Source organism: Martes martes, assembly GCF_963455335.1.
Source record: "Martes martes genome assembly, chromosome: 7".
Taxonomy (NCBI): domain Eukaryota; kingdom Metazoa; phylum Chordata; class Mammalia; order Carnivora; family Mustelidae; genus Martes; species Martes martes.
In genome coordinates, this window is record NC_137894.1 from 143,616,761 (window position 1) to 143,685,793 (window position 69,033).

A 69,033-nucleotide genomic window follows, 5' to 3' on the forward strand; every position below is an offset into this window, starting at 1 on the left:
TCAGCTGCAGGAGGGGGAGACCGATGGAGAAGCGGGGACTCTGTGACGGCCATCTGTCCCCTCTCTGTCCCCGGCACCCAGCAAGAGAAGTGTCCTTCTTCCAGAAAACAGGCCAACGCCACCTGCCCCGTGGTGGGTGAAGGGAGAGCGCCGCTCCACCCCCGCCGGCCCAGCACCTTCCTCTGTGCGTCTGGGGCCCTTACGTAGTTGTCGGGAGTGCGTGTCGCTCCCACGTGTCCCGGGTGCACGGTACGTCGTAGGGACTGAGACGCCCGATCCGGACTGCGGAGCCGACCAGGAGAAGCACTAGTCAGGGGAGAAGCCTGTGTGCAGGGGAGCAGGGACGGCCGGGGGAGGCCGGCCTCGCCGGAGTGGGCGACCCAGCAGGACGCTGTGTGAGACGGTTTCAGAAGCGCCCGGGCTTGGCGCTGCCAGGCTGCGCTGTGGGTGGGGCTCAGCGGGGCCGGGAGCCGTGGAAGGTTCAACGCTGACTCCGTCTGCAGGGCGCATCCTCCCTCCTTGCGGGGGGTTGGCACGTCCCGACCATGGCCCCCGCGTTCCTACCAGTTTGGGAGGAATCCCTGCTATCCCTCCGGGGCGGGACGATGGGCCGCCTTCACCAACAGGCCCTAGAGACCGAGAAATCGAGCCGTCTGGACGCCCAGGTTCTGGAGAAAGGGCCGGTGCCTCCGGGAGCCACACAGCAAGGTCAAGGCTGGGTACGGGGGGAGGCGGGACCTGGGGCCCTTCCCGGGGCCGTGATTGCTGAGCTCGGGCCTGACTGGTCCGGTAGAACCCCAAGAGTGGGGTTCTTGTCAGCCCCGCGGGGGTCTTCTCTAACAGGCCCACAGGGCAAGACCTGGGCCCCGCGGAGACTGTCGGGAGGCAGATTCGAGACTAGCATTTGCTTGGGGCCGGGCTCGCGTGACGGGTGAGGGGAGGGTCCTTGGATGGCCCCCAGGCCACAAGGCCACGCTCTGCACAAGCCCCCACTTGGTGAGCTGGGTGGGAGGCAAGCGGATGGGAGAAGGGGGTCAGGGAGGTTAGGTGGGCATCGTGTCGCGGTGGTCACAGTGGGTCCCGCCCTGGTGCTCACGGCATCCCCGTGGTAGGGCCCACAGTCCCCGCCACTTCTCACCTCAGACTTCATACATGTGGTTTACAAAAAAAAAAAATCCCCCAAACTCCTAGGTTCCTCCTGCTTTTCTAAGCCTGGTTCTGCAAACTCTCTCGGATTCTGTGAGCTACACGCCGTCCCCCCACTAAGTCCTTTCCTGCTTCAGTGATCTGTGGTTGGGTTCTGATTTCTGCAACCAAGAAACTGAGTAACTGAGACGCGTTTCAGGGTTCCAGGAGCGGGTGAGGTTACAAGTCGCCGCAGAAGGCGGGCACCGGCCACGCACACCTCACGGGTGCTCGCGGGGGAATGACCCCGCCTGGCGCGTGTGGCATTCGAGTGTCTGAGCCACCGCCTGGGATGGCCGCGAGGAAGCTGGCATGGACCACCCGGGGTTGGGGGCACCGAGCAGACCCTGGCGGGGGCTGTCCAACACACAACAAGTCCAGTTCCTGGGCAGCTACTGTCAGAACCGGGGCTTCCAAGAGAGGAACATGCTCCCACTCCAGGTCCTAGTTTAGAGACTGAACCCCGGATCCTCGCTGGGACTGCCTTAGCTCTAGCAGACACAGGGACGGGGGCCACTGCCCCTTTGAAGGTGACTCCTGCCAGTTCCAATGTCCGCTTTGGGGCACACGGACCCCGAGGTGAGCCGGGGCAGCCATCCACAAACAATGGGTCCCAAGGATTTGGAAGGCATTTGAATGCCCCCGCGGTCCCCAAATCAGAGAGGGAGCTCAGGGGACCTGGGGATAAAAGGAGGTCTGACCTGTCTCCACGCAGGCACATCAAGGGTGCCCCCCCAGCCCGCACGTGGCTCTCTCCAGGTCCTGAGGGCATCGTGGAAAAGCACCGAGTGGAACAGTTGGCTCCTGACCCTGGACTGAGGAGGAACCCCGCGGGGACCCAGCGCTCGGCCTGCTGCCAAACTCCCAAGTTTCTCCACGTTCCTGGAGGAATTTCTGGAGGGCCGCCGTCCCCTGAGAGCTAGGAATGCCCTTCCTGCCCGAGCGCGGCTGGGGCAGGTTGGAGATGGACGCGGGCAGCACCGTCACACCGTCACCCTGGGCCGGACCGGGCCGCGTAGGGGAGGCGACCGTGCTCCTGCGGCCCTGGACGCAGGCCGATTTGGGCAGAAGCTTCTCCCATTCTCATCTCAGGCACGTACCCCAGTGAGGCCCACAGAAGTCTGGGTTGTACCACGGGAACCCAGGCCACGTGGGGACCTCACGCTGCGGGAGCGGGCCCTGGCCTGCCCGAGGATGGGAGGCAAGCCCTCGAGGAGGTGTGAAGGTGTGACCTCCCAGCGGAGCTGTGTGTCTGACGGTCGGGTGGCCTGGGACTCGCCGGGACACCCCTCCTCCTCCCCCAGCCGCTGAGGAAGAAGCAGCAGGAGCAGGAACTTGGGGAGCGCGGAGGGAAGAGCCCGCCGTGCAGTGCCCCCAGCTCCACGTGGACGGAGCCAAAGCAGACCCCGTGGCTGGTCTCTGAGGAGCAGGGACGGCTGGACAGGAATTCTGCGGAGGCTGCCCCGGCGGGAGGACCCTGTGCCGCAGGGGACCACCCTCCCCGGGAGGAACAGCGTCTGGCTCAGGCCGAAGGGGCTGTGGTCCCTTGACACGGAATGACCGGGTGGCCCGAGCTGCCCACGGTGGGGGGTCTGTGCCCACACTGCTCCATCACCAAGCAGGCGCACCGCCGTCAGGTGTCTGCCGCGGGGGGCAGCGGGGGGCGGGGGGGCGGTCCGCCCGGCAGGGCCCAGTGCACAGACGGCGACACCTGCCGCTCGTCACCAGTGCGGACCCAGTGCCCCGATCGCCCCGGCCACGCCCTGCGCCTCCCTCGGGCCCGCGGGCCCCCAAGAGGCCAAGCAGCCCCAAACGAGGCTGTAAGATTGTCGAAAGCCCATTTAAAGCCCATGGTAATTACTTCCAGGAGTTTATAGTCCCGGAGAGCCACGAGCCACGCCCCCCCGGCCAGGAAGGCAACATTTCACCATCAAGGACACGACCCTGGGTATTTACAGACGGTAATGAGACTGTCCACCGCTCGGTATTGCCATAAATAAGCAGCAAAACTGCTGAGTTTCATGCAATTCTCCCTGATTGCCTGGAAGGCGCCATTATTTTAATAAAAAAACTAATCAGCCAGCCGCCTCAGCATCTCCGGCTCCGTGTTAATTACAGAGCGGGCGCCGGGCGGGGAGCAGCGCGTCGACTGTCGTCACGGGGGTGGGGGGCTCTTCTATGGTAAAAGGAGTGAATTAAAAGAAAGAGGAAGAATGCGGTCGCCTTAAAAATAACGTTGATCACGCAGGACGTCCTTCTGGCCCACGGGACAGACACCACTACCTCCACGGGCCTCCCCCTGTCAGGGCAGCCGCCAGCCTCCTCCAAGGTTCCCCCGGGAGGGGAGAGCCCCGCAGCACCTCCAGGCCACCGCCGGGGAAGGGGCCGGCTGGGCTGGGCTTCCCAGAAAGTGCGGGGGCGGGGAAGACCCAGGTGTCAGACCCAGGTGTCCCTCCCTCTTTCACCCCCTGCGACCTCTGTCCCGTGCCCTCCTCCTGCCTGGAGACAGACGTGATGCCGGAGGTGTAGCAGTCATCTTGTGACCATGAGGCTACGAGCAGAAGGACAACAGCTTCACTGACGCTGGCTGGCCAGAAAGACAGGAAGTGCCGGGGCCCCATGAGCAGAGTCCGGGGGCCGCCCGCTCTGGTCCACGGTGCTTGTCACACAAGGAACGTGAAGCCCATTCAGTCAAGAAACCGTTGTGAGTGGGTTTTATTTAATCCCTAAGCGGTGCATCCAAGAATAATCGTGGCTAATTTAAAAACCAAATAAGGTCACGAGAGAAATTTCAAGTGGCCTCTTTCGTAACCGTGGGCTCCTCAACATCTGGATCCTGCGTCTCCTGGACGCGCAAGACGACGACGCCCGCCCCCAGGACCTCGGCTGGGGCCCTCTGACATCGCCCGCCGTGAGACCGTCCAGAAGGGATGTGTCTCTCCCTGCCGGACCTCGTTCAGGTGTCAGTCCCTGACCCTGTTTTGACAAATGTGAGAACACGTGCCATGTGGACGCCACCCATACCCCTGCTAGGAGGGCAGCTGCCCCGGGACCCTCTGCCGGAGGTCAGCTGGGGAAGTCACCGGGGCTTGGGGATGACTTGTCAGCCTCTCCTGACCAGTACAAGCAGAGGCTCCTGTGTCAGAGAAAATAGTGGCGGAAAGTGAAGCCAGGAAAAAAAATTCTTTTTTCTATTGCACTGAACAGAGATTTAGGCTTTAATTGCAAATCTACCCTGATTTCCAGAATGAAGGGAGAACGCACCAATTTCTGCTCATTTCCCCAACACGGTCATTTGGGGGCACGCCCTGTGGCCCACGGGCCCACGCCACAGGCCTGTCCCACACACACCCCCACCCCCGAAAGCGGCTTCCCTCGCGCCGCCCTTGGGCACCACCTTGGGTTCTGAACGGCGCGGCGCCCACACAGCTGGTGCTCAGGGCTCCTCCGGGTGTCCGGGCGGTCCCCGCTTACTGTATCGTCAGCTCCAGGAAGTCCGGCACGTCCCTGTGACCGGGGTCGCACCACATGTTAATGGGATCCCCAGACCGGCCCTTGCCGGGAGACTGGCCAGGAAGCGTGGGGGAGCGGGACGGGCCAGCCGCCTCCCCACAGCCCCAGCTCTGCAGGGCCAGGCCTGTGTGCCGTGGCCTGGAACCTGTCCTTCCCCGGGGATCCCGGGGCCCCAACGTCCCCCTCCCTTCCCACCTCCACCCTTCAAGCCCTCTCTCCCAGCCCCCTCCCCTCCCGTTCACCGGGACACAGCACCGGGCCCTGTCACCTGTCCTCTGGCAGATGTGGAGGCCCTGAGGTTCTCGGCCTGTCACCATCTGCCTGGTGAGGCTGGGTCCCGAGGCCACGGCGGGGTGCGGAGGGTGGCGGTGGGGAGGGTCCGGGCTTCTGGTTTCCCCTCAGGATGACAGTGAGATCCGCCACCCTCCCCAGGAGAAATCATCATACTCCTGCCCCCTGTGCAGTCAGGGGTCCCTCATGTGCCCCGGGGTCTTGGGACAGTGGGAGCTGAACAGCCGTGGGGACGCTTCTCCCAGCATTGAGCAGAACCTTCCAGACAAGTCTGCAGACACGTCAGTCAGAGCCGGGAGGGGCAGGCGGACGGTGCCCTTGCTCGCCTCCAGCGCGGTGCGCCCGACGGCTCCCCGTCTTTCCTGCCCACATCGGGGAGTCTGCCCCAGACTGGGTCCTTGAAGCCACAGGCGGAAGCTTCCGTTGGAGTGAGCCCGAACAACAGTCAGGAGGCCGGGGCCCGTGGGGCCTCTGAGGTCCTACAGGTCCAGCCCAGGGGAGGCCACCACGATGTCCCTTCGACCTGTCCTGGCAAGGGTGACCAGGCCAGGCCCCGACAGTCACCCTGCAGACGCGAGACAGTGCAGTGGGGGAGCGCTAGCTGCCGGGAGCCCCAGGCCCATCACGGAGGCCCCCACCACCCCCACTGTCCCAGTCAGCGGGCCCCACACAGGCAGCGGGGCCATGCGGCCGCCGGATGGAGCCTCCGAGGGGTCAGTGGGCAGAACTGGAGGGAGAACTCCGCTTGGCGATTAAACTGTCTACAAACGTGAAAGGCCGTTCAGAGCTCTGTTTCTGCGGGGAAGCAGGCTTTCCGCCCCTGTGTGTCTTGGAGAAGCAGGCGCCTCCGCTCCCCAGCCCGGCTGGGCCCAGCATGGGACACGGGGCCCGGGGCTTCGCAGGGGCCGTGCCTGGTGGGAGTCTCTGTGAAGCTCCGTTTAGAGGGAAACCATATGCATCTGCTCCCCCTGCCCTCGGCCCCAGCGTGGGCACCAGCACCACGGGACCCCGAGAACAGCTGGGGGCAGGCGAGGGACTCCCGCGGGGCCGAGGGGCAGCCGTCTCCTGGTTCACCCAGGATGCAAGCAGGACCGAAGCCCCTCGCTCCCCTCGCAGCCCCCAGACCCCTCCTCACCCAGCTCGGGCCGTGTCTGAGCCGCTTACCGCAGAGTCGGGCAGTGAGATGGATACTGGCCTTGTCCCACAGGGGCCGAGGCTGAGCCAGAGCTGGCAGGTGGCCGTGCGGCTGGACCAGGCGGGTCTGCTGCCAGCACCTGGGCCCGGAGGCTAAGCGCTCGCTGCGTCTGGACACGGAGGGGTCTGATGGCCGCAGGTATGGGCGGAAGCCGGGCTTCGGGTAAGGGTCACTCCTGTGGCTGCCTTGACGGCGCCCAAAGCTGGAGACATCACAAGGCTTCCTAAGCCACATGGCCGGGACACCGGGAGGCCTCCGTGTGGCCTGGGCTTCCCTACGGCTTGGGAGCCGGGCTCCAGGGGGCTGCCGCAGAGGACCTCACCTCCAGGGCCAGGAAGTCCCACAGCATCACACCGGACACATTCTGTTCACCTGCCGAGACCCACCAAGATCCAGAGAGACAAGCCCTAGTCAGGACGGGCAAGTAGGCTGCCCGGTGGGTGAGCCCCTGCACAGGCAAGACAGACTCACCCCGCTGTGTCTCTGTGTGTGTGTCTCTCTCTGTCTCTCTCTTTCTGTCTCTCTATGTGTCTTTTCTCTGTCTCTCTGCACGTCTCTCAGTCTCTGTCTCTCTGTCTCTGTCTGTGTCTCTTGCCCCCTCCCCGGCCCTGGGGGACCAGCTGGCACAAGGCCGCCCTGCGGGGAGGCCCATGTGACCAGGAACCGAGGTCTCCGGCCAGGGGGACCTGGGGCCGCCAGGAGGCAGGTGAGGGGGCCTGGAAGCGGGCGCCCCGCAGAGCCCTCGGCCGCCGCAGCCCCGGGGGCACCTGGCTGCAGCCCGAGAGGCCCCGGGCCGGAGGCACATGGCCACCCCCCAGGGCCTGAGCGTGGCCGCCGTGAGGCAGGAGCGGTTCCCAGCCGCACGGCATTGGGTGACAGGGACGCAGCAGCAGCGAAGGAGACACCCTTGTGGCCCGAGGGCGGCAGCGACCAGTGGACTTTGTTGTTCCCACGAGCGTCTGCGTCATTAAGAGACACAGACGGACGCACCGGGGAGCTGTACTGGGGCTTCGCTCCAAACCGCCCGGTGCGGGGACGGGGCCGCAGGGAGGGCTGAGCGTGGAGAGTCCTCTGCGAGGCCTCGGGGGTGCCTGGATTCCAAGAGCTCACACCTGGGGGCGCAGGTAGGGCCCGTCCTGGGTGCTGGCCAAAAACGCCCCTGCCTCCCTCCCTCCCTCGCTCACGCAGCCTCCCCCACCTCCCCACGGGCCCCGCGGCCAGGACAGGCCGTGGGGCGGAAGGCCTGGCCGCAGAGTTCGGTGGCCCACCGCCAGGCTGCGAGAAGCCAGCGCGCCAGCCCACCGGCCTCTAGTGGGACAGGAGGGCGGGGTGGGGCGGCTGGTGGGAGCCGGAGCTCACTGGGCGGGGTTTGGGAGCTTGGAGGTGGGTGGGCCCAAAGCGCCCTGTCCTCCACACCGCCATCCCCTTCTTGGTGAGGGGGAGCCCGGCAGAGGGGCCACGTCTGTCCTGCTTCCCTGCATCCTTCCTGCTGATTCTCCCCACGGTCCTGGCCGGGCCTCCGGCCACCCTCCACCATCCAGCAGCCCCTGGCCTTCCTCCCCCCGGAAGGGCCGTCTGTGGGGGGAGCGGGCAGCCTTGACCCAGGGCCGGGACATCGAACTGGACACTCGGGCCGACCTCCCAGCCCAGCCCCAGCGGCCACACTGCACCCCCACCACTGCACCCCTGCAGGCCACGCCCTGGACTCCAGGCCAGGACCGGCAGCGGCCCCTCAGTCCCGGGACTTCATTCCTGCCCCGCCGTGGCCACACTGGGGCGTCCTGTCCCTGCCCAACAGGCCCGACAGGACTTTCCCCAGGAAGAAGAGCCCAGGGACTCCTCGGCCAGAACTGTGAGCGTGGAGAGCCACGTCCCACTCCAGCATGGGGAGCGACTCTGAGACACTGGCCCACCTCGCCAGCCGAGAAACCCGCCCAGGGGGCACGGATGCCCTTCAGGTCCACACAGCACTGAGCGTCCGGCCCACGCACCCTAGGAGTCCACTCCCACCTGCCCTTCTCCCAGAGCCCCTGCAAGCCCTCCACCCGCTGGGCAGACCACATCGGGGTTTCAGTGCTTCCTGCCTTGACCCGCCAGCCCGCAGGCCCGGGCTTCCTACTGCCCAGCTCTCTCCTCAAAGGGGAGAGGTCTGCGGAGGCGGCTGGGATGGGGAGCAGCCGTGGGCCGGCAAGCAGAGGGCCGGGACCCCCAAGGAAGCTGAGCCCCCTGCGCCGGGCCCGCCTGGCTCCGTGCCGGGCCGGGGACCTCATGCCGGCGCGGACGGCTGGGCAGCGGAACCAGATTCCTGTCCCCTCCTGGCCTCACCAGATGGCGCGGGTGCCCCGGCCGCCCACCCAGCACCAAGGATCCGACCTGTCCCAGCTCCAATGTGCTCTCCTCCCGGCTAATCCAGCTGGAGACTTCCGACCTCCTTGTAATTTACAAGGCAGCTGGAGCACAGGATATTTTTAATAAAAATTAGGTACAAGCAGATACAGGGGATTAATAGTTGTATTATGATTTTATAGTTCTCCATATACAGCGGCGTGCAAAAGACAATCAGAGAGCAGAGCCATTTCAGGCAGATAAAATGGGGCATTTATTTTTAATGGAAAGAGAATTTCAGGACTCACTCAGCCGTGGAGAGAGAGCTGCTGACGGCCCTCACCGGCTGGAACAAAGAGGAGGCTGGAGGTGTGGCAGCCTCCCCAAAGAGACCCCTCTGGGCCTGGGGACGGTGCCACGGGTTTGCTGAGCACGAGAGGGAGTCACCAGGTGGGAATCTTCAGCCCAAGCTCAGAGGGACCAGGGACGGAGCCTCGCAGGCAGGGCTGAGTCTCTGTGAGCCTCCGCGTCCCCTTCTGCTCAGGGAGGACTGATGGCCCTCGGAGCCCGTGGGAGGTGTCATCGAAGCTGGGAGCCCCAGTCACCTCTGCTCTTCGCCGGGGGAGTGAACACTGGGCAGCCACTGTCCTCCCTGAAACCTCGGCTGGGCCTCCAGGTGAACCCGACTCTGCGGGCCACGCCCCAGGGCCTGAGGCAGTCAGGGGTCCTGCCTCAGGTCAGGCCCGGGGACAGCTTTCCCCGAGCTCCCGGGCAGAAGCCACGTCTCTCCGGGAACCACCTGGAGGCTTCGAAGCTCAGAACTTGGGGAAGGCGCGGTGGGTTGGAAAGGGCCCAGCGGGAGCCGCAGCAGCCGGGAGCCGATGGCCTCCCGAAGGTGGGAGCCGGCCTGGTGCGGGGCCGTGGGAGGACGGAGCTTCAGAGACCTGGGGTGGGAACGGGTGGGGGTGGCAAGGGCACTCGGGGTACCATCCCGCCTGGCCCAGCCTGCAGCCCCAGGGAAGGAGCCCTTCCAGGAAGAGGCCGTCTGGCTATGGACTGGCCCTCCCCGGCCACAAGGTTGCCCGGAGAGCCACCTCGTTCCACCACCTGGCCTTCCGCAGGACACTGCGACCCACCAAAAGCCTCCCTTCAGGCCCACAAGGCGAGCGACGGGCGGGGCTCACGGGACACAGGGGCCAAGTCCCAGTCCCTACGCTCCAGAAGCCTGGTAGGACGCGGGACGGCCTCTGGAGATGGGCTTGGCTGGGCTTCTCTGGGGTCTGCGGATTCAGGGCTGGGAAGGAGCAGGGCCCCTCCCATAGTTACCCTGCCTCACCCCGAGGACCCTCGCTGTCCGGTCCTGAAGCCAGGTGGCCGCCAGCCTCAGAGCCAGGCGAGGAACGGCCCGCAGCCACGGAGCACTCCCGGGCCTTCCAGGGCCCAGAGCGCGCGGAGCCCATCCGAGGACCAGCCTCCGACCACAAGGATGAAACGGAGCCTGCGTGCTCTGACCATGTCAACTAACCCGCCTTGGGTGCGGGGGGGGGGGGGGGGCGGGGGGGCGGTGCGGAGGGGGTGAGACCTGCCCACGGAACCCGCGGGACGCAAGGGTGGAGGGGAGCGGCGGGCCCCAGGCACAGACGAGCCACCCGGGCATCAGTCCACGGACACGCAACACACGTCGGAGGCAGCGCCCACGGAAGCCCCCGGCGCCGGGACCCCCAGAACAGGGAGGCGGGCATGGAGCGCCCACTTTCTAAATCACACAAATTAATTTAGAAATCGGAGCGGCTCGCGCGCCTCGACTGCAGATTTCAAAACAGCTTAACAGATTACCAAACCCCCTTTAAGGAGACAGATTATGCCGGCTCCTTCCTGCAGGCCCGGTGAATTACGCATGCGCTCCTGGGAGGCCTCCCGAAACACTCACTAGCTGGGTTTGCGCTCGCCGCCGCCCCCCCCCCCCGGGCAGCCTCACGTCTGTGCGCCCGCAGCGGCACCCCACGCCGTCCCGGCACCAGGGGACCGCCAGGCTTGGGACCTCAGGACCCGCAGGTGCCTCCCCCACCAGACCGCGCCCCGTCGCCTCGACCCGGGCCGCCCGAGACCTGCCCCCGCCCCAGGCAAGCCCACCCAAGCACACCCACCCCACAGTCCTCCAGCCCAAGGCCCACGAACCACCACACCCAGTGCCTCGGCCTCAGCTCCAGGTCGACCCCGTCCCAGCCAGCCCCTCCTCGCCTCCCCCATAACCGGTGTCTGCATCCCCCAAAGAGGAGACAAGGCCGCCCCCTCCAGGGGTGCGTTCCTCCTCCTGAGTATTCAGGGGATAGAGCGGAAGGAGGGCCCAGCCAGCGAGTGACGGCTTCGCTCGCGAGGGCTGCGGCCCTGACTCCATGGCAGCCGGAGCCCCGGTCCTGGCCCGTCCCCCAGCTCACACCAGGCACCACCTGGCCCGTCCCCCGGCTCACACCAGGCACCACAGCCCTCGCACAGGGAGACAGGCGTCCCTGGACAGAGTAAGGGAGGACACCAGGGGATCACTGCCTTCCTCATCTCCCCAGCTCGGCAGCCTGAGGGACTCAGCATCGCCAGCGACAACGAGCGCCCACGGTCCCCAGAGCCCGTCCATTCCCCTAGGCGGCCGCCTCTCCCTCGCGGCCACCCAGCGTTCCCAAACTCCTTCCTTCCCTCATACTCGCTGGGCACCAGCCCCTCCAGGCCTCATGCAGAGTTCTTCAATCTCTCAGCCCCTGATCTGGGGCATTGTCCTCAGCAGGGGGCGCTCGGGGTCCAGAGGGCGCCAGGCTGGTGTGGGTCGCTGGCTGCGAGGCGGGGGATACTGAGTGTCGGCGTAACCAGGCCAGAGCTGGGGCAGCCCGACGGCTCTTGGAGGAAGCCCCGCCCTCTGCTGGGTGGCGTCCCCAGGCCCAAGCCCCGACGTGAGGAGCTTAGACCCTCAGCTGCCACCAAACCAACCTGCCCTTGATGGGTGGGACAGCAGAGACCTGGGCTCTGGGAAGCCACTTTCCCCGCGGGGCACCAGGGCCACCCATCTGAGGACGGGATGTCCCAGTCCTGGGCTCTCAGGCATCTGCTCCGCCTGCCCCGTGCCCCGCCCCCGCTGGGCCCCCATGACTCTGACAGAGAGACCAACCCCCAGAGGTCCTTCACAGGTGTTCGGCCCAATTAAGGCCACACTATCCAGACAGAAAGGACAGGTCTGCAGGCTCCCACACGTCCCCACTCAACTTGGGGAGATGCACTGCTGGGCCCCAGGCCCACGGAGGGGGCTGCTGTGCACATGCCCACACACGTGTGCACACACACAGACGTGTGTGCTCGAGTGTATGCACACGACCATGGACACACGCCCCAGGTACACAGGCACACACATGCATGTGTGCACGCCTGCTCCTAAATATGGCCACACGGAAACGCCGGAAGCCTCCACGGGGCCCAGAAGGGAAGCCACTGACCAGTGGGGCTCGTTGGCTCATGTCCTTCTCTGTGCAGAGGCCCAGAGGCCCAGAGAGGGACGGGGCCTTGTTCAGGGTCTCCCAGCGAGCGGGCAGCCGGCCTGCGCCAGAACTGCCCTCGGGCCGGTCCAGGCGAGCAAGGCGGGTGCAGGAGCTCGGGGCTGCAGGGGTCTCACCGGAGTCTATGCCCACGCGCCCTGGGGGCCCCACAGCACCACGGTCTGTCCTCACTGGGGTCGGGTCCGTGCCCGTCTGCCCCTCCTGGTCGGCAGCCCAGCCCCCACGCTTCTCCGATGGTGGTGGTACGGCCGGCGCGTGGAGTCAACCGTGTCCTCACCAGGAGCCTCGTGTGAAGACTCAGGAGACTCCTTATTCGTGTCCCAATGTCCAGCCCCACCAGGAAGCAGGAATGTTGGGCGGCAGACCCCTCGCGTCCCCGCCTGGGACTGTGGGGGAGTGGGGTGCTACTCCCCTCCGACCGGGCATGCCCCCATCCTCGGGATGGGGGCGCACAGTGGTGCACAGCTCTGGGAGTGGGCTTGAGACTGGGCTGCCGGCCCTCCACCCCCATCCCAGCCATCTGGTCCCACCCACGTCCTGGGCAGCACCCAGATGCCGATCAAGGACACTTCCCTCCCGGCTTCCCCGGGCCACCTGTGTGCTCTCTCTCGGCTCACCCCAAGGGGAAGCTGACAGCCTGGATCCCGCTTCCGACCCCCAGCCGGGCCGCAGCCTCCGCGCCTGTGCTCCGCACCCCCTTCTGCGGCACCTGCAAGCCCTCCGAGGCCCGTCCCCCGGCCTGTCACCCCTTCCCAGGGCGTCCCTGGGAGCCCAGAGCTGCCCGTGGCTGGCTAGGACACACTTGGCTTTCTCTGCAAGGAAAAGACACAGCCACTCCCTCCAGAGGGAGGCCCTGGGCCCCGCGTGGGGGCTCCGGGGAGCTGGCCGCGGGCTCCCCCGGGCCGGGCGCGTGCCTTTGCGCTCACTTTGGAAACTGTCAGCTCAGCAGTCTGCTAACTACCTGCTCGGCAGTGGCCTTAAAACTGTCCACACTCATGAATCACGCCGAGATTTAAATAAGCGCTGGTGGCAGGTAATTTTTCAGAGCTCCCCCACGCTCGCGCACGGGCTCGCGGCTGGAGTGGACGGAAAGCGAATTAAGACAGGGCTGAGAACAGAGCAGCAGCCCGGCCCCCCAGGAGTTCTCGGAGGAAGGTGGGGCGCCTTGCGTGGACAGCGCTGGGGCCGCGAGAGCACAGGGAGGCTCCCCGGCCCGTCCCTTGGCGAGGCCCCACCCCGCATCGGAGGCGCAGCCGGCTCACCGCCTCCCCTCACGGAGCTCCGCGCCCGGCTCTGCTACACCGGCTGGAGCTTCCTCCCCTCGGCTTCTCTGGCTGACTGCAGGACGCCTCTGCTTTAGGAGGCCGGGCTGGTGGGGGACCAGGCACTGAGCAAAGCAGTGGGCCACAAAGGGCTGTGTCTAGGGCTCCCCAAGGACATCTCTTCCGCCCACACAAGTCACAGGGCACTGGCCCCACAAGCATAGCTGGGAGGGGAAGGAAGAGAATCCCACGCCTCCTTGGGATATTTCCCAAGACCGCGCCCCACCCCAAAGCAGGAGTGTGGCCCTCCTCGTCCGCCCTCCTGCTCTGATGCTCACCCGTTCACTCAGCAGACGCTCAGAGTCCTGCCTGAGGTCCGAGTCCACACTCTGTGGTCTGAGGTCAGGGCTCCATGTATGCTGGGGTCAGATTAGGGCCTCAGTGTATAGTGGGACCAGGGCTCAGCGTGGGCTGGGATGTGGGCTCAGCGTGTGTTGGGACCAGGGCTCAGCCTGTGTTGGGACCAGGGCTCAGTACGTGCTGGGATGTGAGCTCAGCGTGTGCTGGGACCAGGGCTCAATGTGGGCTGGGACATGGACTCAGTGTGGTCTGGGACCAGGGTTCAGTGTGGTCTGGGATGTGGGCTCAGTGTATGCTGGGACCAGGGCTCAATGTGGTCAAGGACCAGGGCTCAGAGTGGGCTGGGATGTGGGTTCAGTGTGGGCTGGGATTGGGGCTCAGGGTGGGGCAGAGTCGAAAGTCTGTGGCACAGGCTCAGAGACACGGTCTGACATGCTCATGGTCACAGCTGGTGACAGAAATGCTGAGGGACCCTCTTCCCCTACCTGCAGCCGGTGGACCCTGGCCAACGACAGGACAGCCACCGACCACATAGGAGGATTCCGGTGGACACTGAGTCTGTGGGCCCCGCTCACTTCTCCAGGGAGGACCCCTCCCCACCGCCTGGAGAGAGAAGGTCCCCTGCCAGGTCCAGGCTGCCCAGAGTGGGGAAGACGTCAGGGGTCCTCCTGACCCCCCCAGCCCGGAGCTTATTCCCAGAGCAGCCGCAGTGGCCCTCTGTCCCCCTTCCTGCTCCTTGGTAAGACTCCCAGCAGGGGACCCCCCAAACCAGCAGGAGCACATGGTCTTCAGCACCCCATGCTTCCTGTGTGATGACAGACATGCTCAGGAGAGTGGCCTTTGACCCCTGACGCAGCACCCACCCTGACCCCCAGGGTGACCGCGAGGAGGGGGCCAGGCCTTTTCCCAGAATGCATCTGGCTCCTGGCCCAGCAAAGGAAGATGGGGGAGGTGTGGCCCTGAGGCCGGTCCTCATGGGAAGCACACAGTGTGCAGCCCTCTCTGGGCACCAGGACCGATGGCCGGACCCCTAGAGCCTGGGACGCACTCCCCTTGCCCACGGGTCTCCTGGGGGGGCCCCTGCCTACACCTGATTCCCTCCAGGCCCAGCCAGGTAGAGGGTGGACGGGGGGCCAGCCAGAGAGCAGGGGTGCTCCTGGGGAGGGCGTGCTGCTTCACCGAGGCTGCGATTCTGCAGGGCCTCCCAAGACCCCCGGCCCGCCGTCGGAGCCTGCGAGCGCAGGGTGTCCTCACCCGCCCTCCCGCAGCGGCACTCTGGGGGGGGTCCTGCGCTGCCCTCCTCGGCTCCGCGGCTACCAGGCTACCACGGGCAAGGCCCGCTAGCCTGGAGCCCCATCCGCCACCCCCGGCCTCCCTCCCCGCTGCAGGGCCACCCGAGACGCCCCGTGCCTCCCGGCCGGTCCTCCGGCGCCACCTGGCGGCCCATCTGCCGTGACCCGCGGCCACCCCCGGCCCAGGCCTCTGGCCTGGGCTGCTTCCGGGCCGCACTGGACAGGCGTCCCGGGCCTACCTAGCCGGACTCGCTGAACACAGGCCAGCGTCCCCGAGGTCTCCTGCCCCTGGTCCCGGCTGGGGAGGCGCCCGTCTGCGCAGTTCGCTGGAGCAGCAGCACCGTCGGTCTGGGACAGGAGTCGGGCTCGTCAGGAGCCACGTCCCCCGAGGGCAGAGGCAGTGAAAGCTCGTAAAGGGAAGAAATCAGAGCCGGCCGGGCGGAGAGGGTCGGTCCTGAAGGCTGATCGCACCCCCCCTCCCGCAGGCCTTTAAAATCCTTCCTTGAGCCTTGTTATTGTCTCGAAAGAGCCGTTACCCCTCGTATAAAAAAAACTTAAAAAAATCCTAATCAACACGGGTCTTACAGCGCGGCGCCTGCGCCCAGCACGGGGCGTGGGGAGGGGCGTTTACGAGCGTTTCCCGCCCCGGGCTGTCCCCTCAGCCCCGCGCTTCCAGCGCCCATCAAAGTGATAAAGAGGGTGTTTTGTGACTCAAAAGTTATTTATGAACGCGGTATTTTCCACACAAGCCTCTCAGGCATCGGGCAGGCCTCCCTGACAGGCAGGGGAGCTGTCTCCGCTGGCAGGGCCGTCCCCGGGCTCACGCGACAATGCGTCGGCACCAGCTGCCCAGCACAGCGGCCAAGGCGGGCAGACCCGTTGGCAAGACGGGGTGGCAGGTCCCCACCCCCCAGCAGCCCCTGCCCCGAGAGCCCACGTGGCCATCGTACACCCAGGCCACAGCCGCGACCTCCGAGGCCAGGGCCAGCCCCAAGGGAGCCGAGAGCCCCCAGCTGGACCCAGCGCCCTGTGGGATCCCGTCCGCTCACCCCGCATGGAGCCTTGGTTTCCGCATCTGTGCTGACTCACAGCACAGAGCTCCAGCCCTCCCTGCCTAGACCCAGGCCTGGGGTCGTCCACCTGCCCAGGGATGCACGTGGCCGTGATGGCGGGGCTGGGCCCAGGCTCCCACCCCTCTGCGCTCTCACTCCTCTGCCGGCAGGCCCCTGTGGTAGCTGTGCACAGCCTAGAGGGACAGGCTCGGGACCAAGGGACCAGCGTCCCACACCCCTGCGGCTTCCGCCCTCCGCAGCCCTCCACTCCAAGGACTTCTGCCCCCCTGGGTGTGGGTCCACCTCGGCTCATGCAGGCCTGCAGGTCCACCGACCCGGGTGGGATGGGGCCATGGGACATTCCCGTCCCGGACCCAAGTGGGGAAGAGGGCCCGGGGGCAGCAGGGGCAGATGCGAGGTACCCCGAGAGCAAGAGACACCGGAGAGAATCTGCTTCCAGGCATGCCTCCGAGTGCCGGCAGGATGGCCGTGCGGGGGCCTCTGCGGGTCCCTCGGGGAGCCTCCCATACAGCCCTCTTGCCCCTCAAGCCATGAACGCCCCCCGAGGAGGGCTCGAGCCATCACCGTCCATCACGAGGCTGCACGGCACAGGACCTGCCCGTGGGTGGGCACTGCCCCCGGGGTCCCAGGAGATAATCTCGCATTCTATCCCTCTGGTCACCCGTGCATGATCACAGCGTGGACCCCCAGACCGGGGCAGAAAGGAGATCTCTCAGTGGGGCCAGCTCTGGGACCTTGCCCATCGGCCTGGGCCCGGGAAGCCACGCGCTCTCCAGGGACAGGCTGGAGGCTGGTTTCCCGGGTACGGCCCGGCGTCCCGAGGCTCGAGCTGCTTCCCAAGTCAGAGAGGGCCAGAGGCCAACCAGGGATGATCCCAAGTGCCCCTTATACTGGGGGAGGGGAGCTGTCTCTGCTTCTCCTGCACCCACTGGAAAGTCTGTGTCTGCAGTGAGGGGTCCCTCAGAACATGGGGCTCGGGGCTTGAGGCCAGTGACTTTCCCCAGGGAGGCGCGGAGGCCATTCGTTGTGTCCCGGGGCCTCCAGGTTGCCTGTTCTGCCTCCCCAGCCGTGGCAGACGGGTTCCCACACGCAAGCATTTGCTTCTAGGACCCCTTCGTGGCCCCCAAGCCTCAGACTTGCCCGGGAGCAGGGCTGGCGGCTGCTACTCCGTGGGGCCGCGGCCCCGCCCCAGGCTGGACGACTCCCACGGAGGCACCTGTGGGCAGGCGCTGGGGCCCGGGGCTGAGCCTGGGGACTGAGCCCAGCGGCAGGGAGGGAAAGGCCCGAAGGGAAGCCTGTGGAGAGCAGCTGGGAGGAGCCCAGGGAGGAGCCGCCCGGTGCCGGCTCGACCGCCGGGGTCCCCGCGCTGCCACACTCCCCACATTGCCCGGATCCGAACACAGGCCCCCGGAAAGCCTCTCGGGAGGCAGAGAGCTTACCGAGAACTCCGTCCCTCGGGCTCCCGGACCCCCCGCCTCCCCCAGCCTCTGTCGAGCTCAGAAGGCTCCGTCCTTTGACCGGGGCTGTGGCCGGAGCAAGCGAGCTCTCCCGCGGCTGCAGGAAGCCAACCATAGCCCAGCCGGCACGCCCCCAGATAACCGCGTGGAGGGCTGCGGGGTCCCCCGGTCCCAGCCCTGCAGCAGTCCGCAGCCCCTCACGCAGACCCGCACCCCTAACGTGCACAGGGCATCCCCGCCTCAGCGCGACCCCGGGGCCTTTATCAAACTGTCTACAGGAGGAAGGGTCAGCCAGGGTCAGGGCCCGCCGAGCTTCACCACCCCGCCGTGGACGGGACCTGGGGCGCCCTGACACCCCAGCGCCTGGTCTAGAGTGTCGCCCAGACGCTCTAGACACGCAGGATCGGGCCTGCCCGGACCTCGGGAATCAGAGCCCCGTTTCCACACGAATCCCAGGTGATTCCCCCAGGCACCCACGGCCACAGAGCATCTCTGTGTCCTCAGTCTGGGGTCCCCCGAGGGTGGGAGGGGCACGCTGGGTCCTGGAGGCTGTGAGGTGGCCCCTCGTCCCCGTGAGTTCCCTGCAGTGGGAGCCTCTGCCAGCTCCTCCCCCACACCTCGGCTCCAGCCCCTCCCCCACACCTCGGCTCCAGCCTCTCTCCCCGCAGGGCCCCGCAGGCCTCTGTGGAGGGCTTGCCCAACCTGCCACTCTCGCCGCCACCCCCCTACCCGGGCCTCTGCCCGACTTTGGAGAAGCGGCCCTGCGACCTCCCCGGGGCCCGCTTCGGTGGGGAGGGTCCCCTGACTGGTGTCTCCAGCCCCCACCGGGCTACGGGGGCCCTGCTCGGACTCCACCGTAGAGCGTGGACGGCGGACAGGCTGGCGCAAAGGGCAGGTCGCGTGACCCCCCCCCAGCACCTCCTGCGGGAAGGTTCCTGTGGGTGCCGGGCCCCTCCCCCAACACCGGCCTCGCGGGCCCCCACTGGCACCCGGGAATGGTGCGGCCCGTGGCAGTGGCCCTCGGAGAAGGCCGCGTGGATGCTGTAAGGAAGCCCGAGAAAGGAGGACGGGATTGTTGCCGCTGACTCAGGCCACCTGATGCCAGTGCTCCGAAAGCCGTTTTATCTCAGCGTTGCTTGCCTTACGGTGAGCAGTAAACACCCTCTTCTTGGCCGCTGGCCTGGCCCCTGCCCGAGGGCAGGGCTCGGAGCCCTCGCAGCCGGCTCTCACGGGGGCTGGTCTTACAGGAGATCCCACCGGCGCAGGTAACAGAAGTCTAGCCCTTCGTCCGCCTCCATCAGCGCCGGGCCGGCTCTCGGCGTGGGCGCATGTGTGCGTCTGCAGGAGGCACACGGGGCGAGCGGCCTCTGTCCCCCCAACATGGAGCAGGAGGGCTGCGGGGCCCAGAAGCCGAGCTCGGGACGCAGGCGGGCTCCCTGCCTCCGGCCCGAGCAGCTCCTGACACCCTTCCCGCCAGGGCGGCGAGGGCACCTCCCTCCCAGAGGCCTTTGTTCCGGCCACGTGCGTGTGCATACATGTGTCCATGCGCGTGTGAGCTGGCAATCGCGGGAGTGACCGCCGGCTGGGTGCCGAGGGACAGGGGCACGGCCCGGCTGACCAGGCGGCTTCTGGTCACCCTTCTCCAGACCCACGGGGTTGGGGGTGGGGGCGGGAGGGCCCACCTGAGCGGTCAGGCAGGGTACAGGAAAACAGAGGTAACCAGGGCTCGGTCGTGGGGCGGGGCTCAGCAAAGAGCGGGGGTGGGGGACGTCTGGGGGCCGTGGAGCCCAAGTCGAGTCTTCAAGGAAGAGGCCTGGAGGCCACCTTGAACATCTGTCCCCAGAAACACAGGCCTGCCTCGTCCCTGAGCTTATGCCGGGTCCCCTCAGACCTGTGTGTTTGGAGGGAAGCCAGGGCGAGGGCAGGGTGTGCGGAAGGATCGTGTGAGCCCAGCTGAGCACAACCCCCTCGAGGACCCCTCCACTTCCCTCGTCTCTCTTATGTCCCGTGCACCCTGGAGGACAGGCAGGTCTGTCACGTACCCCTGAGGGGCCTCTGCCGTCCTCCAATACACCTAAGCTGGTGTCTCACTTCACAACCTGAACAACAGCACATGGCCGCCGCCCAGGGTCCCTTGTGAAGTGAGCAGCAGAGCCGCGTGCTCTGACTGGGCTCCAGCACGGCCCTTCCGCTCCACCAGCTGCGCACGCACACCCAGCTCACGCCCACGCACGCTCCGGCAGGCGCCATGCACGTGTCTCCAGACCTGGTAAGGTGACCTTGACATGGGGGGGGGGGGGGTGCAGGCAGGATCCAGGTGGAAGGAGCAACAGAGTGACAGGGACAGGAAAGCGGGAGCAGGGGACGTAACCTCGGGGACACCTGTGAGCGGGGCTGAGGCCACTTGCAGGATCCCCCCCAGTCTGGAAAGCCCCCGACGCGCCGCAGAGTCAGCCAACACCGTGGCCGGCAGTGTCCCGGAGGAGGCCTTGGGCACTTCAGCCTCAACGACCGTTTCCGGCCCCCCGTGGTTGTTCCCGTGGACCCGGAGGGCCGCACGGCCGTTCCGCAGCATGACTCCGCCGCCCCCGGCCCAGGTCAGTTTGTGCGGCTCGGGTGTCCTTGAGGTGAAGCCACGTGGGCCATGGTCACCAAGATGCCCAGCCTGTGGCTGCCTTCAGAGGTGGGGACGCGGCAATCCTCGCTTCAGAGTGATAGAACAGGTGGTCGGCGGGGCTCGGCTCCTCGGAGACCCCGTGAGCGGCCGGGAGGAGCCAGGGGTGCCCGCCGGCTATGCCACCAGCAGCCACGCCACCAGCGACCACGCACTGCAGGGGCTTCCTGCCAGGGTCTCCCGGCTCAGGGCTTCCAGACGGTGCCGCCGGAGTGACCGGGAGACCACACAATCATAACCCACCAGCGACCCTGGTCCCACAAAGACCTCATGCCTCCATCCACACCGTAAACACCCGGAAGCAAGTCGGGGCCTTTCTCCCAGCGTTAACTGTGCCCACTGCCTTTTGGTCCAACCCTGAGGCGGTCCCTCCTCCTGGCTGCCCCCTCACATCCTCTGCGTCCCCACAACACTCTCTTGGAGCCCCTGGGGGAGCGGAGTGGCCCCTGCAGCCAGCAGTAGAGAGGCTTGGCCGTCCGTCCCGGGGCAGGCCGTGGACACCCCCCACGCACTGCTCCCTGTGCCCGTGCCGCACCCCCCACCGTGAGCCCGGCGCTGTCGTCCCCTGGGGGCCCACTAGGGCCTGGCTCCAGACAGTGATTTTTGAGAGGCTACTTGTTAAATTACTTTTTCACTGAAACTTTGTGTCTGGTTTCATCACGTCCATGCAGAAAAACCCAGAAGCGCAGGGACGTCGTCATTGAAATGCAAGCGGCAGAGCCCCGGGCGCATCCAGTCAATTTTGTTACTAATAAGAAATGGAAAAAGGAGCCCCAAGGAGGAGCAGGACGCCAGCATCAGGCTCCCGGATCCCCGGGCCAGGGCACCGCCGGGTTCCGGTCTGGCTGCTGGGGATGGGGAACCCTCCCCGAGGGCTCAGCCTGTGCCTGTGCCCCCAGCTGGCTCCCGGCAGACTCTGGTGGGGAGCACGGGTGGGGTGAGGCAGAGAGGCAGGCCCGGCCCCCAAGGGGAGCCCTGTCCTTGTCTCCTGTGACCAGCATCCACTCCCCACCCAGCCCGTCTGCGCGGGTCTCTCCGTATCCCCACGCCAGTTGCCTGCCCTGTGGATCTGTCCCCCTTGTCCTCGGGCTCCCGCCTGCGCCTCCCAGGCCCCTCCCAGGCCCCTGACCCCCTGTCAGGGCCATTTCCACTGTCCAGGATCCTCCGGCCGCCTCTCCCCGTGCAGAGTGGACACAGGGCCGTGCTTACAGCTCTGCCCGTAACGTTCCGCATGTCTGTCAGGGGACGACAGCCCGTCCGCTGTTAGTTTTCCTGCTGCGTGGACACCATGGGCAGCTCCTGGGGACCAGGCAGGACTTACCCATCCTGAGGCCCTGAGAATGAGTTGAGGGAGTGGTGCTGGGTAAGGAGCGAAGGGGTCTGCACGACCTACTGATGCTGTCCGGCTTACACGGGCCGCCAGGTGACCCTCCATGGTGGGCCAGGGACCCCCAGGAAGGGGGCTCCTGGAAACCATGGCCACCACAGTGGCTTGGCCAACAGTGGCGCTCCCCTGCCCGACTGGTGTGTGGGGCCTGCCGGGGACCCCACTCTCGTCGGCTTCCGCCGTGGGTCCCTCTGGCACCACTGGCTCAGCCACACGATGCCGGTGCTGGCAGCACAGCTGAGCCCTCGCTGCGGGTGACCTCACGGGAGGTCTCCAGGTCTGTCTGGGTTTTGAATGGGCCACACAGTGAGTTGAGTGGGGACAGGGTGGAGGCCACCAACCCTGTATCTTTTGGGTCTTCGGGGACCACTGGGATTTCCGTAACCATACAGGGGTGTGGAATGACTCTCCTGGCAAGACGGGTGGTTTCAAATTTCTTTGACTGCCCAAGCCAGGGTAGCGGTGAGGGGCTCTGCCCACGCTGGTGTGTGGCCCAGTGTGCGCCGGGGGCTGGGGCTCTGGCAACAGGAAGGGACGCACGTGCCGGCCCTTCCGTCCCCGGAAGCCATCGGAACGAGGGCTGGAGCCCAGAGGCATGTGTCCCGGCCCCCATCAGCCCGCACTCTGACCATGGCAATGGCTGGGTTCCCCGATACCAGGGCCAGCCCAGGCTCTTTACCCAACAGACGGATTTTTCAAACCAGCCAGCTTGGGGGCCTCCCGCCTGCACGTGGCAGGTGGGTCAGGAGGACTCCAGACCCGCGGGACATTCAGTGACACGCGCACCCGGGCCACGCGGGCGGTGGGCACCAGGTCCCGGGCGGCTCAGCTGCTGCCGGGCCAGCACCGAAGTGGACGGCACCACTCGCCCGCCCGCCAGCCCCACCTGCTGCAGCAGCAGCCCCCGGGAGGGGTCAGCCGCTCTGGAATGGACAGTGGCCCACTCCAGGTCATGGGTCACGAGCAGGGCAGCGGGGGCACCCTGGCCCTTTGGCTCCAGTGCCAGCTCTTTCTAACGTCCGTGCCCCGTGTCCCACCCGTGCAGGGTGCAAGCGAGGCTGCCCACGGCCCAGCACGACCCCTCGATTCTTGCGCCGCCACCGCAGGGCCCTGTGTGGGGCTCCCCCACCCCCGCAAAGCCCTAGAACCTGTCAGCGCGTGGGGCCGACACCGGCGCCTGCCCGCGGGGCTCAGTGACGCAAGGGGTCGGCGAGAACACTCAGCAAACACACATCACGGCTGCGGACCTCGTGAGTGACGGGGATGTGCAGTCACGAGCGACAACATGGGGGCAGATGTCACGCGTACGAGTACTCAGCCCTGAGGCCAGCCAGAGCCGCGTCCCTGTCGTGGGTCCTCAGGGCCCTGAGCTCCAGGACGAGAGACCAGGGGCAGCCCCGCGGCGGGAGCCAGGTCCCCGTCGGAAGCCTCTGCCCCCAGAGCCCAGACCGGCGGCCGTGCACGTGCTCACCCGGTTCAAGCTCAGACAGACGTCCTGGGCGGGTCGGGCGAGACGTGGAGCTGCCCCCCTCCGCGCCCCCCACCCCCGCAGCCAGCCCTGAGACCCGCCGGAAAGCCAGCTGTGGCGGACAGCGTTCCGTGGCCCCTAGCTTGGTTATGGCTTATGTACGGTCCCCCAGGCAGCTGGCTCGCGGGAGGGACCGGCTTTATAAATAAAATTTATCATTGTAATTACGGCTTCTGTAGAGAGCTGAGGACGTTTACAGCCTCTTGGAGGTCATGAATAATTTAGGAGATGGGAAAAGGGGCTGCTTTTGTTAGCGCACAATGGGGCCCAGTGGTTCCCATTACCGCAGCTGTCGGAGACAGATGACAGGGCCCCGCGTCCTGCGGTTCTGACTGGCGTGGGCCAACGGAACGCGGTGACCCAGGGCCCCGCCAGGCTTGGGGTGGAGGACGCCACCCAGGCAGCCCCGCTTCTGAATGAGGGCTCTGGCGGGGTGGCGGGGGGCCTGGCGAGCGGGCGGCCTGAGGGCGCGTGCTTCTGTCCAAGAATGACAAGTTGTGGGCTCCAGAGTGACGGGCACTGACCAGGCCCAGCTGGCCTGTGACCTCACGCGGGAGCCTCCGCCTGGGTCGGCAGAGAAGCATCCGTCCCAGCAGCGGAGGGTGAAGACCACCCTGGTGGACACACAGGCCAGGCAGGACGCGCTGCACGTTGCCAGCTCCCCTCCCACTCCGCTTCCCCCACCCCTGGTACTATCCTGGAGCCACGCGGAGCCTTTGCAAGACCCCAACGGCAGGACTCCTCCTTTGCTTGCCTCCAGTCGTGGCAGACTCACCACCTCCCATTCCGCGGCTCCTCCTGGACAGCTCTGCCCGGTGGAAAATCCCACCATCCCCACCCCACCGGGTCCCGTGAGGGGTGGCCTGCGGACCCCAGCCGCAGCTCGCCCACGGTCTCACCAGAGCGTGCATCAGCCCCTCCACCGTAAAGCCCCTTCTCTCCCTCCCCGCTTACCCTCCTTTCCTCCCTCCCAAACCCCCACACCCACAGACTTCACTCTCCAGTCCACCAAAGGGCTCTGGTCAAGTCCGGGAGGGACTTCCTACTCCTCACCCCTCCTGGCCCTCCGTGGCGGTGAGAGCCCTCTTGCTTCTCCCCACGCTCCGCCAGGGCCCCAGGACACAGGCCCCGTGCTCACACTGGAGGGTTGGGGACCCAGGACCCCACAGGCCTGGTGCTCGCATTGGAGGCTCTGGGCCCCTGTCCTTGGCCCCCTCCAGCCCCACAGTCTTGGTGTCACCACTGAGACAGCGGGGTCGTTTGTTACCGCTGCTGCAATAACGTACCACAGACGGGGTAATTCGAGCAGTAAGAAACAACAGAAACTTACTTACGCTCCGTGGGGACACAGCCCTGTGACCAAGGACACATGGGACCTCACGGGGGGAGCGGGCAAGTCCCTTCCGGCCAGTCTCCCCTCGAGCCTGAAGGGGCGGCCTGCCCACATGGGACCGGGCCCTGGAGCCAGGCCATGGTGAGGGAGAGGCCACATCGGGCCCTTGCCCGCCCTCCCGGACACACACCACAGGGGTCCTTCCTCCAGCAGGTCTCCGGTCCCAGGGTGGCTGGGTGGTCAGGGCCAGTGCTGGGCCACAGGTACAGAGGAACCGTGGCCATGCACTTGACAACCTGGAGGTCACCGTGCCGCTCCCAGGCCAGGCTGACTCGCTGGGGCGGCCCCATTACAGAGCCCCCGGGCCCTCCCCAACTTCACGTTGGCAATCAGCCCTGCAACGGCTCGCTTTTCCCGTCCATGTGGCTGGGCCGCGGGCGCCCAGGGGTTTGGTGGAACGTGACTCCAGTGTTTCCGGATGAGACGGGGGCTGGAGTCTGTGAACCGAGTCGAGCAGATGCCGGCGCGGTGTGGGTGGGCCTCGTCCGATCAGTTGGGGTGCACACGGGACCTCGGGCAGAGAGAATCCGCTCCCCGTGCCGTCCCGCTGGGACGCGGGTCTGCTCGGCCTGGGGGCTCCAAGTGGAGCCCACGGCGGGCTCTGCTGGGTCTGCCGCTCGCCGCCCGCCGGTCGTGGCCTCGCAGCCTGCACTGGGTGACCGGTCCCCTAGAGAGACTCCCATCCCCGCAGGTGTGTGTCGGTCTCCTTCTCTGGAGAACACTTTTCCCTTCTGGGCTTCACAGCTCTTGGGACAACGTAGGGACTGGGATGTCTCCTGCCTTCCCGAGAACTCACAGCCAAGCGAGGGCACAGCTGTGTGCCCAGGGCCTGGCACAGGGCAAGGGTCCAGTGGAGAACCACAGACAGAGGACTGGTGGGGTGCCAGGGGTCGCTTCCGGCTGACGGGAGAGTCGAGGCGTGCTGCCTGGGGTCCCCTCGCCGGACAGCAACGGAGCTGGGAGCACACCCGTGCCCCTGGCCCTCCACAGCACCTCCCCGGGGACACAGGGACCAAAGACCCTCTGAGGCCTCCCGGGGCCAGCCTTACCTCGCCCTGCAGACACCAGGGGTATTGAACCCAATCGATGGAGGCGCGTGCGCATCTGATCAGACGAGGCCGGGAAGCATTAGCAGGCTGGGAGCAGAGCTGGGGGCCGGTCTCGCGTGGCCGGGCCTTCGGGTGTGCCCATAAACCCCCACAGGGCGAGCGGCAACGAAGTCAGGCCCTGTGGGCCCTGGGGGCAGCAGGCCATCACCCAGCCAGGCACGGCAGCGTCCGGGGGTGGGGATCGTCTGGTCCCAGGACCTCAGGAAGCCAAACTGCCGGCAGGACCCCCGATGGCCCCAGCCCTCCTTGGCGGTGTCCCTAGAACAGGGACACCACACCGTGTCCCCTTACACATGAAGATGGGAAGGGCTTTTCGGGAACACGCGGTGCCGACCACCCTCTACCCGGTCCTCGGCGGCTTGGCCCCGGGAGGCAGAGCCAAGCGCAGTGAGCCTCACGTCTGCCATCTGACCCTGACACGGACGGTCCGTGGCCCCAGCACGGAGACACGCAGGGCGCACCCCCACATGGCACCTCGTGACCTCGTGTCCAGAGCAGGACAGGGAGGGTGCAGGGGTGGGAAGCGGGTGGGCTCCTCTCGGGGGCGGGGTCGAGCAGGGGCCGGACTCTGTGCTCCCCTCCCTTCCGACAGCCCCCCCCCCCACCTCCCGGCCTTCCCCACCCCGGCTCTGCCTCTGGTTCCGATCCATGGGCTTTCCAAGGGCTCCAAAGCTCTGGAACCAGAAGCCGGGAGGGCAGGGACGGGGCACTGACCCCTTATCTTGACTGTGTTTGGGGCCTGGGAAACCGGCAGCTCCCCTCCCACACCAGGGCCAGTGGCCGATCTGCGGGGTCACTGCTATTTCTGCCAAAGGGGAGAGGTAATTATAGCTCAGCGTTTGCCAGTTGGCCAAGTTCTGCCGCCCTGCCGAGGGGCCTGGGGCGGGGACGCCGGCCGGCTGCAGACTCGCCCCACGGGTCAGCCAGCACCAGCTCCAGACCCAAGCAGCGGGAGGCTGCACGGGCCCGGGGCTGCCTCTCCGGGGGCCCGAGAGCAGGCCAGCAGCACCCTGAACCACTCGCACTGGAGGACGCCGCAGAGCCTGGCTTCTCAGACCCCGGAGGGAGCCAGGTGAGGGCCCAGCTCCGGGCGATCGGGGGAAGCTCACTTCCCATTTGGGAATGAAGGGGCCGGAGTGGAGACTCGCAGCCAGAGATGCCGGCAGGGAACCTGGCACAGGCGGGAAGACAGGAGACAGGAGACAGGCAGACGGGCAGGTGGACGGACGGACAGACGGACAGGCAAGCAGGTGGGCAGGTGCGCAGGAGGACATGAGGATGAGCGGGCCGGCAGACAGGCGGGCAGGAGGACAGGAGGACAGACGGACAGGCAGACAGGAGGACAGGCAGGCAGGAGGACAGGCGGGCAGGACAGGCGGACAGGAGGACAGGCAGACAGCTGGGCAGGAGGACAGACGGACAGGCAGACAGACGGACAGGCAGACAGGAGGACAGGCGGGCAGGAGGACAGGCAGGCGGACAAGCAGACAGGCGGACAGGCGGACAGGCAGGAGGACAGGTGGACAGGCGGACAGGGTCAGGGCAGAGAACTCCGCGTGGCCCTAGACAAAGACTGGGGGGGGGTGTCCATCCCGTTCACCCGGCACGTGGGCTTTCAGTGCTAAAACGAGCACATTCCCAAGCAGACCAGGGTGGTCAGTGACCCCAGAAGACCCAGGCCCCTCTGAACCTCATGTGTTGTCTGGAAAGTGGGAGTGGTGGGTGCTCGCAGAGACACCCTGGTTCCCAGCACTCTGAGCCCTTCCCCAGCGGCCCGGCCAGACCCAAGGGAGGGCCCTGCCAGCCCCTTTATCTGTGCCCCTGCCCGAGGCCCGGCCGCTGCGGGGGGTGGCTTGGGTGCTTCCCACTACAAAGCCGGGGTGCCCGTCTCTACGGCTCTCCCCAGCCATGAGCCGAGCGCGACCCCTTCGGAAGTGGCCAGCAGCCCGGATTCTTGTCGGGACAGCAGGGCTGGACATGGACACCGGCGAGCCCTCCTCAGAGGCCCTGGGGTCCTGCTGAGGGTAGGTCTATGCGGGCACAGCCTGGTCGAGCAGGGAATGGGGTCACTCCGGGCACTTAGCCCAGACCACAGCACTCAGTTATCCCAGGGAACTGGCCCTTTTGTGAGCTGACCCGGTCGGCCGGAATCTCCGTTCTGGCCCCCCGCGCACGTGGTCACCCCTCCGACCCGGGACACACCGTTCGCTGGGCGCCTACTGTGTGCGGTCCCCTCCGGGCAGGTCGGCGCATCACCTCCATCTTCATGGTGTGCTGGATGGCGGCGTAGACCTCCAGTCTACACGGGGGCCCGGAACTCGGGGCAAGTGACCCCCCAGGTCTCCCTGTGGCCGGGGTCTACCTGCTCCCTTCTGCCTGGGGCTCTCAAGGTCAAGATCTCCCACTCCAGGGCATCCCCTGCACCCAGCAGACACCCGGCGTCCCCCTGACCCGCTGTGGCCCCATGTCCAGAGACATGGGGGAGCATCTGTGGAGCCCAGACAGCGCCTGGTCCTCACACCCTGGCCCAGGCAGGGCAAGCCCAGGGAGCAAGCCGTCAGCCGGGGCGCGCCCCGGGGTTCTCCTCTTACTGAGGTCAGGAATGTGTGTTATCTGGGGAGCAGCCAGCCTGTCCTGGGCTATGAATGGGCTGGGGGCAGCCAGCCCTTCCTGAGGACCCCTGCCCGCTGGCCCTCACTCTGCTCCCCGTTCTCCTGAGGGGAGGCCAGCGAGGGACTGCCCGCGGCCTCCTGTCCCCTTCCCCAGCTGGAAGAAGGTGAAGTGTGCGTCCGGGGGCCTCAGCAGCCCCCCGGCTTTCACTCAGACAAGCTGCTCAGGTGCGGGGGGGGGGCACACACCGCGCAAGGCCACCAGGCCCCGTGGGGACGGCTTCCTCCAGGGCCGGGCTGTCCAGAGGCCACTGCCCCACGGCTGTAATGGAAACTTCTCCGCTGGCCCGGGAGCCGCAACAGCTCCGGTTCCCACTCTGCTCAGGGATGCGATCGCCAGCGGACTGGGGGCCGGGCAGGTGGGTGAGGTCACCCCGGGGGCAGCCCGTGCAGGAGCCCGGGTGGGCCGGATGGGGCCCGTGCGCGTGTGCGTGTGTGTGAATGGGGGGGGGGCAGCAACGTGAGTGTGCGTGTGTGCGCACGGGGCTTGGAGGGAGGCTGCGCGCGTATGTGGTTTGTGAGCCGTGGGGCTCAAGCTCCGGCCTCTGCGGGATGAGGTCCGGACGTGGTTCTCCTACCTGCGCCAGCCCCACGGCCCCTGGGGGAGGGGTCCCCGGGACGGGTGCGCGGGACAGGCGCAGGCTGTGGCTCCCCCGTTCCAGCTCCAGACGTGCCAGCTCAGGAGGAGACCCTCGGTCTCCCCAGGGCTCCGGGACCCCCAGGAAGCTCTTCCAGCCCCTGGGCCCCGGCTCCTGCAGGCAAACAGGCACCGTGCAGGGGCAGCAGGTGCGGGCTCCGGACTGGCTGCCCGCCCCACGGTCACAGCGGGGGAAGGCCCCCTCCTGCGCAGGCCTGCACTACGTGGGGTGTCAGAGGGACCCCTGGCGAGCATAGAGACCTACCAGCAGGCAGTGGGTGGCCGGTGGCAGGGGTGAGCCGGGCACAGGGACGTGGTCAGCCTGGCCCGGGAGCTGGTGAGAAGCCTCCCAGGCAGCATCACAGAGCGATGGCAGGACAGGTGGCCCAGCCCTGGGGCTTGGTGCCGCTGGAGGCGGTAAGCCGGGCGGGAGCTGGTGGGAGCCGCGTGCGGGGCTAGGGCTGCGGGAGCAGTGGGCCTGGGCTGCCCAGCTGGGCTACAGAGGCTCAGCCTTGGTGGGCCAAACCCCGTAGATGGTCAGAGCTCTTGTGGACGCATGGCCTTGGCCAGACCTTAGGCTCCAAGAGAGCCTAAGACTCCCCCCACGGCTCCCCTGGCCCCGGCCTGGGGCAGGCCCTGTGCCTCAGGCACCCTTGGCCCCGCTCCGACCGGCAGGCCCAGCCAGGCAGGCCCCCACCTAGAGACAAGGGGGGCCAGGCTGCGACCGAGGTCCCTACCCCCAGGGGGAGAGAATGTCCCCTCAGCAGAGGTGAGAGGCTGTTGACCGAGAAGCCTTGCCCTCGGGGTGTGTCCTCCGTGGTGGGAGGGCCGTGGTGACACTCCGCGGGCCCCAGGCCTGAGCTATTTTCCACCCTTTATCACCAACCAGTCACGAGCGGCCTGAGCGTGGAGGGCAGTCCTGTTACACACTGTCCGCTGCCACAGGCTCCGAGGCCTCCCCGCTCCCATGCAGGGCCCTGCCCTCGGCAGTCCAGCCTGGGGAGGGGGCCCTGCCAGCGGCTGGAGGGGGGCGGAGGGGGAGCCAGGAGGCGGAGCCAAGAGCAGTCCTCCCCTCTTCCTGAGGCCCCGGGCCAGTCATGCTGTTGAGAAAGGTCACCGAGCCACAGGAAGACAGAGCCCAGGACTCAAGCCAATCCTAGGGGTCGGCAAAGGCCCTCACCTGTCTTGGAGGAAATGACATTCAAGGGGAAGCCGGAGCCCGAGCCAGACTGACGGCAGAGACAGGGCTGGGGGGGGGGGGGGCACGGACGGTGGGCAGCGGGGAGGCGGGGGGAGACCAGCCGACAGCGGACGACAACCCAGGCAAAGGCACTGGGCTGGAGAACGCCCGGGGCTCCCGTCCTCACACAGGCAGAGGGGCCCCAGGCTCTGTGCCCGAGCAAAGCCACTCTCCCCGAGTGACCGTCCCAGGCTCACCCTGAGCCCCTGACACACAGCCGTGCCTGCCCTCCCCAAGCCCACGGACGAGGTCACGCTTGTGATCCCTATTTTCGGCTGAGTAGACTGAGGCAGAGAGTTAGGGGGCCTTCCAAGGTCACACAGGTCACACAGGGCCTGTGATGAAGCAGGTGGGACCCCCCCGGCTGCCTGCACCAGAGCCACAGAGACACCCACGGCCATGCTGCACACACCACACACACACGCGCGCATGGGCCCATTCACACTCAGACACACTCATGCACACGGCACACACCCACATGCTTGTGTGATCACACGCCCTCGCCTTACACACGCAGAGGTGCTCCACGTGCATGAGCACACTCGTGCTCACATGTACAGACACGCAGTGAGTGTGCATGCACGCACATGGACACACTCACACTCACCCATACACACAAGCACACACAGACATGCTCGCACATGCACGTGGACACATGCTCACAGCCACACGCCCTGCTCACACTCACACGCACTCACACAGCTGGGCTCACACAGTCGCGCTCCCATGCACACACACACACTCGCACACACGCGCATGCACGACGCTGTCCCCCGTCCCAGGCGGGGGCCGGGGCGCTGCAGGGCTCCGAGCGGGGGCTCTCCGCGAGCCTCTCCAGGCCTGTCTCCTCACCTGAGGGACGGGCACACGTTCGTGGGAGGCCGCCCTCCCGGCCGTGGCCCCCTCCCCTGGGCTCCAGGCTCCTTCCCTGACTCCATTTGCAATAAAAACCTGACGCTGAGGAGGGGAAAACCGCTCGCTTTAGAGTAACTGAAGCTGCCGGGTGCGGGCCGCGGCCACCATCACGGGGCTCTGCGCGGCTGCGGTGCCAACGCCGTCGGGTGAGGCGCGTGGTACCCCATCATCTCCCCAGGGAAGACTGCACGGGACCCGCTCCCCCCTTGAGGCTGCCCGCCCCTTGGGGGACCCTGAGGGCCCTGCGCGGGGACCATGTGGGACCCTCCGCTTCAGCCCCGCTCTCAGCCCTGGACACGGGGTGGGGTCCTTGGACGGCAGAAGACAGGGACGCGCCTCACAAAGCCCCGCCGTGCACCGTGTGCAGAGGGGGCAAGGCTGTCCTCCAAGGACCCAGACCGGGGAGCCAGGGAGGAGCCTGGGGCTGGGGATAAAGGGGAGCAGGGGGCCCCTGTGCCAACCCCAACTCCTCTCCTTCTCCGGGGGGGCAGAGACTCCCCTGGTGTCCACGTGGCCTCAATTTCCCCACATGTACACTGAAGCGGGGGCGCCGAACCCGGGGCCCTCGAAGGACTCGTGCTCGGGGCCCGGCTTCACCTGCACGGGCTCCAGGCGCGGTCTGCGCCCGCAGCAGGAGCGGGGCAGGTCTCAGAAGTCAGGAACCTTCCAGGGGAAAGAGAATCCCCCCGAGAGGGGCCACAGCCGGGAAGGACGATGCTAGGCCGTCACGGGCTCACGGACTTGGGGAGGCGCCTCCTTACACCCAGTGAGTAAGGAAGTTAGACCTGGGACGGGGAGGGATGGACGGACGGAGAGACAGAGACGAGAGTCTGCGGGGGCCCCACCAGCTCCAGCCCCTCACGGAGCAGGAGACCCTCTGGGGCAGCCTTCCCAGCCCCACGCAGCCCCAACAACGCCTGGCCCCGGACCCCTTCCCTCTCGCCCGAGTCTCCCCGACACGCCTCCGAACACTGCACGTGACGTGGTCAACGCACACGTTCGGAGCGCCCAGTGCCACCGGCTGGTTGTAAGTCATAGACGACAGCCGCGTGGAACCCAGCGCGGCCACCAGAGCTGATGGGGGTGGGGGGGCGCCCGCTGCCGGCGAGGGTGCTGGGACCACCACGCTGGGAGCACCGGCAGGAGAGCCACACCTGCTGCTGGGCCCTCCGTCTACCCCTACCAGTGCCGCCCGGACAGTAATAGTGTCTCTGCTTCTCTCAGGGCCATGTTCCAGTAAATGAAGCCCGCAGGGCAAGCCTCGAGCCCCAGCTCCTGGCCAGAGACGCGACATCACACCAGGAAGAATGAAGAGGCAGCTCCAGGCTGGCCAATGCCCAGGGCAGGGAGGGTAAGGCTGGGTCCTGGACAAGGCCTGATCCCGGGACCCCAAGGCCAGGTGCACCAGGGTCAGCCATCAGGGCTCCCGCTGGGGCTGGGGAAGGGGGAGCAGAGGCAGGAGGCACGGTCCCTGTCCTCGCCTGAGCTGTCCTGGCCCCAGGACTCCCAGGAGAGGAAATCACCTGGGGGGGGGGGGGTGCTGGTGGCTCTTTAAAGATTCCGTCTGGCGGAGGAGGTTAAAGGCCCCTAGTCGGGGACACTTGTCATACCCAGAGGAGCAAGGCCGCGGCCCGGGCAGGCGGGATGGGCCAGGAGAGCGCGCAGGCGAGGCAGAGGAGGCGGGAGCCATGGCAGCCTCCGGAGAAGGCGGCAACAAGTCCAGCGGCCTCCCCAGCGAGGTCACCTTGCAGCTCAGGGAGGAGGGCCTGCGAGTGGGGGAGGGTGGAGAGAGGAGGACCAGGACGGCCTGTGAGGGACAGGCCCAGGCCAGGGCAAAATGGGGACCAACTTCAGACCTGAGTCCCCACCTAGCCTCTGTGCTCAGGGCCAGGCTGGTGGCAGGCCACGGGCGCAGGAGTCGCAGCCGAGGGGAGGGGACAGCCATGAGCTGGGCCCGACCCCAGGACTAGGTGGGTCCCGTGTCCCCCAGAAGGCCAGCAGCAAGTTCTGTGCGGCCGGGACCTCGCAGCCAGGAGCCACTCAAAACGGGTGTACTCTGCTCAGAACAGCCTGTTGTCCCCATTTTATAGGTGGGAACACTGAGGCTCAGAGCAGTCTAGCAACTCTATATTCCAAACTCAGCGTGGGTGGGAGAGCAGCCCCTCCGCGGGCACCTGTCTCCAGGCTCTATTCCTCTCCAGCCCAGGCCTCACGCCCAGATCCCTCCCGGTGGCCACGGGTGAGAGGCCCGCTGTGTGACACAAGCCAGGCACTGAGCTCAGACAGACCTGGCTCAGGGCTCAGCCTCCCCGGTGGTGCCCGGGCACAGAGGAGACCTGGGGCCCAGCGTTTCAGAACTCAGAGAGGTTTCGTGTAGCAGCTCGGGCAGGAAGACGGCCCTTGGTGGACATTCACAGTTACTGTCATTGTCACTGGCATCACTAAGGGCCCTGTCGGGGTTGGTACCAGCCCCTGGGGTCAGACCACCAGGCAGGGGCAGCAGGTGGGACCCGTCCATGGGGTCTCCACGCACCCCCCAGCGGCCCCCCGGCCCAGGGCGTCCCTCTGTACAAACCCGGCAGCGGCAGCAGGGATCCTGGCCAGGGCACCTTGTCTCCAGCCCCCGGGGGCTCACCTCTGCCTGCTTCCCTCTGCCTCCCACCCCCGTCCCAGGAGGGCGACAGGCAGTGCCCCCACCCCATCCTGAGGCGGAGTCGGCCACAGCGCTGCGGCCACGGGGCCGAGCCACAGAGGACCTCGAGGCGGGTGCGGTTCCGGGAGCCCCCGGAGGCGGCTGTCCACTGTAAGAACAGAGCACGGCAAGCAGGCAAGGGGCCGGGGGGCGGGGAGCCACACGGCCCAGGACCACACGGGGGGCCATCGGGAGGGACCACTGCCCCCCGTCCTGTCTCCACAGACAGAACCCCAGTAAAGCCCAGGCCCACGGCTCAGGCTAGACAAGTAACGGTCACGAAAACAGGAACCGGAAGGAAAAAACAAATCTGAGCCACCAGTGGAGGGCCGGGACAGGGAGGGCAGTGGGCAGTGTCCGCCCGGTGGAGGGCCGGGACAGGGAGGGCAGTGGGCAGTGCCCGCCCGGTGGAGGGCCGGGACAGGGAGGGCAGTGGGCAGTGCCCGCCCGGTGGAGGGCCGGGACAGGGAGGGCAGTGGGCAGTGCCCGCCCGGTGGAGGGCCGGGACAGGGAAGGCAGTGGGCAGTGCCCGCCCGGTGGAGGGCCGGGACAGGGAGGGCAGTGGGCAGTGCCCGCCCGGTGGAGGGCCGGGACAGGGAAGGCAGTGGGCAGTGCCCGCCCGGTGGAGGGCCGGGACAGGGAGGGCAGTGGGCAGTGCCCGCCCGGTGGAGGGCCGGGACAGGGAGGGCAGTGGGCAGTGCCCGCCCGGTGGAGGGCCGGGACAGGGAAGGCAGTGGGCAGTGCCCGCCCGGTGGAGGGCCGGGACAGGGAAGGCAGTGGGCAGTGCCCGCCCGGTGGAGGGCCGGGACAGGGAGGGCAGTGGGCGGTGCCCGCCTGCTCTTCCCGCCAGCACTGGACGCCTCCCGCTGCCCCGCAGCTCCTCCCACGCCTGCGTCCTGCACTGCCCACCTCCCGAATTCTCCCAGCCCCAGAGCCCCTCCCCGCCACCGGCCCTCTCCTCCCCTGGCCCCTTTGGCCCTGCCGCAAGCCTGCCCTTGGCTCCGCCACAGAACAAGTTATCGCAGACTCAGAAGCTTCGAGCAGCCCATGTTTATTATCACGGTGACCCCCTGGGTCAGGGGTCTAGGCTCGGTGTAGCTGGTCCTCTGCTCAGGTCTCCCAAGGCGGCCGTCCAGGTGTGGGCCGGGACCACCTCCCAGTGGAGGCCCGGGGCCCTGGTCCAAGCTCACAGAGCTGTTTGCGGACTTCGCTTCCTGGCGGCTGTAGAACCCACAGCGCTGCGCCTCCGAGACCAGGAGCGGACACTCCCTCGTGTTTACACAGCTCCCCTGATGAGGCCAGGCCCACCCGAGATGCTCTCCCTTTGGAGGGACTGAAGGTCATCTGAGCGGGGTCGGCCCCTCAGCTCAGCTGCAGAATCCCCTCCACTCGGCCTTATTCTGTTGAGTAGAAGCAAGGGGAGGACGACGCTAGAGGGCCCAGAGTCACGGGGGCATCCTAGATCCTGCCTGACGCTGCCCCCAAGCACGGTGCTTCTTGAGACCTGCCAAGTGCTGGGTAAAACTCATGGGCGGCACATGCTGGTGTCTCCCCGGATGGCCCACCCTAAACATCCCATCCAGGTCTCAGCTTCTCTCCCAAGGGCCCTGTGCCACTCCTGGGACTCCTCACACCTGCTCTCTGCGCCCGTCCCTCCCGGGTCCAGCACTCACCCCCACGAGCTCAGCTCTGCACCCCCCCGGGAGCTTCCCAGCAGCCCTGCAGACAGAGACTCAGCGGGTGGGGAATCAGGGCCCGGTGGTCCAGGAGTTGGCCTGGCACTCCCCAGTGCACTGCGGGGGATGGACAGGAGCCAGGGTCCTGCCCGGCCCTCTCCCAGTGCCAGCCCCTATGGTCCCGCCCCAGGACCCCTGCAGGCCCCCCTGAGCCACCACGGGGTCACCGCACTCCACACTCCCACAGGCTCTGAGAGCAGCACCTAGCCTCTGGGGCTCCCCGAGTCCTGGCAGCCTGAGCCTGACGCCGTGAGGCTGGGGGGACCCCTGGGTGATGTGGGGGGAGCTGGACGGGGGTGCGTGGACCTCCCACCTGTGAAACGGGGCGGCTGTACCTGATTCGGCCCATCTCCGAGAGCTTTGCGGGGTGGCCGTGAGATGCGGGGTACTGAGGACACTGGACAGGCGGAGGCAGCGTGCACCGCCAGGCGGGGGCCCTCCCTGCCCGAGCCCACCCTCGGTTCTCCTTCCCAGACATCGCCGGCAGGGAGACCACCACCACGGCCACCACCACCACCAGGGGTGAGTCTGAACCCTCGCACACCCCCGGGGGCTCCAGCAGGGCCCCCCGCCCCACCCTGGCAAGGTCACTCCCTTAGCCAGGACCCTGACACACTGTGCCCCTCTGGGGTCCTCCCCCGTACCCTTTCCCCCAGGGAGGGGCCGGGCACCACCGACGGGAGGCTCCTCAGAACCCACCCAACACTGGCAGAGGCCCCAGGCAAGGCTGGGGGGTCCCACTTCCCATGGGAACCATGCGAGACACCCCAGGGACCCACGCCAAGGGAGCCCACACTTGGGGTGAAACTTGCTCTGTCTGCAGCCTCCCCACCAGTCCTGCAGGGAGGAGGGAGCCCCGCGGGTCCTCACGGTGGGGCCAGGCCTGCGGGCAGGGGCTCATCGGGTCCCCCTCCGCTCCCCACCCCAGCGCCCAGCCGGCTGCGGCCCCGAGGCGGCTCCCTGCTCCTTCGGCTGTCCGTGTGCGTCCTGCTGATGCTGGTGCTGGGTCTGTGCTGGGGCCGAGCCAAGCCCGTGGCGCTGGCCCTTGACGACCTGCGGGCCCGGCTCCTGGGGCTCAGCCTGTACCTGAGGCACACGGCCCTCTCCTGCTGGCGCGGCCTCCTTCAGCTGTGACGGGGGCGGGCTCCCCTCCAGGCCTGCGACTGGCCGAGTGGGGGGCGGAGCCCCGACAAGCAGTCCCTCTTGATGCCCACGTTGGGCTCCGCTGCGCGGTTTTATTAGAAAGAGAGTCCACGCGAGAGAGAGCCCCCCAGGCCCTCCCTCACCCCGGTGGGAGCTCTCCGCACCCTTGGGCCAGGCCCGGATGTGACCACACAGAACCCCTCGATACGGACGCCGGCCCTGTATCCATGGGGTCCCTCAGAGGGGACACTGGCCTTTGCAGCTTGGGGCTTGCGGGGCCTGGACCTCAAAACCCCGTGGAGACAGGTGGGTCTGGATGCTGGGTGTGTCCTCCCTCCTGAAGCTACACACAGGGCAGGGGCCTGGGGTCTCCCCTTGTTGGTGCCATTGGGGCGCCAAACTCTGAGCCCAGGTCTGACCGCTCCCCGGGGACCCCGAGGCCTCAGGAACCCCTCGTGCTCTGGGGAGACATACGGGCTGCCCCCCTCCTCAGCTGTCGGCCTGGTGGTGGCTGAGAGCAAGCTCGCTCCTCCCGGACCCGCCACCATCAGAGCACAGGCCCCTGTGCGGGGGCCCCCAGGCTGCGCCGCGCATCCGCGGCAGGGGCTCGGCATCCCATGACTGTGCACGCAGCACGCCACTGCGGGCGTCGCGAGGCCGTGGGGAGACGACACGACAGACTCCAGGGGCCCCTCCAGACTCTGCAGGGAGGGGGGCGCCTGAACAAAGCAGGGAGGCCCGCGGCCAGACACCAGGACGGACTGCCGGGAAGACGCCGTCTCCCCCAGCCACCTTCAGACAGGGGCCCACAGGACAGCCGGTGCGGTGCTGCCCCTTCCCGGGGTTAGGCCCTGGGCGTCCAGCCCCACGGGCTAAGCAGGGACACACGGATTTTCTACTAAAACTCACTGCCACCCCTTTTACCAGTCTGGGGGGTTTTACCCAAAGGAGGGACATGGGGATGGATTTCCTTGGCTAAAGCAAAGGTGAAGGCTCCCCTTCTGGGCCTCAAGGGCTGGGGTGGTGTTTTCCAGGTTTGGGGTTTGGGGAGCCCAGAGCAGGGAGCCCAGCGGGCCTGTCTCCAGGAGCCGAAGCCCCCAGGGGGCCGCAGTGGGGGGCCCAAGCCCCAGCCCCCGCAGACCCTCCAGCTGATTCTAGGGTAACCAGGGTGATCGCCGCCAACTCCGACACTGCCCAGCCCTCCTCCTGGCCCCCACATCTCACCCCCACCCCCTGAAGAGGACAGGCAGGTTACTGCCCCATATTCCAGGCAGGGAAACTGAGGCTCGGAGAGGTTGGGTCACGTGCCCGAACCCATGGGGCAGGCACAGGCCTCGGGCTCAGCCCGGTCTAGTCCGGGTGGCATCTTGGGGAAGCCCTGCCGCTGGGGCTCTCAGCCAAGGGCAGGTCTCGGAGGGTCCGCACAGCGTGAGCCGGGGCTCCGGGGAAGACCCTGAGACGGCCGCCCTTGCACCTGGGGCGCCGCGGCGAGAAGAGAGCCCCCGGGATGTGCACACGCGTGAGGGTCTGGCCACAGGAAGGCCCAGCCCTGACCCATCAGTTCCTGAAGCTACAGGGACGCGCGCCAGCAGGTTTCTAAGTGTCAGCGGCGGCCGGACGAGTCCCGGAGCCCGGAAGCCACGGCGGAGCGGGCAGGGCGGGGACGGGCGAGGCCCAGGAACTCTTGTGTTTATTCTGACTTTGAGAAATAGATACACTGAACCGGAAGAATCATTACTTTCAATTTCGTCAGAAGTAGAATTAAAACAAAGACGAGGCGTCCAACAGCAGCTGGGGGAAGCAAGGCGCCACCGTGGACGCGATCCTGGGGTCCCGTCTCAGGAAGCCCGGGGCCTGCCCCCTGCCCGTCCTGTCCTGCCCCGGGGCCCCCTAACCCCCGCCCCCTGCAGGGCACACAGCGCGGCCCCACCACCCGCTCCCAGGGCCCAGCTGTCCCTAAGACCCCAGACACGGACATCTGGAGGTGCCCGGTTCTGCCGGCCTGGGACAGGTCCGGGACAGCGACCACCCTGCTGTGCAGGTGACACAGGTGAGCGTGGGCACACATCCCTGCCAGCCCGAGACCCAAACCTGCAGCAGACCCTCAGGTTCCAGGAACCCACGGCCTGGCGCTGCTCCCCTGCCCAGAGCCTGGCTGCCCGCCCCATGAGTCACCTCCACCCAGACCCAGACCCAGACCCACGGCCTCTGGAGACCCTGAGACCCCCATCTGGGAGACCAAACCAGCCTCCGGCAGCACAAGGCACGGACACGGGGGGTGTGGGGAGCAGCAGGAGGGTCAGCCCGGGGGAAGGGTTGCCCCAGCCCTGGACAGGACTCAGAGGGCTGCGTGCAGGTGCAGAAGCCGGGGAGCCCTAGGAGGAGGGGGATCCACAGCCAAGCAGCCCCCAATTACTGAGGTCACTGAGCTCCGGGGTCCCAGGTCCCCCCAACTCCTCTTCCTGCCTCTGTGTGGATGGGGTCATGTCTTCTAGGGGCCTCGGTGCTTTGGCACCATCGGATGGGAAAGCAGGCCGTCCACTGGGCGCCTAGGGCACGGGGTGGGGGGTCCCAGTGGGGGAAGGTACGGAGGAACCACTGGGTCCTCACCCACCCTGATCTCTGCACACGCCTTCCAGTGTACACACACACGCACGCTCATACTCACACGTGTGCAGGCACACATTCCCACTCACGCTCACACACTCACACATACACACACACTCGTATTCTCATGCACATTCGCACCCACAGACTGGTACATATTTGCTCACACACAACACACTCACGTGTGCAGCCAACACGTGCCCCAGCTCACACACCTTCCCCACGCAGACTTACACACATGTGAACACACCGGTACTCACACGCACCTTCAGACACCCATAGTGGCACCTGCCCTATCCCCCCGTCCCCAGAGGTGGGGTGCCCCCCAGCCCATGTCCCCACCTCCCCACACTGTGAGACGAACATAGGGGTCCAGGGCCTCTCCAGGCAGGGCCACACGGGGCTCCCCCAGCAAGTCCTGGAGCACCAGGCGCAGGCTTCCCGCTCTGACACCACGACCGCTTGCCAGGACGTCCACAGAGCCACCACCGGATGGCGGGCAACACCGCTGCCCCTGTGCTTTCTGTCCTGAGCCCGGCCTGGCCCCCGGGGGCCGCGGAGCAGGAGCACAGGGAACTCGCCCCTGCAGCGGGGTGGGCAAAGCGCAGGGCCGGAAGGCGGGGAGCGCACGGCCGGGGAGCTCCTTCCTGCCGTTGGCCCCCCACTTGCAGGTCCCACACACAGCTCGGGAGCAAGAAAGAGTGACGGGCGGTCGGCACGGGGGTCGGCACGGGCGGTCGGCACGGGGGTCAGCACGGGGGTCAGCACGGGCGGTCGGCACGGGCGGTCGGCACGGGTTGGGGTCACTCTGGGGACACTGGCTGCTGCCACAGGACTGGGCACAGAATGACCCCTGGGCAAGCAGGTGGAAATGCCGTGCCGCTGAGGCACGACTCGCAAGCCTCATGGCCAGAGGCGCCCGAGAGGGTGGACACGCCCCGCCCAGGCTCGCCAGGCCAGGGCCCCCGAGACAGGTGTGCTGCACGTGCATGGGGCCCGGAAGACACCCCAGGGCCTCTGTGTGCCCCTGTCTGAGCGCTGGCGCCCACCCCAGTCCACAACCACACTCGCGGTGGGAATGGGATGCTTGGGTGAGCGCGGTCACTCACGCTGCACAGCGCCGAGGGGAGACATGCAAGGCGAGGGGTAGGTGGGGCGGGCAGAGTCCCCAGCCACTCCCCTGGGTCGGGCCATGAGCCCTGGGCAGGGGTGGGGGGCGTCCCGGGGCTGGCTCCCCTGCCCACCCCTAGATGACGGCGCTCTTCTCCTCCTGGAAGGAGGCGCGGGGGGTCGGCCTGGCCAGGAGCAGCTCCTTCTCGTGCACCAGGCTGTCCAGCAGGTCCTCCTGGCGGTAGTTGTGGTAGACTTTCAGGAACGCCAGGATGGTGATGGCCAGCCAGGCCAGCCACGATGCCCAGAGGCCGAACTACACAGAGGGAGGGCAGAGGCAGGGTCAGGAGGCCAGCCAGACCCACCCTCCACGGCCGGTGCCCCCCAACCTGCCCCAGAGCAAGGTGGGACCCACGGGGTCACGGCGCCTCCTCACTCACCCACCCACCCCCTCCTGGCGCGGCAGCCGGCCCTCTGAACCCCAGGTGGTACAACACATCCTGGGACTCTGGCCACCCAGGGCCCCAGGCAGCCAGGCCCGCCCCGCTCCGCGGAGAGCCCCTCCGTAACGCCGCCTCTCCAGCCGCTGGAACAAATCGACCTTTAGCTGCGGTTCCCCAACAGCAGAAGGAGAAACCATTTCATCAGAACCAGGCCCGAGCTGTAACAACCAGACTCTCACTGGGGGTTACCTGTCACCAGACCCGGCTCTCACCTTTCTAGTCTAATTGGCGCAAATTAGGGCCGAAGCTTTTGCTGCTGAGTTGTCGTGCGGGTGTCTCTGGCGGTCTCTGCGCACGTCAGCAGAGACCCTCCAGACGCACTGGACGCCCAGCCCCTGGAGGGCACCTCTCCTTGGGAAGGGTCCTCAGAGCAGCCCCTGGCCCGCGTGAGCCCTGAGACGCGGGCCTGGAGTCCAGAAACGGACCTGGGTGCCAGCAAGCCCTGCTCAGAGCTGGAAGGAGCCAGCCCCACCTGGGCACCCCTCGCCAATAGCATCTGCCTGAACACAGATGCAAGTTTTGAGAAAAAGCCCCTACTGACCACTAGCAAATCCTGACACGCCAGCATCCTCACTAAAGGGCTCCCCTGAAATGCACCTGCAGGGCAGGGAACGGAGCTCACGCAAGGGCAGGGCTGGGAGAGGGGCTGTCCCCCCACAGCAATCGGGGGTGGGCTCCTCCAAACTCACAGGTTAGATCCCCCACACCCTTCCTCAGACAGCGCATCAGCTTCCCCTGGCCAGGGAACAGCCATGAGCCCCCAGCATTTGTCGGAGCGTGCCCACTTGGCGCCAGGACCAGAACCCCAGGTCCCGGCCCTGGGCACTGCAGACCCAGGATGGGATGCCTGGTTTCCTTTCCACTCTCTCAGCCCCTGGACCTCACTTCTGCACCTAGCTCACCTGTCCCCTCCTCCCAGGATCCCCCATGCCTCACCCCTCTCCACCTCCACCTGCAAGAGCCCCCCCCCAGCCTCGTTAATCCAGGAATACCACTCGCTCGCTACGTCTCCTCGGCCTGGCGCCATCCTCAGCCTCCCCTGGAGGAGGGCGCGGGGAGGCAGGCCGTGCAGGCAGTAGTGAACCGACCCCCTCCCCAGCAATGCACTCCTCCCGGCCTGCCGGGCAGTCCCTCCCACCGGGTAGACTCCCGCCCACCCAACAGCCCCCAAACCAGGACAGCCCCGCCCCCTAACAGCCCCTCCCACCAGGACAGCCCCTCCCACCAGGACAGCCCGCCCCCTAACAGCCCCTCCCACCAGGACAGCCTCTCCCCCAGGACAGCCCCGCCTACCCAACAGCCCCTCCCACCAGGACAGCCCCGCCTACCCAGCAGCCCCCCAACCAGGACAGCCCCTCCCACCAGGACAGCCCCTCCCCCCAAGACAGCCCCACCTACCCAACAGCCCCTCCCACCAGGACAGCCCCTCCCCCCAAGACAGCCCCGCCTACCCAACAGCCCCTCCCACCAGGACAGCCCCTCCCCCAAGACAGCCCCGCCTACCCAACAGCCCCTCCCACCAGGACAGCCCCTCCCCCAGGACAGCCCCGCCTACCCAACAGCCCCTCCCACCAGGACAGCCCCTCCCCCAGGACAGCCCCGCCCCCTAACAGCCCCTCCCACCAGGACAGCCCCTCCCACCAGAACAGCCCCGCCCCCTAACAGCCCCTCCCACCAGGACAGCCTCTCCCCCAGGACAGCCCCGCCTACCCAACAGCCCCTCCCACCAGGACAGCCCCGCCTACCCCAACAGCCCCTCCCACCAGGACAGCCCCTCCCCCAGGACAGCCCCGCCTACCCAACAGCCCCTCCCACCAGGACAGCCCAGCCTACCCAGCAGCCCCCCAACCAGGACAGCCCCTCCCACCAGGACAGCCCCTCCCCCCAAGACAGCCCCGCCTACCCAACAGCCCCTCCCACCAGGACAGCCCAGCCTACCCAGCAGCCCCCCAACCAGGACAGCCCCTCCCACCAGGACAGCCCCTCCCCCCAAGACAGCCCCGCCTACCCAACAGCCCCGCCTACCCAACAGCCCCTCCCACCAGGACAGCCCCTCCCCCAGGACAGCCCCGCCTACCCAACAGCCCCTCCCACCAGGACAGCCCGGCCTACCCCAACAGCCCCTCCCACCAGGACAGCCCCTCCCCCAGGACAGCCCCGCCTACCCAACAGCCCCTCCCACCAGGACAGCCCCGCCTACCTGGGCGATGGCGAACTGGTCGTAGAAGGCAGAGTTGTCCACGCTCAGCTCCAGATTGATGTCCTGGAGCTCCTCACAGCTGAAACGGCAAGACACGGGGTGGCAGGTGACGCTGGACACCGGGCACAGGGAGCGGCACGCAGCACCCCTAAACGGTGAGGCAGCTATCCCGACCCCAAAGACCTCATCCCTGACCCCTTCCAACCAAAAGCTTCTGCTCACGCTCCTCCCCATCCCTAAGGCTGTTTCTTCCAAACCCCCAGGAGAAAGCCAGCTCGGTTCTCCGCAGCCCAACTCCGAAGGCGGCACAGGGTGGGATCTGCGGGGCCTGGCCGTGTGGTCCTATCTGGTCTCCAGAACCCTGAGCACACTGCGCCTCTGTGCCCCAGCCCGGACCCACCCCCGGGGGTGCAGGGGCCTTACTCTTGTGTGAAGAGGGCACCCACATCAAGGGGACAGGTCCAGGGAAGGTGCTGGCCAGGTGTGCACAGGTGGGAGCCCCGGGCAGGTTGAGCAAAACCTCGTGCTCAGAATAGGATTCATGCCCCAGGATGTCACTGGGGGCAGCAGGGAGGGGGGCAGGGCTCAGGCCCACCTGTGGGGCACAGTGCCCTTCTCCGTGATGGCATCACACCACATGGTGAAGCCCACGCTCACGATGGTGCTGGCGATGAAGACGAGGAAGACCACAGAGGCGCTGACCAGGAGGTTCAGGAAGGCGTAGAGGAAGGAGCTTCAGCAAAGGACAGGAGAGGAAGGTCACCGTGAGCCAGTGCCGGGAGACAGCTCGGGGCTGGGCCCGGCTGGGGCGAGGGAGCCATGCAGGGCCACCAGGGGACACTTTCCTCTCCCTCGCTGTCCCCCACCACAAAGTCCCATCCCAGCCTCCCAAAGGCCTGGAGTGGGAGCGCTTGCCAGCACGGCCTTCCAGAAGAGGCAGAGCCAAGATCCAAACCCAGGGGTGCTCGCTCCCAGCCCATTAGGACCAGCACCCTCTCCAGGCCACTCCCCCGCTCGGCGGCCCTGAGGCCCTGTGCCCACATGGTCATCCACACTGACGGCCTGGGCCTGCGGTGTGATGGAAGCCTGAAAGGCCCAGCTGTGACCGGGGAGGGGGTGTGGGGGAGCACAGGGGGCAGGGCCACACCGACATGGCCCCCCTAGGGACTCTTCCATCCTCCACCCGAAGGGCCGTCCCAAGGGGACCATAGCAGTGACCCCTCTCCCAGGCTCCTGGCTGAGCTCAGCCAGTGCGAACATGGCAGGGGACCGGGGGTGGTGGGAGCTCACCCCCAGGCCCCTGCTAGGGGACATCCCCGGTGGGCTGTCCCTCTACCAAAGGTCAGTGCCCCCTCCAGGCGGCCGCCAACCCTCCCCTCTGTGGTCCCCATGGCCAGAGGGCATGACTGGGCCACTGCAGCGCCCGCGCCTGGCCCACATCCTCGTCTCTGCCAACCGCCCCCCTCGGGCTAGCCACGCTTGGGTGAACCACCTGTTTCTGGCGGGGACCCCGACGGCCAACTCTGAACGACGCAATCCGGTGGGCCCTGGGTGCTCTGAATACGGGCTCGGGGCCTATGGTCATAAAGAGGGGTACATGATGGCCCACCCCACCTCCCGGCTTGTCACCAGGCAGAGCAGAGTGTCAAATCCGGCCCAGGTCATGCCAACTGCATGACCTTCAGCAAGTTACTCTCCGGGCCTCGATTTCTCCCTCTGTAAATCGGGTAGCAAGAGTCTCCCACCCGGTCACTGTGGAAACTGAGGGAGCTCCTGTGGGCAAGGGATAGAGAGTGATAACTGCAGGGTGTTGCTCCAAAGCACGTGCTCCCTCCCCAGGATGGGCTCCAGCCATCACCGGAGCCCTGACCTGCCGCCCGGAGCTGCGTAGCTGCGTGCGTGGGGCCGGGCCGTAGCCACAGGGGACGGAAGCGTGGGGGCGTGGTCAGCAGCCAGATCCCTGGAGATGGTGGCTGGGGGCCAGCCATGCCCCCTGCAGTCAGTGTGGGCCCAGGCAGGGCTCAGGGAATCCACTCCCAGAGGTAATGCTCTAAGGAAAGCAGAGGTTCCTCAGAACCTACACCTTGACTTTGGATGGCCCCACTCCAGCCGAGGAGAACGCGGTGGTCCCGGGGGAGCAAAGAAGCCGCCTGTCCTCAGTACAGAAGGCCAGACCCCCCGACGGCAGTTTCCTAGGTGCCCTCCACCTGCTGACAGCCTTCTGCCATCCCACCAGGTGCCCTGCCCAGCAGGTGCCCAGCATCCTGGATGAGAAGCCACGGCCCCCAGGAGGCCCTCCTAGCCGGAGGAAGGATGGTCAGGATGCAGAGGCCATGCTGGCCAGGCCACCACCTGGCCTCAGATCCTGCTCCCTGTCGTGGGAGGGGGAAGCAGGCCCCATGCTCTGCACCGAATTCTAGAGATGCACACCAGCGGCTCGCTGTTCCCTGTGTGGCCAGAACACCCCTCGGGGAGCCCCCAGCACGGCCTGAGACACACACCCCCACTCCCGTCCGAGACCTGCCTCACCCCCCTCCCTCAGCGGGGTTTCCAACGCAGCCTCCCAGAGCCAGAAAACCAGACTGTCCGCAGACTTCAGCCACATCCCTGTGACACAGGTATGACTCGGGGTTCTCCGAGGACAGGAACGTGGCATCCCCGTCCCATAAGACAGGGAAGGGGGGGTGCTGGGGTCATTCCCCCGGGAGCCTCCTGCCAAGTCCATTTCTGGTCCGTTTCCATGGAGCCTGCCTGGGCTTCCCAGAGCTTTGAAGAACGGGGTGTGTCCAGAGCCTACCTGGGCCCGGCCCCACAGATTTCCCAAGGTGGCCCAGCTCCCCGCTCCCCAAGGACCCACAGGGCAGCAGCCAAACAACCAGGAGGGCCGGCACATCCTGGGTTAACTTCATCTTTCTCGCTGCCTCTCAGGGCGCCGGCCTGGATGTGCCGTCTCCATGGTGACCGGATCCCGGGAAGCCCTGGGAGCGTTTGCGGGCTGGGGGACATGTGTGGGCCGGCAGATGGGGGGTTTTGACCCGGTGCGCTCCCCAGCTGTCAATCACAGACTGCTGCCGCCTGCACACTTCGAGGGCTCGGCACACTCGGACAAAGCTGCCCCAGACCACCAGGCCTGCGGCCCACCCTCAGGTCGCCCATGCGCCCCCAGTCGGAAGCACCCAGGGAAGCCGTGGGTCACCCACCTGCTCCTTTCACCCTGTCCGCTCCTGGACACAAGCTGTCTGGGCCCCCATCTGCCCAGGGACACACCCTACGTGAGGAGGGAGCTGGCACCAGGGACAAGGTCTGACCCAGGCTCGGGGGTCCCAGCTGTGAGCCCGTCCCCCAGATCAAAGGGTAGGGTTCTGCCCTCGCTCTCGGTGGGGCCCCTGGCTGGTCTCTGCAGCCGGGCTCAGGAGAATTAGCGGGGAGGGCCCTCTAGGACTACGAGCTGGACAGCGGCACTGAGGTCCCTGATGGGCTAGACACCCGAGGGCCCTCGCCATCCCACGAGCTCGCTCTAATGGCCCTTCCGTGCCTCCTGTCCGTCCCAAGTCCCCACTGACCCAGCACTTGTCTGCCTGCTTTGGGAGGCCCGCCCAGCCGCTGAGCTGGGATCGGCTTCTCTGGGTTCCCATCTTGCCTGTGGCTACAGGAAGCCCAACCTTTCTGGGGGCCCAGGACTTGCCGACACAGCCAGCCTGCAAGGTTGACCCCTCGGCCAGACTGTGGACCTGCGGACCTCCATACTGGGGGGGGGGGGCCTGGGGAGGGTGGGCTGTGGGGCAGCCGACCTCACACGTGGGCATGTTTCTGTCTTCAGTCAACAAACACTGATTTGTGACTCGCGAGCTCAGCCCTAAGCACGCAGAGAGAAATGAGGTGCACGCCTGCCTTGGGCTCATCCAGCCCAGGACCCCCCCAGATGGAGGGCTAGCCCTGGATGTTCAGGGGAGCTCTGGCCCAGTCTTGCCAGAAAACCGGGATAAAGGGTCGGCACCTCGACAGAGAGCATGGCTAGCTGGCTGCCACATGCCCCTTGTCCCTGTAAGACAGCTGGCCTCCAGGTGCTCAGGGTCTAGCTGGTGGGGACCTGGAAGGTAGGGCCCGGCCTCTGTGGCTCAGTGGTGCGAGATTCTGGAGCCCCAAGGGACCCCCAGAGACTGTGAGCAGGGCGGGGAGAGCTGAGGACCCAGACCCTTCGAGAAAGGGAGTCCTGGTCATTTCCCACAAGTCGGGCCTCAAAGCTGGGGAGCACGGTGACGGTGGTCTCTCTCTTCTCATCTCACAGTTGTAAGATGGGGTCTCTTGAGGCCGCTGGTCGTACAGGGACAAGGGGGAGTGGTGGGCATGAGCTGATGGCCCAAGCACGGCCCCCGCACGGGCTGTGCCCACCGCCCTCAGCTTCCCAGACGGAAGGGACCCCAACGACTCTCTCCTGCCGCTGTCCATCCTCCTCCTCAGACCCCGTCTCATATCGAAGGTGCTTCCCCGCCCCGATCTGCACAGAGACACTGACTAGGGTAACACCCTGGCTTGCAAACGTGCGGGCAGATGGCATCTCAAACGCCTCCTGGGGACACCAGCCATCGTTGTGGGAAGGAGGAGGCCTGTGGCAGGGCAGGGTGGCCCCCTGACCGGCCCAGGCTCACCCTAGGCTGAGCCCCAGCCCCACAGCACCTGGAGGACCCCCAGGCTACCACGTGGCTTCCTGCAGACCCTCAATCCAGAACCTTCGTGTCGTGTGCTGAACTGTGACCCTAACAACATGTGTCCGGTACCCCAGTACCGGTGTGTGTGACCTTAACTGGGGGTGGGGTCTTTGCAGGTGTCATTCAGCTAACGATCTCGGGATGAGGTCGTCCTGGATTTAGGCTGGGCCTTAAGTCCAATGGCGGGTCTCTTCATAAGAGGGGAAGAAACAGAGAGAGGAGAGGCCCTGTGAAGACAGAGACTGTGATCGGACACACAAAGCCCAAGCCAGGGAAGGTTCCCGGTTGCAGGCAGCCACCAGAGGCGAGCCCAGAAAGGATCCTCCCTCCCGAGGGAACCCACCCTGCCAACACCTTGACCGGGGCTGCGGCAGAATAAATTGTTGGTGGTGTGTTGTGAGAGCTGCCCCGAAACTCACACACGTGGGTTGCTGGACTTTGCCCTCTGGGTGTTTCGGCCCCCACGCTGGGCTGCTCTAGGCCTCTTCACCCAGCACCCCTGTGAATCCTCTCCGGCCCCTCTGTCCGTGCCCAAGCCAAGCTGAGAGCCCTCAACAGTGCCCACCTGACCCTCGGACCCAGTGAGACCTTCAGAGCCGTAGCTTGTCCCTCGTGTCCCCAGAAGAAACCCCCCTAAGAACGGCCGAGGGATGGATGGGGCCAGGGTGGGGCGGGGTTTGGGAGCAGGCCGGGGTTTCCCCTGTGGATGTGAGGCCCACGAGGGGCAGGGCTGGGCCCCCAGGAGGTCCCAGCGCGGAGGCACGAGGAAGGCTATGGGCTGAGGACCTGGGGGTGGGGGCCCGCATCCCTCCCTCACAGCATGGTGCCAGGGTGGGGAAAGGTGAAGAGGAACACGGAGGCCAGGAGGCGGGAAGGCCTCGTGGTCACGCTGCTCCGTCTTGCGTCCCCAGGCCAGCCTGTGGGCCTAGAGATGGTCCCTCTGGCCCTCCCGCGCCATCATCCTTCTCACTCCGAGGAAGGGGGTGGGGATGAGGGGAGGACTCCCCAGTCTGCTTTGTCAGCCGGCTGCCTGGCCTGGTCCCTCCCCGCACCTGGAGGAGCTCCGAGCTCCTGCGCTGAGCCCGCAAGCCAGGGAGGGCCCAGGGCCCCTCAGAGATGACGGTGCAACATTTGCCTCCCAGGGCCGGGCTGGTTAATGCCCAAAGCGGGGGGGGGGGGGGGAGTGATGCACGTTTAAAGGGGAAAGTACTGGCCTTGTACGGCGCGCGCGGGGCACCCTCCTGGCCCCCGGGTTCCGCGCAGACAAAGGGCAGTTTGCACGGAGGCGGTGAGCGCCCAGGGTTGATTTTCTGGGGCCTCCGAGCGCCCCCTCCGCTCCGGGCTCGGAAGGGGCGCGGCACCCGGCCCGGGGCTGCGTGCGACGGGGCAGGGCGGCCGCCGCCGGGCCCCACTTACCCCTCGTGTCCCTTGCAGAGGAAGAAGAGCGTGCGCCAGGCGTGCGCGGCGGCGAGCAGCAGCGAGAGGAGGCTGGCGAGCAGGCTGAAGCGGCAGGCGGCCGGCGGGCCCCACTCCTGCACCGTGAAGCGCTCGCGCTCCTGCACCGTCAGGTTGGCGCTCAGCCACATGCCCTCGGCGAGCAGCAGGCAGCGGCCGCGGAAGTCGCGGCCGTTCTCGGACAGCGGCACCACCGCCGCGAAGCTGAAGGCGAACGCCAGGAAGTAGCAGACGCACTGCGCGAGGAGGAGGTGGTTGAGCGCCATGGCCGGCCGGGGCGCGCCGGGGAGGCGGCCGGCGGAGGCCGCGGGGCCGCGGAGGAGGCGCGGGGCGCGGGGCGCGGGGCGCGGGCCGGGCCGGGGCCGCGCGGGAGGCTGCGCAGTGGCGGCGCCGGCGGGTCCTGCGCGCCCCGCCCGGGACGCGTGCGCAGCGGCCGAGCGCGGGCGGCGCCTGCGGTCAGCACCGCGGACAGCTCCCGGGGGCCGGGCCGGGCCGCGGGGGGCCGCGCGGGGTGGGCGCGGGGGGCAGGGACGCGCCCCGGGGGACGCGGAATGGGAAGGCCCCCGGGAAGGGCGGTGTGGCGAGGTCGGCGCGTGACGGCGACTCTGCCGTTGGCGGCACCGGGGGTGACCCGCGCGGCTTCACGGGGGCGGCCTGCGTCCCAGCCCCCCCTGCCCCGGAAGGAAAGGAGACGGAGAGGTCCGGGGGCGACGTGTCCGGGAGGCCCGGAGTGCCGGGCGGGAGTGAGGTCGCAGGCCGGGCCGGGAGGGCCCTTCCGCAGGGCTCTGGGGTGCGCGGCGGGGGAGAAGGGACGGACGGGGAGTGGGGGCGTTGGGGCCCGCGGGGTCACGGCGGAGGGGAGGGGTGCGCGCAGGGAGGAGGGAGCGGTCTGCGAGCTCCGTGCGCTTCTCCCCTGCACCGCTCCCTCGGAGGGCACATCCGTTATCCGGCCCGACGCGAGCAGGGCCCTGAGTTGGTATTTGTAAGATAAATAATGGATGCCCCGAGCACCTCATTAAGACAGCCTTCGCTGAGACGGAATCTGCTGATGCATTAATTAATAGAATTAATGCCTTGTCTGGTTCCCTTAAAGACTAAGTCACGTTTCGTCCAATTCCCAGTGAGGAGGCTCTAGCCCTGCTCCTTCTAGAAGAAATCGCCCACTGGTTTCCAATCACATCAGCATTTCTGTGGGAAGCACTGAAAGGCCTTTTTGTTTTATTACCAAAGTAATATCTGCTTTTTTTTACGTCAAGCAGGACGGATACAAATTAAGTGAGCAGACACTGTGTCCTCCTCGTTCCCCCTCACCACCCTGCCGCACTGTCGGGGTAACCACGCTTCTAGACATCGTGCTAAGCGCCTCAACGCACTCACAATGGACACAAAGGCTCCCTACGACACATACCTGCAGGCTGATTCCCGTATTCAGCAACACACGATGGGGTTACTCCCTGCCTGCACGCTCAGATCCGTTTTATTCTTCTTAATAACTGCATAACACTTCGTAATAACCCTGGTGCCACATTCGCTTAACTCTTCCTCTTCGGATGTTTAATTCTTCAATATTCGCGGTTTCGAATACCGTCGAGTGAACGTCCTCATGCCGGTCTGCTTGCCCACTTGTGTGGGTGCTTCTTATAAAGGAAATTCTTAGAAGAGGAATTTCTACATCACAGGTTTATACACATGTGAAGTGTTGGCAGAAATCGCCAAACTGGTGTCTAACTGTGTCGCACAAACTCACTCCCATATCCGTGTCACAAACACCGTCTCCTGAACTGAGGTCCGTTTTACAGTTCTGTCAGTCTTGCTTGGAAAACAATATCTCACCGATCGTAAGTTTGGATTCTCCTTACCTCCCCGAGTTCGGACGTCCTTTCCTGTGCGGGACGCCACGTGCCGAGTCTCTGTGACTTGCCCACAGCTTGGAGTCACTTCAAACATATGCTGAGGACCACGCACAGGTCTGGGGCAGCAGCCCCCTTCTCGGATAGTTCCCTTGGAGTTTGTGTTACGACTGGTACCTCAGTTCAACCAAAGGAAACCCATGTAGGAAACGCAGCATCGACACCCCACACACATCTTGGGCAACGGTGGGCATCCCATCCATGCGTGATCCAGGGGGCTGACAAGTCAGAACACGTCTGGAGGTGTTGGACTTCAGGGTTTGGTCAAAACCATACAGACCATGTCAGTAAAGAAGGAAGTGACCAGCAGGAAAACTACAGGATAAGCCAGAAAGATTATTAAATTTCTCCCATCTTAAAAGGCACAAGACCCTGGCATTTTTAAAGATGAGTTCTATTTAACCTTCATAAGTCAGGGGATTTCTTTGTTATTGAAGTAACTCTGATCTATAAAAAAGAAAAACTAGAACTCTAAAATTCATTTTTTAAAAGTCAGCATCACATTAATGCTAAAACCTCATTAGAAGAATGAGGCAAAGAAAGTAGGAAGAAATTTTTAAATACTGACATGTGGAATACAACTCCATGTAAAGGGTAATCAAAAACATGAACTTGGGGCGCATGGGTGGCTCCGTGGGTTAAGCCTCTGCCTTCGGCTCAGGTCATGATCTCAGGGTCCTGGGATCGAGCCCCGCATCGGGCTCTCTGCTCAGCGGGGAGCCTGCTTCCCCCTCTCTCTCTGCCTGCCTCTCTGCCCACTTGTGATCACTGTCAAATAAAAAAAAAATGAACTGGTAGCATTTGTTATAAAGCAAGAATAGCAAACCTTTATGAAACTGGTCAACAATTTATTACACCAGCAGATAAAGGAGAAAAACCCAGCGTTTTTGTCAAGAGATACCTAAAAGGCATCTCATACAACTGAATGGCCATGCATTTAAAAAAAAAAATGTGTAAGACCAGAAGAAATTTATGTAGATATGATAAAAAAAAAACCCTCAAAAATCTGCACATATTCAAATCAGGTAAAGAGATGAAAATTTGCAGCATTACAGCTATTACTAACAATTAGTTTGACAATTCCCACCAATGAAACAAGCCAAGAAATTGAAATATACCGTAGAATTTGCAATTTTGTACAAAGACTAGATACAGAATAAACATACAAAACTCAATGCCCTTTCTCCGGTGTCTCTGGGAAACAGACTCTGAGACTCCGAAATTTACATCCAGCAACACGCGTGGTGAAGCCGGACACAGAACCCGGTGCCGGGAGAAGCTTAACAGAGGCCCCAGCCGCCAGCACGGGGAGGTCTGAGGGTCACTTGGAGACGTCCCAGGTTAAGACACGGAAGCCTGTCCTCCCTCATCCGCCAGTCAAGGGATGTGGCCCTGGAGGGGGGTGAAAGACGTTGGGTGAGGCAGCCTCCTTGGGCAGGGAGCGGTTTCTAGAGAGAGATGTGGCTGTGGGCAGACAGCGGGCAACACTTTCAGGAGCAGGAGGAGGACGCGCTTCTGTCCTGGAGGGGACATTGCCTGCGGCCCTGGGAGCGGCCCAGACCCCCTGCAGCAGAAGTCCCCCGCTTGGGAACAGCTTCTCCAACGCTCTACTCTTTGGGAAGAGTTCCTCTCACCTCTCCCCTCGGGGCCAGAATCCGCGGTGGGGCTCTACTCCGCCCCACAGACCTTGCCTTTGTGGTGTTCTCAGCTTAAGTCCCGCAGAGTCCCGCTCCTGCACTTACCTGGGACTGGGCTGTGACTGTCCCTGATCTAGACAGACCACTCCCCTGCTCTGGTGGACGGCTGGTGCGTGGGCAGGACCTTCTGACGTCAGGGGTCAGAGAGAGTCCAGCTCCCATGGGTCAGTTCTGCCCGCGGGGTCAACTAATGTCCCCAGGTAGGCCTCTGCTCCACCAGGCCCAGCAGCGAGCCAGGAGCTGCCGCATACGTGGCTTCACCTCTCCTCTGTAGACGGCAGGACCTTGCTCCGGAACCTCAGCATCGACACTGCATGATCCTATCGGGCTTCATCATAAACTCCACCCGGCTTCTCCCCCCGCCCCCCGTAAATGCCTCTAATACCACCAGCACAAGATCCGCCCACGTGTGTGTCCCAAGGGCTGTTTGTACCGCTCTTAGCATCTCTAATGCTAAGGCCTTTTCCGGGTCTTTTCCGGCTCTGGGACCCAATCAAAGACGGCAGCCTTCCAAAACTCCGCATGTGTGTGTCACGCGGGAGGCTCCCGGAGGCTCCCGCGTGGGGTGAGTGAGCTTCAGAACCCAAGAGGCCTCCCAGGATTCGACTTCTTCCTTCTCGGTGACGGCAGGTGCAGAAGGCAGTATTCTGTTCTTTCCTTCACAAAGGATGTCCCAGCTCGCTACAGACCTCTGAGCCCCTAAACAGATGCCAGTGTGGGGGCTCCTGAGCCCTGCAGAGCTCATACACCTTAACGAGGCCCCCACATACTTGCCACTTCTTGTTCCTTCAAATCAGATTAGCACGATGTCACTGATACAGTGGGCCCGTGTGACAGCACGAAGTGTGTCCAGATGGCTCGGTCCTCTGAGCTACATAACGACAGAGGACAAGAGAGTTAACACGGCCCCGGGGCGAGACTGAGCGAACCCAGCTGTTCCTCCCGCAGGAATGCAAACCGTTTCTGGTGGGGTGGAAAGGGCATTCGCCAGACCGACAGCTGCATGTCGTGTACTGGAGGGACACATTACTCTGCTCAGCAAAGACAGCAGATCTAGGAAGGACGCTGCGGTTCAGACTTCTACTTGGTCGTGTTTGTGGACACTCCCAGTCACCCTGTAGGACGCGTCCAGGTCACACAGGCACCAGGCTGGTGACTCAGGTGGTGACGGTGGGGACCACCCTGTACACGCTCTAAGTCTTCAAAGTGACTCTCGTCCCTGCTGCTTCCTCCAGGACGGGAGATTGGCTTTGGTTTACTCTCCTGGCGGATGCGGGGGTCCCTTCCAGAGGCTTTGACTGGCCGCTCCCTCCACGGAAACAAAGTACAGATTCTTCCAGCCATGTGTATACGTTTCCAACTATTTATACACTCAAGAGCCCAGTAAATGACAACAGGTGACCACGGTGAGCCCGGAACTCTGTTTATTACCTGAGCAAAGAAGCCAAGATGACCCTGTGCCCCTGGGTATTCCTTTCGACTCAAACCCTGTGCCAAACCGTCCTTGAACTGTGTGGGTATCTCCCTTTCCCCCATGAAGGTGCCTGGACAAAGGACCGAGATCCTCTCAGGGAAGGGCAGGGGGTCAGAGCCCAAACATGCGCCTCCGTGGGGCCAGCTTTCCTCCTCCCGCTGGGCCTGCCCTTCAGCCAATGGGTTCTGAGTCCGTGATCTGGCTCAGGTCTGGAAAAGGGACCTTTCCAGCAAGGGATCGTGACATCACGTGACCTCGGGCTCATCCACTGCTCACTTCCTTTGATGCTCTGGGGTGTGGAGGGGATAATGCAGCTCTCTGTGCCCTGGGAACACAAGCCCATCACCTGTGTCACGCGGAGGTGTGTCCTTCAGGTCCTGCAGACCCCCGGGGCACACTCACTCCCCTGTCGGCAGTAGCCCAACTGTGACGTAACATGTCGTTGGTCCCACTGCCAGCAGGGGACCCTTCCCAGAGGATGTGCTGTCTTGCAAGGCAGGGACCCCTGCATCACCTTCAAGCGAGATGCTAAGAATTGAATCAAAAAAAAAAAAAAAATATATATATATATGTATGTATGTATGTATGTATGTTGTGGTCCTAGCCCCTGGCACCTCCGGCTGTGACCTCATGTGGAGACAGGGATGGTCTTTGCAGCAGTGACCGGGTCAAAATGAGGTTGTAAGGGCAGGTCCTAACCAAACACACAGGCGTCCTCAGCCAAGGGAGGGACTGCAGACAGACCGCACGCGGAGAGCACACCCTGGGAAGACAGGTGGGGGTCACCAGAGCCCACCAGAGCCCCAGGACCTATGAGAGTCTGCGAGTCTCCCTCGCAGACTCAGAAGGAGCCAGCGCTGCCCACACCCTGACCTCGGACATCCAGCCTCCGGAAGAGGGCGGAGAGAGCGTCGGCCGTTCGACCCTCCCCGGTGCGGGGGTTTGTTTGGGCAGCCCCGGGACACTGAGCCCCAAGGGAGCACCTGCCTTAGCCCGGAGTGCAGGGTGGGGGAGACCGGGGTGGGGGAGAGTGGGCCACTTCCGTGGGCCCGGGGGTCACGAAGACCTCAGGGCCGTGATTTCTGAGCTGCCCCTGGGTCTGGCTCCCCGGAAAGCAGTCTGAGCCCAGCCCCCACGGGGAGGGTTCCTGGGAGGGGCCATTGCAACCCGCAGTTGGGAAAGGAAAATAGGAAAGCCGGATGGGGCAGAGGGTCAACGTGCCGTCCCAGGGGTGGCCTCCACCGGTCCTGTGGGCCTCGGGCCTTCACAGCCACAGGCCGACCAGTCGCGGAAGTAGCTGCCTTGGGACAGGGACTTGACCTCAGCGAGGAGCCTGGGAAGAGGGCAGCGCTCCGTGGCTGCTGGGGGAGCAGGTACTTCCCCTCTGAGGCAGAGCTGCCACGGAACCGAATGCTGGGGGGTAAACTTGCTGAGGTCGAGAGCACCGCCTGCTCCAGAGGTCGGCTGCCCTCAAAACCAAGGCCTGGGTCTGCAGCCTCCTGGGTCTGCCCTCCGCCCATAGGCTGCCAGGGAGGCCCTCTGCCTGTCCCTCCGCCCATAGGCTGCCAGGGAGGCCCTCTGCCTGTCGCGCCCGGCCCTGCACTGGAGGCGGGTCGTGCAGTCTCCCTCCGGCGGCCCCTGCCCCCGTGCCGCATCGGATCCCACACTTGCACACCTTCCCTCCACCTGTCGAGCTCTCGAGACGGGCCACCGACCAGTGCATTTCCTCGCCCTGGTGCCCCACCCCAGGAGAGGTGTCCCTGATGTGGCCGGGGCTGTCGCCTCCACACCGGCCACCAAGGTGGAGGACACTGCCAACCGGCGTGCCGGCGGTGGGTCCCTCTGGAATCCTGTGTCGGCCTCTGCTTCCTGAGACCATCCCCGGGTCGACTCCTGGGGACAGACACTGGGCTTTGAGCTCTGTGGGCAGGAGGATTTGGAAGCAGGGGGGGTCCTCTTGGGAACAATACCCGTGAAGTGACCAAGAGCAACGGGACTGGGCCCAGGGACAAAGTAACCAACACCTGCCAAAGAGAGGGTGGGCCGCTGAGAGCGCGGATGTGTGGAGGATGGCTGGGGGGAGGGGGACACCTGGACGGGGAAACGAACAGGGGCACCGTCGGGTGACTTGACAAACGGATCAGAGGGTGGGTGGGTCGGTCGGTGGTTGATAGAGGACGGTGGATAGACGGACGCAGGGGTGGACGGATACATCAACCGATTGATGGATGACTGGATAATGGGTGGACGGGTGGGTGGGTGCAGGTGGACGGTGGGCAGGTGGGTGCCAGGGAGGACGAAGGACGAACAAGTGTAATGAAGGAGCGGTAGCAGCGCACGGGGGTGGAGGCGTGTGGACGCGTGTGGACGGATGGCTGGTGAAGAGACTGGAGATGGAGAACGAGTAAAAACTTGTCGTGGGCACCCGCTGGCGCCGCTGGGTTCTCACGGAACAATAAGGACGTGCTTTGAGCTATTTTGGGACCTCAGCGCTGCCAGCTCAGAAACACATTATTTCGGGGCCCACCATGGGTGGCCCCAGTAAGCAGGCTCTAGGTCAGGGTGCGGACGGACCCAGACAGGCGGCCGGCGGCAGGATGAGAAGAGCAGCGTCCGCCCGCACGGTGCGGCGGCTCCCGTCAGCAATCCCAGAGGGCGGGCGTCCTCACACGGCGTCGCGCGGAACGTGGGAGGTCACTGCCACGATAACGGGCTCCGGCTAAGGGAGCGGATGCCTGCATCTCCCAGGAGCATCCCCCGCCCAGATGACTGACGGGAAGCATGGGAGCCCCACCTGGGAACGTGGGGCCCTCCCTCCCCTCGACGGTGCCGGGAAGGGCACCGCCGACGCGGACCTCTGGGTCGTCCCTGTGGCTCCGCGGCGGCCGTGAGGACGACGCTTCACTTCTCTGCAGCCGTTCCTGTGCTTGCTTTTTCAGCGGAAAATCTTCTTCTATCGGCTTCCAATTTTAATAAGTGACTTATCGTCCGTTCACCTCCTGGGATCACTTCCATAGTCCATTCTCCTCTTTGACTGCGGGGCCCGTGTCCTACCAGGACGACACACGTCTGCACTCCCTTGCTTCACGCTCGGCGTCCGCGGACGGCCCTGCAGTATTCTCTAGGAGCTGTTCGTTTGCCAAGTGGAAATGCCCCCCTTTTCGTCTCTTTTAAATACTCTGCCTTGAACTTTATTCTATATGATGTAAATATTACAAGGACTGCTGACTTTGTGTCGGCTTTTTTTTTTTTTTCAGATTTTTATTTATTTGACAGAGACAGCGAGAGAGGGAACACAGTCAGAGGGAGTGGGAGAGGGAGAAGCAGGCTTCCCGTGAGCAGGGGGCCCGATGCGGGGCTCGACCCCGGGACCCTGGGATCATGACCTGAGCCGAAGGCAGAGGCTCGACGCCTGAGCCACCCAGGCGCCCCTGCGTTGGCATTTTTAACAGACTTTCTTCAGTGTTCTCTGCCTTACCGTCCCAGCATACATTAAGCATGTGTTCCGTAAGCAACATTTTAGTTAGAGCTTGTCATTTCTGTTTGATCTGGAAGTCTACCCTTCGACACATTTGCTTAACCCCCGGCACACACCACTGTTCCTGGTAAGATGACACCTTACTCTTCATTTTCTACTTGTTTCCCTTTTCCCCTTTTCCGCCTTATTTTCGAGAAAAGGTTTATCTTGTTCTATCCCCGGCTTACCCAGCTCTGAAACACTCACAGCCCATCTCCAGTCGGCTCTTGGGTTCCTACCGACCCACCAAATGCGGATGAAGCTCGAGTTTTGCCGAGAGCGTCGAGCATCAGACAGGGTCCCAGTGTCCTTTCAACATGACGATCCCGTAAGTCACTTTCTTCCGATCCTAGAACAACCCCCGGGCCCCTGCTGCCCGCCGGGACGGCCGTTCCAGGCCGTGAGCCTTTCTCACTGGGAATCCTGGTGCTTCGGCTTCGCCTCCTGCGTTTCCTCACCCCTGGAGCGAGGAGCCGCCCCCGACCCCCAGCTCGGCCTTGAGGAGGATGGAGGTGGCCACAGACAGCGCTCGGGTCGCACCGATGACGACGGTCACCATCCGCTCCCAGCCTCCCTGTCTTCCTCCCAGGGAACATCCCCAGGCAAGGGTTTTGGAGCCGGTGCCCGGCGGTACCGAATGTCTTCATTTCCCGCTCACACACTCGTCACAGGTCGTCCGAGGAGGTCGTCTCCGAACCGAGAAGACCCTGCGGTCCTCATGGGTCAACCCCGACGCGGAGAAGGCAGGCCTCGGTCAATCTGGCCCCCGTTCCTTTTCGACAGGCTGGGCGTCCCCTCGCCACTCGCCCAACCTCGGAAGCCCTTGGGGTTTTCTCCGCATCGGGAACGACCCACGGCGCGCTCTGCAGGTCGGGGGCAAGGCCGGGGTTTGCTCGTTTAAGTGTATCCTATCGGCTCCTGGAGGGGCCGCGCCTGCGTTCGGCCCTGGGAAAGCCCATAAAGCCTGCTGGCCCATCGCCCCCTGCCTTCCCCCTAGGGACTCCCCCTGCCATCCGAGCACAGCGGTGCAGGGCCTGGGGGTCTGTGCTCACACCTCCGCTGTGCCCTCCCCCATGGCACGTCCCTCGTCCACAGGCCCGGCAGGGGAGACGTATCTGGTCTGTTCCTGTGTCCGTTTGTTTTCTTCCCAGGAAGACCTCTCCTGGTTTCCCTGAGAGGCCGGCGTCTCTCTCTAGTCAGGGGGGCCAGCGCCACCGGGTCCTTCCCACAGGGCCTTCGGTTCCCATCGACCTTCTCTTCTTGGAGGCTCACGGCACTCACGGTGGGACTTCCTGGAAACCGGGGGACGCCTGGCCGTGACCCCAGCTGTGCAGGGGCGCCTCCCCGGGGAGGGCACCTGCTGTATCTGCCACAACCCTTGGCGGCAATAAAGACCCCTCCTTGACCTCCATCAGCCCCAGCCTGGGCCGGCTGAGTCCAGTGTGAGCAAAGAATCCGGCTAAGCCCGTTTCTCAAGATCCCTCACCTTCCATGGACAATCAGGGCCTCCTCCTGCTGGTGACGCTCCTGTCATCCGCCCCCTGCACGCTGGCGACAAGCATGCACCTGTCACCGTCTGACGCCGAATCAAGCCCCTTCTCCCCTCTACCGCAATGGTCTTGGATAAAGTCCTCCTCGCCGTTTTTAAGAGAGTCCAGGGCAAAGTTTTCTTCTTTTACAAGGGGAGGCTAAGGCTTTGGCTAAGACTTATCTTCATCGGGTCCTTCCTCGGTAAGCGCAGGGGGCAGGCCAGGTCTGGCTGGCGTTCTCTGCTACGGGCTGGGCACAGGGACTCCACATGCCCCCGGAGCTCCAGATGCCAGGACGTGCCCCGTCTCTCTGAAGAGAGAGATGTCGGTTCAGGCAGACCGACCCTCGCTGCAGCCTGACCCAAGATGGGGGCTCCCCATCGCTGCCCAGGCGAGAGAGCTTACTGGGCTGCGCACACCGATTCGAGAAGTCAAGAGCACGGTGTGCCCAGGAATGGGGGAGGCCTCTGGGGAGGTGTGGAAGCTCGAGCTAGGTCAGGAGGAGGCGATGCTCGTCGGGAGAGCCAGGGGCAGGCTGGTGTGCAGAGGCTGCCCCACGTGCCCTGCACCACGGGCACTCTGGGTCCCAAGAGCCCGGCACCCCAGGGAGAGCTCTCGCCCAGACCCCGGGGCCAGATGACCCCGCTCACTCCCCTCGCTGCCCCCACAGGGACTGGGAATGTGGAAGCATCTCCAACCGGGGCTGTCTGGCAGGGGTGGGGAGGGAGGCGTGGGCAGGGATGCAGGTTCGGAGGCTGCTGCCGTTAATGGAGCAACTTCCTTTTGAAAATGAAAAATTGTATTATTTCAGGAAACCGAGAAAAGAACCAAAAATAAAACATGATCACGCCCTACTATTAGAGGGCCAGTTGCAAGGCATCAAATTTGTGCACACAGGCAAAGAAATCGTTCCAGGGGAAAAAAAGTGCAAATTGCTACTTGGCTGCATGTAAATGAACCTCTAATTGCATTTCTCAAACAATATTTATGCAAATGGCCCCGCATTCTGCAAACCGGCAGATTACGCGTTCACATTTACGTGTGTCATCAGCCTCCTTTTATCCGAAGAGCCCCCGCCGCACACCCTCAGGCTTCCTGCCTCCCTGTGTCCCCGCAGGCCCCGCGCCCCGGGCAGAGAGCCCAGTGTCCCCGAGTCCCGCCTTCCGCTCCAAAGGCCCCGTTCTCAAACTCCCCTGTTCCCGAGAGCACAGTAAAGACCTCACCACCCTCCCCGCACTCAAAGTTGGCGACGTGTCCTCCATCAGCACCCTCGGCGAGCGTGGGGACAGGGCGGCGCGTCCCGATTCTGCGGACACGGAGAGACGTCCCGGGGATCCGTGAGGGAAGGGCCCACCGTGGAGGAGAATTTACAAGCAAGACGAGCGATCACAGAAAATGAAACGGACTCGTCCTCCGGCGCGTGAGAAGGACCCTCCCGGCCTCGCCGTCCCACGGACGTCTGGGCACCAGAGAGAACGGAAGCCGCCGGGGGCCTGCGTCCCGGTGTGCGGCCGCCGGAGCCCGCGCGGAGCAAGGAGAACCGTGTGGCAGCCCCGCCCTGGGCGGCTTGATCGGAGCACGGGGAACGCCCAACGGCAGAAGAGCAGACAAATGAAGCAGGAAAAGAAAGAAGGGGGTCCCGGCGGGGGCTTCGCACGCTCTTCGCCGAGAGGAAGAGCAGCCCGGGAAGAATCGCAAATCACGAGCACGAATCACGAGAAAGGGGAAGACGAAGGCGCGGGCCGCGTGCGGGGACAGGACCGCCGCCCCCCACCGCGTGCCCCCGTCCGCAGCGACCCGGCCTCGGAGCTGGACCCAGCACGCAGGGGTCCAAGGCTCCTGCAAGGGCTCCCGGGTCCGTGAAAGGCGACGCTTCCGGAGAAGCGAGGAGCCGGAGAGACACCGGGTGTGCCTCCGGGGACCGGGCGGCAGAGGCAGGACGGAGCAGAGAGGGAAGCTTCAGCTCCTGTCGGAACACGAGGAACCCCGGGTTTGGAGGAGCCGCTCCTCTCGCTCCTGCCGTCCGAGCAAAGATCCACCAAAGAAACCGGACTGGGTCGTGGCGATGGGAGAGGCGCCGCCGAACCCCGGGTCCCGCCCGCCCCCAGAGCCCCGGAAGGAACAGGAGGAAATGACGCCTTTCCCAAGGCAACACAAGCCCAGACCGTGAAAACCAGCACAGGGACAACATGCCCCTTCCTCGGCGACAGCAACACGGGGCACGAAGACCTCGAGCTCCTGCCCCGACCCGGACTCCACGCCCTCCCCGAGGCGGCTGAGATCTGAAACCCGTCCGCAGAGGAAGGACAGGAGCGGCCCCGTCCGCCGCGCAGACTGATTTCAGGACGCCCAAGGAGGAGCGGACGTCAAGGTTGAAGGAGGGGCGCCTGGGGGCCACCATCACCGAGCGTCCGACTCTCGTCAGGTCATGATCGCAGGGTCATGGGATCGAGCCCTGAGGCAGGCTCCGCACTTAGTGGGGAGTCCCAGAGCCCCACTCTCTCGCACTCTCTCTATATATATTGAGAAAAACAACTGAATGATGTCCTTAATGCAAAGTAGGAAAGCACCCAAGAGCATGAAAATGAGACAATGATGGAAGAGAACAGAGCCAGAGAGACAGAGGTGGAGAGCCCAGGAGGAAGGTGCCCAGCGGCAGCCCCGGGCGAGGGGAGCAGACGCACAGCCGGACGACGGCCGACACCGAAACCCGGAACGGAGAGACGCGAGCCCACGTCTGGAACGCCCATCCCCGTGGACCTCTGGGGCGGTTGCCCTGAGATGATCCAGCCTGAGACACCCCCAAGGACTCTCCTGTGTCTCCAAGATGAAGCACACACAGCTCCCACGAGGAAAGGAACGAGCTGGCGGCTTCTCGAAAATAACCACAGAGCAAAGCGGCCGTGCGGCCCCACCCCGAGGTGTCGGGGAGAGAGTCCACACGGAGCGCGTGTGCTTCCGCGGAGAGCGCATCCGTGTCTCCAGCCCCGTGGCTGTCCGAGCAGCCGTGCCTGCCGCCCGCGTTAGGGCGCCTGAGAGCAGACGAGCCTTGGAGTCCGAGACGGTGAAGCGCCCAGGACCGGGGACCCCAGCCCGGTCTCCCTTCGCCGCACTCAGACTCCAGAGCCCCTGCCTCACATCCAGAAGGGCTGGAAGCCAGAGTCCTCCGTCCTCCCAGGGAGACCGCGTTTGCTCTAGAAGGACCTCCCCTGGCCCGGGGGGGGGGGGGGGTTGGGGCAGCAGCTCCTGTAGGAGCCCAGGGCCCTCCAGCAACCCCCATTTCACAGGAATTTCGCACCACGTTGCTGGAGTGGACACGAGCCATAGGGACCGACACGGAGGCCTTCAGTGACGAAATCACGGGCGGGGCCTCCTCTAATCCGGACTCGCACTTGCTTTGAGGATGAAGGAGACCCGCGGAACAAGAAAGCCCCAGTGTCCAACCACGGTGTCCTCCAAGTGCCCGGGCCACAGCCAACAGCTCCAAACGTACAGGAACTCGGGAAACTCCGCGCCGTGAGCCCTTCCTGAGGAATGTACCAGAAGATTACCTTCATCCATCTGGAAAGGTGATGGGGAAAGACTTTAGCAAAAGAGTGAATGTGGGGAGGAGGACGGACACTACCCTACTCCCATTCGGGTGAGACGCGTCGGAAACAGAGAAGAGGGAAAGGCAGTTGGCAGGAGCTGGTTTCCACTAAAAACCGGCAAACCAACGCTGAAATGTTAAATAAGAAAACGGGGGGCGAACGGAAGTAGGAGCATTTAAAAAGTGTAAGAACAGAGGGAATCGTAAGACTAAAAATACAAATCTTTTAAGAAAAAGAGCAAAAACAAAAGAACAAAGAACAAACCGGGAAAGTATTACAGCGCACGTAATTGTGAAGCATCGCACCGAGCACGTACATCGCGTCAGTAAGGGACCATGGGCTTGACTCACTAGTAAAAGGGAAAGATTTCCACTCGGCTCACAAGCAGCACCCAGCCACACGCTGTAAGCAGGAGAGACACGTAAAGTAAAGTGAGTCAAAAAGCTACTGCTAGTGGGGTGCGTGGGTGGCTCAGTGGGTTAAGCCTCTGCCTTCGGCTCAGGTCATGGTCTCAGGGTCCTGGGATCGAGCCCCGCGTCGGGCTCTCTGCTCAGCGGGGAGCCTGCTTCCTCCTCTCTCTCTGCCTGCCTCTCTGCCTACTTGTCATCTCTCTCTGTCAAATAAATAAATAAAATCTTAAAAAAAAAAAAAAAAAAGCTACCGCTAGTGGCACTAATCGTATCAAAGGCACATTAGACATAGAGAAGGCTCCAGACGCAGTCAGAGTAGAATTGAAGACAAAAAACACTAAATATGACAAAGAAGGACTTTTAACACAAAAAGACACAATTCCCAGCAAAAGTAAAAAGTTGTGCAACAAGTAACACAGCCATCACGTCTGTGAGACGAAAGCTCGGAGCTCGCAAGGAGCCGTGGGAGCTCCCGGACCGCGCCCCAGAGCGGGACAGACCAGGTGAGCGGGGAGGGAGGTGTCCGCGCAGGCCCTCCCAAGGCAGCAGGAGATGCAGTCGGACTACAGGAGGCTTATCAGGGGACACCTGTCCGGGATAAAGGTGGGGACACGGGATCGGTCAGGAAGAGCCTCAGACTGGGAGACGCACGTCAGACACAGTCTCGGCCAGCCTGGGGGACGCTCGCAGCCTGCGCGGCGGGAGTCCCCCGTGAGGCAGAGCTGGCCAGGTGCCGCCACCTCCCCCCAACCCTGCCAGCCCAGTCCCGGATGCCCAGGAGCGAGGCGGCCTTGGTGCAAACGTGCAGCGGGTCCCGGGGGCGCTGGAGCGGGGGGACACCAGCCATCTGCTGTCCTCACAGCTGAGTTCCAGGTTCCTCCCGGAGGGGAGCTTCGAGGGACGCATGAGGACAGAGAAGAGCTGCACACACAAGCGAGGCGGCTAACGTCTGCACACACACAGCCTACAGCCTGGAGGACTCCAGGCGCGCCGATCACAGGCATTGCCGGAAACAGATCCCGTATGAAGTCGCTAGAAACCGGTAAGCTCCGGCAAGCGGAAGCAACCGGCGGTCTCGATCGCCGTACAGTAAAACAAGACATTCCCGACAAAACGAAAAGTTCTGGAAAACATTTTTAATCTGTAAAAAATTCTTGGGTGAAAGTGAAAATGCGCCCTGAAATGACTTTTTAAAAGAACGATGATGGTGGAGATACATAATATCGGCTCCATGGGATACACTTACAGCAGTGATCAAAGGAAAATTCAAAACTGTGAACGCTTCCATCAATTAACATGAAAGGGTGAGAAAAGCAATAAAATTCCCAGCTCATGCGGCTGGAAATCGAACCGGGGGATAAACCGAATGAAATAATAAAGGAATGAAATAATAAAGATAAAACTAGAAATTAATGAGGTCGAGGACCAGAAAAACACTCGACCTAATTAAAAAGCCTATTTTTTTTTAATTAACTAAATGGGCAGGGGCACCTGGGTGGCTCAGTGGGTTAAGCCTCTGCCTTCGGCCCAGGTCACAATCCCTGGGTCCTGGGATCGAGCCCCACATTGGGCTCTCTGCTCAGCGGGGAGCCTGCTTCCTCCTCTCTCTCTGCCTGCCTCTCTGCCTGCTTGTGATCTCTGTCTGTCAAATAAATAAATAAAATCTTTAAAAAAAAATTAACTAAATGGGCAGAGTGGTAAGTGGCCCAATCCTGAAACATAGAAAGTTCAGAAGCACGAAGTAAGACATAACAAGAGAAAGCAACTATTGGAGAAGAAAAAAGCTTAAAGTTGTGGGGTTAGTTTGCAGACATCTCAGCAAATAAACCTGAAAACACTGGTGTTACAGGTTAAATTGTCTGTCCCCTGTCCAAAAGCAGATACGTTGAGGTCCTAATCTCCAGTGTCTTCGAACGTGACCTTCTCGGGAGATTGGGCTGTCGTCAGTGCAAGTGCTCACATGGAGGTCCCGTCACCTCACTTTAATTCCTTGGCAAGAGTGAGCCCTGATCCGCCTGGTGTTTGAGAAGAAGGGGGGCATTTGAGGCCCGCGCACAGAGGGAAGACGCCAGGGGAGGGGCGGCGGAGATGGGAGTGACGTCGTGCAGGCCACGGAGGAGCGAAGGTCGCCAGAACCCCGGCGGCTAGGAAGAGGCAGGGAAGGGTTCCCTGAGGGTTTCGGAGGGAACGCGTCCTGCTGACATCTTGTTCCCGACTCCCGGCCTCCAGAATGGGAGACAATTTCCATTGTTTTAAGTCCCCCTGGTTTGTAGCACTTTGTTAGGAAAATCCCGGGAAGTCAATGCATGTGGTAAAAGGGATAAATTCCTGAAAAAATACCTATTACTAAAATTGACCCGACTAGAGATAAGAGCCATAAACAGAATAATTTCCTAAGAAGAAATCGAGAATGGCCCCAGAAGAAAAGGCCCGGGCCCGGATGATTTCACAGGAAAGTGCTACCGAATTTTCAGAGATCAAAGAGCGTATCTCACAGACGGATGGAGATCGCTGACAAAGAAGGAAAACCTGCCGATGTGCCGGTGGAGCCACAATCTCGAGTGGGATAAAAAACGGAAACTACGGCGCCGTCTCGCTTATAAACATGAACGCAGAAGCACCAAGGAAAGTATCACGGAAGAAAATGCACCAAGAGAACAAGGCGCCATGGCCAGGAGGGGTTCGCTGCGGGGACGCAAAGCTGGTTCGGTGTTAACACACATGGGCGGCGCAGTACACGCGTTTGCACGACGCAGCAAAGGCTCCACGCGCAGGCTCTGTACCCAGACCTTGTCCTAGAGCCTGCGTCCCACCAAGTGCGGACGCAGTGAGGAATCGCCTCCCAGATTAGGGACAGGGACGGCGAGCGTCTCGGCGGATTCGGTACCGACGTATTAGCCAACGCGATTAGACAAGTAAGCGGCTCGTTCCTGATCGGGGGATATTACGAGCGGGGCGGCTCTGAGCATTCACGGCAGGTGTCGGCACGAACTCGAGTTCTCCCGTCTCTGACGTAAACGCCGAAGAGTGCGATTGCTGGGCCAGACCGAGGGCGCTCTTCGTGTTTAAAGAAACGGCCAAGAAGTCGATAAGCAGGACTTCATCGAAATGTAAGCCTTCTTCTCTGCCAAAGACCTTGTTAAGAGGTTGATAAGACGAGTCCGAGGAGGAAAATCCTGGCCACCACATACCTGACTAAAGGCTTGTGTCTAGAATTTGTGAAAGAACGATCGAGACCACACAAAGGTAATAGAAATGGTCCCCGAGGAAACGGGCAAGAGACACCTCCCTGAGGAAGACAGCCCGACGGTAACTCACCATGAGAAGATGCTCGGCGCACCCCGTGCCTCGGGAAATGCAAGCGCTGGTGCGGGGAAAGGGCTCCTCACGGGACTCAAAACCCGGATGCGGTAGGCGACGGATGAATTCTACCGGGAAACCACCCCGAAGCCAAGAGATGACGGACGAAGTGGCAAAACACACACACATTTGCAAGTCGTGTCACAGACACGGTCAGAGCTCTAAGCTACCAACAGTTCTCGAAGGCGCAGAGGGAGAACGAGGACCCGCTGGAGAAACGGACAGAAGACGTGTCGGACAAGCCCCAGGAAAGGACGTGAAGACGGTCCCGACGGGCAACCGCACGTGGGACTCGAACGACACAACTGGGACGCAGCGCACCAGAGAGTACAGACGAAAGCAGCCTCGGGGTCCGCGGATTCAAAAAGGAAGGACCTCCGGACACGGGCTCCCACGTGGAGGACACGGGAGGACGCGCTGCTCCGTGACGTCAGCCTGTCGCGAAGGGACAAGGACTGCGTGACGCTCACACGAGGGCCTGGGGGAGCCACATCCACAGGCACAGAAAGTAGACGGGAGCCCCGGGGAGCGGGCAGAAGGGGAGAAGGTTCTGGAGACCGACGGTGGCGGCGGCTGCAGGATGGTGGGAATGCGCTTCACGCCCCTGAGCTCGGCTCTTGGAAGCGACTAAAATCGTCAAGCTTATGTTAAGAGGATTGTAGCACAGTAAAAACAAGAACACGAGACACCGTTTCAGTGGGGTGAAGTCAGAAAGGCCGGACCACGTGCTGCGCGTGCGGCTGGGGGACACGAGGCCGGTCCCCTAGAGGGGACCGGAGCAGCATCTCACAGAACTATGCACTGGCCTCCGCACCGAGCCACCCCTCCCAGGGCTCCAGCCCCAAACACACAGGCACACGGTGACTCGGTGCGGCGGCGTTGGTGGCGGCCGGGTACCACGGGCCACCCCAGCTGGCCACGGGAGAGCGCTGGATAAAGTGTGACTCACCGTGGGGGTTCGGCAGCCCCCCATGAAGGGCGAAGACCCCCATGAACCCGGGCTGTGGCCTGACTTCCAGGTACAAAAGCGAGAGCAGAAGAGCACCTGGCGCGCTGCCGTCTGTGCGAGGAGGAGAGAGAAAGTCCCACGGAGCTCCGTGGTCCGCTTCTTGTGCAAACAAACAAGGAAGAGCACGTCAGAGAGGCCGGGGGTCGTCCCCACGGGGCGGGAGGCGCGGGGAGGCGCGGGGAGGCGGTCCTCCAGGCAAACCTTCCCGGGCGTGGCTCTGACTTGAGAAGGACATCCACGGTTCACGTACTCAAACACGAATAAGTGAATTAAAAATCAACAAAAGGAACCGAGCTTCTTGGAGAAACCGCCAGGGAGGGAAAGAACAGACAGTCCTGAAATCCAGAAGCAGCCAAAGGAACACGAGACCACCCCAGCGCGCCCCCCCCCAAGCAAAGATTGAGTTAAAATGGATAAAATAAGAACTCGGGACTTTATTCTGATGTAAATATGCAATATTTACAAAATACGAATTATAATACCAATGCAAATAATTTAATGAATACATATATAAATTATTAAAATATTATTTCAAAAACCATTAAAATTAACATTTTTTAAACCAGTGCACAGATGCGCCAGAAGCTGGGACACAGCTGGAGACAAAACCACCGTGGGCGCGGACTCAAGGAGTCGCCCAGAAGACAACCGGGAGGGAGGGAGGGTGTTTGCACCCCAAGGAGTCAGGAAGGAGAGAAGGACAGGTCTGCGGTGCTCTGACCCGGGCTCCAATGGAGGGAGAGACTATATCGGGGCCCCCAGGACCCCCGAGGGCCCGTGACTCACCGGAAGCTCGCAGGGCTGGGGGTCTAGTGGTACTCACGGCTGTGATCGACCTCAGTGAGGGGAGGCGGGACGAGCTCAGCCAAGCGCAAAGGGACGTGGGGTCAGGTCTGAGGACACCAGACACCGGCTTCCAAGAGTCCTTGTCCCGTGCGGCCGCGAGGCCTCGGCAGCAAAGGCTCCAGGAGAGACCACACGTGGAATCCCGACGTCTGCCGGTCCTCCCCGCGGCCGCGCTGCGTGACGCTCCCGCGGCGTCTCCCCCGGCTCCGAGGAGCGGTTCCCGCACACGGAAGCGCTTTCTCTGCTGCTCACACTTTCCTCCGCGAGGATGAACGCGTGAGAAGCGGTTTTTCCTGTTGAAACTGTGGGTTTTGTGACTCTTGATTGCTACGCTGACTGCCGCTGGGTTGGGGCACGCAGCACGAGGGACCAGGGCTCGGCATTCGGAACGGTGCGGGGTCTCTGCGGCGGTCGGGGGCCCTCGGGGAGGCACGGCTCCTCCTGGGGCGCCCTCGTCGCCCCCGGCCAGTAAACCGCTTCCCTGTGTTCTCC

The 69,033-nt window shown here is 64.4% G+C and overlaps 2 protein-coding genes across 2 annotated transcripts; one reads left to right on the forward strand and one right to left on the reverse strand.

Moving 5' to 3' along the window:
• Window positions 1-26,462: 26,462 nt before the first annotated feature.
• LOC308346356 (nutritionally-regulated adipose and cardiac-enriched protein homolog) lies at window positions 26,463-38,398 on the forward strand. Its single transcript, XM_080809213.1, has 5 exons — window positions 26,463-26,655; window positions 32,269-32,395; window positions 33,718-33,847; window positions 35,947-35,994; window positions 36,401-38,398. The coding sequence occupies exons 2-5, from the start codon at window positions 32,285-32,287 to the stop codon at window positions 36,604-36,606; spliced, it is 495 nt and encodes a 164-aa protein (XP_080665339.1). The 5' UTR covers window positions 26,463-26,655; window positions 32,269-32,284; the 3' UTR covers window positions 36,607-38,398.
• Window positions 38,399-40,468: 2,070 nt separating this feature from the next.
• Window positions 40,469-49,465, reverse strand: TMEM179 (transmembrane protein 179; the record flags this gene model as incomplete). The annotated part of the gene is made up of 4 exons (XM_080809273.1): window positions 40,469-40,648; window positions 43,036-43,114; window positions 43,631-43,768; window positions 49,161-49,465. 4 exons carry the CDS (start codon window positions 49,463-49,465, stop codon window positions 40,469-40,471), a joined length of 702 nt encoding a protein of 233 aa, XP_080665399.1.
• Window positions 49,466-69,033: the final 19,568 nt, after the last annotated feature.

Excerpts from the sequence above, each read along its gene's own strand:
- LOC308346356 (XM_080809213.1), top strand. The coding sequence starts at position 32,285 with ATGAAGCCCGCAGGGCAAGCCTCGAGCCCCAGCTCCTGGCCAGAGACG. Across the intron at positions 32,396-33,717 it reads CAATGCCCAGGGCAGGGAGG|GAGGGCGACAGGCAGTGCCC; the intron begins GTAAGGCTGGGT and ends CCCCCGTCCCAG. Across the intron at positions 35,995-36,400 it reads GGCCACCACCACCACCAGGG|CGCCCAGCCGGCTGCGGCCC; the intron begins GTGAGTCTGAAC and ends TCCCCACCCCAG.